The following is a 65,025-nucleotide window of genomic DNA, read 5'->3' on the forward strand; positions in this document are numbered from 1 at the left end:
GAGTCTGAGCCAAGTCCAGGCATTTAATTTCTTGGCAGAAGTGCCCAATTTGGCCTGATCCAGCAGGTTCTTATGCCCAGGTCAGCCAAAGAGTTGTTGCAAAATTGCTTTGCTGCAGAAAATCCAGCTCGTGCAAAACTTCCCTTAAAACGGCCAGGGGATCAGCTTCCAATGTGGGGGTGGGGAGAGGTTTTACTCTGCTGCCTGAGCTGCTGTTATAGAAAGCCGGCATTGCCTGAACCCCAAGGGACCCCCACCCTGAAACGTGAGAGCCCACTGTTGCCCAAATTCCATCCTGCCTTGGGCTGAGTTGGGGGGAGTGCTGCATAGCTGCGCAGTATCATCAGCAGTTGGGGTTTTGCAAAAGGTTCCTCTCCAAGGACTTCAGGGTGTGGGGGCTCCTCTGGGAATGGCCCTTGGAGGGGGTGGCAGAGGTGGCTGCTTTGGGAGTTGCTTCTGCAAAGCCATCCTGGCAGCGGGCGAGGGAGAGAGGGAGTATAGGTGCAAGAAAAGTCTCGCAAACTGCCTGTGGCAGCTTGTGAATGGCCACCCCACTCCAGCAGCAACAGGAGGGAGGGGCAGGGTGACATGCCAGGAAGAGGAGGAAGGCAGGGCAGAAGAAAGTCAAGCAAAACTTTCTCTACAAGCAGGATTGAGCTGCCCCCTGCAATCTGTTGACCCACCCACCACCATACCTCACTTATCTTTAGGATTAGGAACCCACCTTTTCTAAAATAAAATATTCCAGGGGCCATCCCTGCTACACACACACATCGCACCCTGAAGCCCAAGGGCTGACCAAAGTTACATGGAAATAAAAGCACTCTGTACATGCTCAGCAGAGACACCATCTTGAGTATTACTCCAGCAATTGCATGAGTGCCCAATGTTTTTATAGAGGAGAGTTTTGGACACAGCCTGTGTCATCTGAGATTTCCCTTACAGCAATCCTTTTGAGAAGGCAGAAGGGGGTGGATGCTGGGGTCAGAATTTGAACCTCCTGCTCACCTGCACACAATGCAAATGCTGCCCTAGTGAAAGGGGCTCTGCCACTCCACCCCCCTTGGGTTGGTAGAGGGCAGCTGCTTGAACTGGAAAATTATGCAAGCTAACACAAGGCCTAGCACAAGCACGAGCTTTTGGTTTATAAAAAGAAAATGAAAGTAGGCAACATGTTACAGTCTTCTCTTGAGTTCCGTTTCCCAACAATTCTGGAAGGTAGGTCTCTCATCCCCATTTTACAGATGGGGAGAAATGAGACTTAGGAATTACATTATTTCGAGGCAGTCTACCTCTGAATAGCAGCTGCTGGGACATCAGGAAAAGCACTATGTTGAAATAGATCAAGGATGGGAAACTGGTGGCCCTCCAGATGTTGTTCAGGGTTGTTAAAACAAAGAGAGACTGTGAACAGCTCCAAAAGGACCTCTCCAAACTGAGTGAATGTAAAATGGCAGATGTAATTTAAAAGGGCAAATGCAGTTTAATGTGAACAGGTGTAAAGTGATACATGTTGAGGCAAGAAATCTTAATTTCACATACTGTATATGCTCATGGGGTCTGAACTGGCAGTGACTGACCAGAAATGAGACCTTGGAGTTGTAGTGGATAGCTTGATGAAAATGTTGACCCAGTATCTAACAGCTGTGACAAAGGCAAATTCCATGTTAGGGACTGACATTAAAACTGCCAGTATCATAATGCCATTATACAAATCTATGGTGTAACCACACTTGGGATACTGTGTACAGTTCTGGTCACCTCAAAAAAGATTTTGTAGAGTTGGAAAAAGATTCAAAAAGGGCCACCAAAATGATCAGGGGGATGGAGCGAGTCCCCTATGAGGAAAGGTTGTAGCATTTGAGTCTTTTTCGTTTGGAGAAAAGGCAACTAAGAGGTGACATGATAGAAGTGTATACAATTATGCATGGCACAGAGAAAATGGATAGAGAGAAGTTTTTCTCCCTTTCTCATAACACTAGAACTTGTGGACATCCAATGCAGTTGAATGTTGGAAGAGTCAGGACAGGCAAAAGAAAGTACATCTTCACATTGCACATGATTAAGCTATGGAACTCGCTCCCAGAGGAGTCAGCGATGGCCACCAACTTGGAGGGCTTTAAAAGAGGATTAGACAAATTCACGGAAAAAAAGGTTATCCAACGCTACTAGCCGCGATGACTATGCTCTGCCTCCACAGTTGGGCTCGATATGGTTCTGAATACCAGTTGCTGGAAACTGCAAGAGAGGAGGGTGCTCTAGTGCTCAAGTCCTGCCTTGTGGGTTTTCCCTCAGGGTCTGGTTGGCCACTGTGAGAACAGGATGCTGGACTAGATGGGCCATTGACCTAATCCAGCAGGGCTCATCTTATGTTTCTATGTTCATAGAGCTTGGCAAAAACCATTTCTTTGGGACTGTGATCATATTTAGATATTTGTTTTAGAGAACAAAACAAGAACATTTCTAAGACATTTGGCTTAGAAAAGAAAATGACTTCCATGTTGGGGCCACCCGCATAATTCCTCCAAATCAAGTCCTGTTAAACTCTCAATATAACCACTAAAGCATAGTATTCTCTGTGTTCTACAGCTGTTCGGTCACTCCAAAAACTCCCACAGATAAATCTTTAGGTTGTGTAAGTGCTACAGTCAAACTACTACACCACACTGCCTTTTCACTTTGGATAGATGTGCTCTGGTAATATAGTGCAAGCTGACAGGGAGTGTGGTCTAGGAGTTTGACTGTTGGACTGGTGAAATACATGGCATGCATCTGGCTGGGATACACTGCCACAGTTGTAGAGAGTCGTGAGCATGCCCAGAGTTGCTGGCCAGCCATATTCTAACTACAATCCCACAGTGCTCTCTGCTTTCTAAAGTTCCCCAGCAGCACCAGCAACCCAAAAAAGAATTAAACCATGCCTTTCACCCTTGCTAGGGTCCCATCCAGATGCCCGCAAAGACACACATGCAATTTGCATTACAAAAACAACTGAGTGTGATGCAAATGGCAGGTGTGTGGCTTTTGTCTGGTGTGTGTGAGAGAGAGGGAGATGAAGAGTGCCATTGCTTTGCCTGGAAGGGGTTTAAGAATGGGCAGTGTGGAGCAATGGATGTTTGGGTGTGTGTGCATGGTTGTGTACTTTTGTGTGCAATGATGGACTTGTGGATGGTGTGTGTGGCTGTGTGCTTGCTTTTTTAAAAAAATTCAAAAATTCTTTTATTTCATTATTTCAACATTACCATTCATTAAGATCTAACTAGAACAAATTACATTTTTAAAAAGGAAAAGAAATTTAAAAAGAAAAAGAAAAAACCGAATAGAACTAAGCTATAAATTAATTTGCAAACTATATGTTACAATCAGGAACAGGTAAAAACGTAATTCCATGTACATAATCAAAAGATTTTTTTTTTGCCTTATTCATTTGGAACATTACAGGTGTGCTAAATTACCTTACCAATTTGTTCCATGTATTCAGGGAATTGAACTTTACAATTTATTAGCTGACCTAATTTCTTTTTTAAAAATTTTCTCTTTACCCAGTTACCACAAAGTTCTATTCATCTTCATGATATTTCTGCATAGACCAAGGGTATTTTATGTATCATCATTTGTACAAGAAATAAAGTCCTGCCATATTGCTAAAGAATCAATCTTGTGTAGTTTGTCCCCTAGATGTCCGCAGCTTGTGAGATATTTTCTCTAGCAGGGCTGCTTGCCAGATTGTCTTATACCAGCTGTCTAAGCTCTGCAAGCTGAATACCTTCCAATGCTTCACTATCAGTGCCCTTGCAGCTGTCAATAAATGTGTGACCAGCTCTTTATTTTTTATCTATCAGCACTGATGAACAGATTCAAAAGAGCCAAAAAAGGAGAGGGAGAAATATTTTATTTAATTGTTAATAACATTTCTGAAAAGACCTTCTCCCAAAAAGGCTTTTACTTTTATACATTCCACCACAATATGGTTCTGGGTACCAATCCTTTGGCATCCTTGCCAGCACATGGGGGTGATCCTGGATGTATAAATGAGAGCTGTCGGGGAGTTAAGTGCATTAGTGAGAGTTCCCTTGTTTGTGGTTTCATCCAGAGTTCAATCCAATCTTCACCTTCTATTTCCATTTCCCAGTTAGATTCCCACCATTCTTTCTGGCAATCATTTTGACCCCAGTCCAGATACAGTAAGTGTTTATAAAATCTAGAAATAAATCCTGATTCCAGTATTAGAATCCCTATTATAATTTTCTCAAATATAGTTAACTGTCTATTAGCTTCCCTTTCAGTTTCCAAATTGAGAAGGAATGATCAAAGTTGGCATTCTAATAACCTTGGCAATGGAAAATTTCCTAGTTCATTTTTCAACATTTCTAATGATATTGGTGTCCTATCAGTACTGAAAGAAGTCTATCAAGCGGTATACATCTCAGGCTTTCCATGATTGTAGATTATACACCCTCCCTATTTCTGAACCCTGGGTGATATTCGAGTGTGGTTGTAGTATGTGTGTGGTTGCATGGGGTTGTATGTGCGTGGTTGCACTGTGAGTGGGTGTGCAGTTATCTAGTTATGTGGTGGTACTGGTGAATGTGCTTCAGAATGTGGCTGTATGGTTTATTGTTTCATACTTTATTTATAAAAGTATTTCTATACTGCCATTTCATAAAATATCAGGGTGGCATGCTCAGATAAAACCATTAACAACAATGCAGATAATCACAACAGAGACTGGATAATCAAAACTAACAGTACTGAACAAATGCAGAGGCCCAGGTTGAATGTATGAGAGACAGGGTAGACTCAATTAGCTCCCTTGTGAATTAATAATTTTTAAAAAGTTCATTCTTGGGGGACTGTGAAGTGTTAATTTCTCTTTCTACTGAATTTCCAACCCTCCCCCCCAACTTATTTGATCAAGTGCAGGTCAGAGGTGTGACTTCCATTCAGATAGGAGCCATGATGATAAATAACATTTCTAGAAAAAGATTTATAAAAAATATTTGTATACCGCTATTTTGCTAAAAATATCAAAGCGGTTTACAAATTCAGTTAACACCCTGGTTCTTTTCTGCTCCTATATTACATTTGTTTGGCCCCTTGCCTTACAACGTTCCTTCTGGCTGAACAATCCTACGGCTACTTGTATTGGCACAGACTATGTCGCCTACCAGATATTGCTGCACTACAGCTCCCATTATCCTTCACCATTGGCTATGATGGCTTGGACTGATGCAAACTGGAGTCCAACAACAGCTGGAGGGGCACAGGCTTCCCATCCCTGGCATAGACTCAACCTTTCATCTACATAGTTTTAGGGGATTGTTGGTAAAACACTGGGAATTTTCGTTGGATTTAGCTGTTCATCAGGGAAACTGTAATGCTGCTCCACGAGCTAGAGGGAGCCCCAGCTGACGAAGCGTCAAGGCGAGTTAAGCAGCAGAGCGAGTTCGGCAGCAGGGCGAGGAGGCCAGGGCCCCCCACTCTGCCCATCTGTTCCCTGACCTCAACTAAACCTCAGTCTCCAACCCATTGATGTAATAAACCTTAAACAAAACTATGCAGGTAAGAAGCCAGCAGGGGTGTGGGGGCTTTCCAGTGTTTTGCACCGCCTGCAGCATGTACGACTATCTGCCTGTTGGACAGAAGTCATGGGTATGCTCTCGGTGCAATGAGCTCCTGGATCTCCGGGAACGACTTCAATTCCTTGAGGCCAAGGTGGCGGACCTGGAAAAGCTGAGAGAGGCAGAGAGGTGTGTGGAGGAGGCCTTCAGGGACGTTATAGCTGTGTCCCACTCCAACAATGATAGCTCTCCTGCTATCATGGACAACGATGGTCTCGGGGAAGGAGAGCATCCAGCTGAGGAAGAGGGAAACGATCCCTTAGAAGGGACCCATTCCTTGGGGGATGAGCAGCTATCCTCTCGTGCCGAGGATATATCTCCAGGGGGTGGAGGGATCCTTGTAGTGGGTGATTCGATCATTAGGAACATAGACAGTGGGGTGTGTGATGGGCGTGTAGACCGCAAGGTGTTTTGCCTGCCTGGTGCGAAGGTTGCAGATATCGCCCGTCGTTTAGATAGTTTGGTAGACAGTGCTGGGAAGGAGTCAGTGGTCGTGGTGCACGTTGGCACCAACGACATGGGGAAATGCAGCCGTGAGGTCCTGGAAGCAAAATTTAGGTTGCTAGGTAGGATGCTGAAAGCCAGGACCTCCAAGGTGGCTTTCTCTGAAATGCTACCAGTTCCACGCACAGGACCAGCCAGACAGGCCCAGCTTTGCAGTCTCAATGCATGGATGAGACGATGGTGTCGGGTGGAAGGGTTTGGATTTGTTAGGCACTGGGGAACATTTTGGGACAAGCCGGGCCTGTACAAAAGGGACGGGCTCCACTTGAACCAGAATGGAACCAGACTGCTGGAACTTAAAATTAAAAAGGTGGCAGAGCAGCTTTTAAACTGACTGAGGGGGGAAACCCGACAGGAGCTGAGAAAGGTCGGGTTCGGAATAAACCTCCCCCCTGGGATAAAAACCAAAGAAATGATGAAATTTTAAAAGGGGTAGGTCTAGAAGTAGGCATTGTGAGAGCAGGGGCACAGGATATAAATTCAGAAGAGCAAAATTACCACAGGCCTAACCACAAGTGCCAAAGACACTTGAAGAGAGACACTGCTTACAAGTGCCTGTACGCTAATGCTAGGAGCCTGCGAACCAAGATGGGAGAACTGGAGTGCTTGGTCTTAGAGGAGAGCATTGATATAGTGAACATAACGGAGACCTGGTGGAATGGAGAAAACCAGTGGGATACGGTTATCCCTGGATATAAACTATATCGGAAGGACAGGGAAGGATGTATTGGTGGCGGAGTCGCTCTATACGTGAAAGAAGGCATTGAATCCAGCAAGCTGGAAACCCCAAACGAGGCAGACTCCTCCACAGAATCATTGTGGGTGGTGATACCATGCCCCAGGAGGGACTTAATACTGGGAACGATCTATCGTCCCCCAGATCAAAATGCTCAGGGAGACCTAGAGATGAGATATGAAATTGAGGAAGCATCCAAACTAGGAAATGTGGTAGTAATGGGTGACTTCAACTACCCGGACATAGACTGGCTGCATATGTGTTCCAGTCATGACAAAGAAGCAAAGTTTCTAGATATTCTAAATGACTATTCCCTAGACCAGTTGGTCATGGAACCGACCAGAGGGACAGCAACCCTGGACTTAATCCTCAGTGGGGACCGGGACCTGGTGCAAGATGTAAGTGTTGTTGAAGCGATTGGGAGCAGTGACCACAATGCTATTAAATTAAACATACATGTAACTGGCCAATTGCCAAGAAAATCCAACACGGTCACATTTGACTTCAAAAGAGGAAACTTCACAAAAATGAGGGGATTGGTAAAAAGAAAGCTGAAAAACAAAGTCCAGAGGGTCACATCACTCAAAAATGCTTGGAAGTTGTTTAAAAACACTATATTAGAAGCTCAACTGGCGTGCATACCACAGATCAGAAAAGGTACCGCCAAGTCCAAGAAGATGCCAGCATGGTTAACGAGCAAAGTCAAGGAAGCTCTGAGAGGCAAAAAGTCTTCCTTCAAAAAATGGAAGTCTTGTCCAAATGAAGAAAATAAAAAAGAACACAAACTCTGGCAAAAGAAATGCAAGAAGACAATAAGGGATGCTAAAAAAGAATTTGAGGAGCACATTGCTAAGAACATAAAAACCAACAACAAAAAATTCTATAAATACATTCAAAGCAGAAGACCATCTAGGGAGACAATTGGACCCTTGGATGATAAGGGAGTCAAAGGGGTACTAAAGAACGATAAGGAGATTGCAGAGAAGCTAAATGAATTCTTTGCATCTGTCTTCACAGTGGAAGATATAGGGCAGATCCCTGAACCTGAACTAACATTTGCAGGAAGGGATTCTGAGGAACTGAGACAAATAGTGGTAACGAAAGAGGAAGTTCTAAGCTTAATGGACAATATAAAAACTGACAAATCACTGGGCCCGGATGGCATCCACCCGAGAGTTCTCAAAGAACTCAAATGTGAAATTGCTGATCTGCTAACTAAAATATGTAACTTGTCCCTTGGGTCCTCCTCCGTGCCTGAGGACTGGAAAGTGGCAAATGTAACGCCAATCTTCAAAAAGGGATCCAGAGGGGATCCCGGAAATTACAGGCCAGTTAGCTTAACTTCTGTCCCTGGAAAACTGGTAGAAAGTATTATTAAAGCTAGATTAACTAGGCACATAGAAGAACAAGCCTTGCTGAAGCAGAGCCAGCATGGCTTCTGCAAGGGAAAGTCCTGTCTCAGTAACCTATTAGAATTCTTTGAGAGTGTCAACAAGCATATAGATAGAGGTGATCCAGTGGACATAGTGTACTTAGACTTTCAAAAAGCGTTTGACAAGGTACCTCACCAAAGGCTTCTGAGGAAGCTTAGCAGTCATGGAATAAGAGGAGAGGTCCTCTTGTGGATAAGAAATTGGTTAAGAAGCAGAAAGCAGAGAGTAGGAATAAACGGACAGTTCTCCCAATGGAGGGCTGTAGAAAGTGGAGTCCCTCAAGGATCGGTATTGGGACCTGTACTTTTCAACTTGTTCATTAATGACCTAGAATTAGGAGTGAGCAGTGAAGTGGCCAAGTTTGCTGACGACACTAAATTGTTCAGGGTTGTTAAAACAAAAAGGGATTGCGAAGAGCTCCAAAAAGACCTCTCCAAACTGAGTGAATGGGCGGAAAAATGGCAAATGCAATTCAATATAAACAAGTGTAAAATTATGCATATTGGAGCAAAAAATCTGAATTTCACATATACGCTCATGGGGTCTGAACTGGCGGTGACCGACCAGGAGAGAGACCTCGGGGTTGTAGTGGACAGCACGATGAAAATGTCGACCCAGTGTGCAGCAGCTGTGAAAAAGGCAAATTCCATGCTAGCGATAATTAGGAAAGGTATTGAAAATAAAACAGCCGATATCATAATGCCGTTGTATAAATCTATGGTGCGGCCGCATTTGGAATACTGTGTACAGTTCTGGTCGCCTCATCTCAAAAAGGATATTATAGAGTTGGAAAAGGTTCAGAAGAGGGCAACCAGAATGATCAAGGGGATGGAGCGACTCCCTTACGAGGAAAGGTTGCAGCATTTGGGGCTTTCCAGTTTAGAAAAAAGGCGGGTCAGAGGAGACATGATAGAAGTGTATAAAATTATGCATGGCATTGAGAAAGTGGATAGAGAAAAGTTCTTCTCCCTCTCTCATAATACTAGAACTCGTGGACATTCAAAGAAGCTGAATGTTGGAAGATTCAGGACAGACAAAAGGAAGAACTTAATTGTTTTTAAAATGAAAGCTGTGAGTCTGGAGATTAAGGTGACTCACCTGGAGACCCAGAGAGGACCCCAAAAATCCAGAGTCTCTGGGTGAGAACCAGAGACCTGGCAACCCAGATTATATTGTAGCACCACTGAGCTGTTCTACAGAGCAGAACAAAGATGGGCAATGGGTTGCTGACTGAAGCTCTATCACCACTTGAAGCAGTGGCAAGACTTTTGTGTGTGTGTGTGTGTGTGTGTGTGTGTGTGTGTGTGTGTGTGTTTGTGTAAAAGGAGGAGGAACAGAAGAGACCCTTGCCAAATTGAGTAGATTTTACCATCTCCCTGAAAATAATGCCATTGCCTTTTTGCCTCATCTGCACTCACCCCAAAATCACTGAAAAGCCCAGCATGGGTATTTCACCTAACTGATAAAGAAGATATTAGAGAAAATTATATGACAGCCCAGACATCTTTTAAATACAAATGAATAAATTATATTTACAGAATATCCACAAGATTCTTATGATATTATGCTAGTCTTCATTTTGTTATTTAAATAGGAGAGTTTTATCATGCTCATTATTCATTATTAATCATTAAGCAGAGCAAACATGGTTTATCAAAAGTGAACAGAGAGCAGAAGGTGATGCAATGGATATGCACATGGTATCAGCAAGAATGTACTTGCCCCTTTGTGCAAGGGGTCAACACATCTTTGCTCCCTGTCCTTCAACTGATAGCAAGGACACCCTTCTCTCTCTTTCTCTCTCTGTCTCACATGCACGCACGCACACACGCACGCACACACACATACACACACGCACACACACAGAGCACATATGCAAATACATCCAACACAGAGATCTTTTGTGTGTGGTGTGGTGTTGTATGCAAAGGAGGAGGATGGGGAGAAAATCAGAACAACTTGGCCATGCCGTTGTGACCTCCTAGAAGCCCCACCAAGCCGCGCCAACTAGTACTGACTGGACTTTCCCATTCTCCTCCTTGCAGAGATGCTATGGATGTTTAAGCACTGAAGTTGTACAATTACTTAGCACCTAACTAAACCAAAAAGTGTCTTAATTTTAATTCAGAAGTAGCCTCTGCTGTCACAGTTGTTTCTCTGCTGGAAGAAAAGTTGTGTGGCCTCCACCTGTTCTGCTTCTCTCCCTACCTCCTCCTTTGGTGTTTTCTAAATATGTAGCACCTAACTGTCTTATCTTGGTTCAAAAGGGGTCCCTGCTGTCACTCATTCCTAGTGTGGGTTCATGTCACAATAACGATATCTTTCAAGCCTCACTACATTCCATGGGGATTGCTCCCTGATAAGTAGGTACATGATTGTAGCTTGAATTGGTTAAGGTTGTTATTCAACTAAGGCTGCAACCCAATACACATTTACCTAGAAGTAAGTCCCATTGAACCCAATGAACTTACTTCTGAGTAAACATGTATTGGACTCAGGGTAGACTCACTGAAAGTAATCAACCTAAGTAAGCCATGTCTATTAACTTCAATAGGTCTACTGTGAGTAGAACTAGCATTCAATACCACCCTTAGTTTTAAAGGTGCCAAGCAGGATTGCTAAACTGTTAACAACACATACACCCCTTTATGCACAACTTGAAAGGAAAACATGGAAAAGAAATAGAAAAGGGACCAGTGGTACAGACCACTGTTGAAAAAGCAATAAAGAAATGCTGCATATTTTTCAAATTGGGCCTGATCAGACGCTGGTATAATCTGGATATGATGCTTTTTGCAGATCCTTTTAATTTGGACCATTTGCATGAAGTTTTTGCAAATGCGATTACATTCAGCTGCTTTTGCCTTTAACTCCAGATTAAATGGATGTGACAAAACCCCAAAATTGCTTTTAAAATCTGCACCTGCTTCGGTGCACTTCTACCGTGTATTACCTTTTAAGCACCTTTTTTTGGCTGCACAGTTTCTTCTCCATTAGATCCTCCCTTTTCTCCACCCCTTTAACTGTTTCTGCGTGTCATTTTGTTTCCTGCTGTTGACGAAGCAACTTCCAGTTGCTCTGGCCTTCCTTTCTCCCACTTTCTCCCGCTTCCCCTCCAATACATTTCCTTCCCCGCTCCTTTAAACAAAATCACATTCATCCAAATTATTTACCCTAGAATATCTAATTCTGTGAAAGCTCTCTGCATGTGATGTGAGCAGGTTTTTCCCCCACCCCTTCATTCTCTCTCTTCTGCAGCGACACCAACAACTCCCTGAGAGTAGCAGGGAAGAGCTGGCGCTTGGGAAATTCCTTCCTTGCCACTAGAGAGGGAGACTCCCCTTCAGCCTTGGCCGGCTGTCTCACTTGAGCTGCGGGAGGGGGGGGAGTCTGCAAGCTGCTACGCACCGCTCACTGAAGCTACACCCAGGCTTGGAGCGCTCACAGCCACGGCGAGAGGATGCTGGCGAAGGCACCGCTGGGGTAATTTATAAGCACCCAAAAGTGGAGGGGAAAGGGGAGCTGCCTTGGCGTCTCATCCCAGCATCTGCTCCACTCACGGAGAGCAATAATATTAAACGGTCAATGCTTCCTTTTGTAGCTGCTTTTAATGTCTCTCTAAAGATAATTGTTTGGGGTTTTTTTTATGTTTCCCAGAATGCATGCTGAGGCTCGTCCCGGGATGCCAAAGGCACACCAATCTCACGCAGGGACAGCATAACAGCCATGGGTGGGAGCAGGGGGGAAACGGGAAAAAGCCTGCACCGCAGGGAAGGGGGCAGCTGTAGATTCCCTTTCTTTTAAGCACCTATTCTTCCCTTCATTTAGGGAAACACCGCCCCTTCCCCGCCTCCGCAGTTAACATTCTAATGTGTGGGTGTGGCAACAAGGAAACCCTGATAGCAATAAATGCACATGCATGTGAATGCTAAAAAGAAAAGCAGCCAATTTATTCGTAGCGAGGGCGGAAGTATGTGAACTGTCAAATCAATTGTGATGGGAAAAGCAGCATTTTTAATGTGGATCTTGGCTCATATGTGAACCAGCCGATTGTTTGGATAATTAGAAAAGGCTAGAGCAGTAGCAATAGTAGCTCTCTCTTAGAACTCCTTGGATTGCTTTAATTTTAATTCCTTTTAACTTATTTTATTGTACATCCCTGGAACACTAGAGCTTTGATGCATCTGGAGCATGGGAAAGCTTGTCTTAGCGCTGAGTTGGCTGTTATCTCTTCTAGTCTGAAGATTTAGCTTTGTGCCATATCCACACTATGAGAACATTTTAGTGGCTCACCGTTTTACACTCTCTTTGAGGCCGGGTGGACAGTGAGAGGTTTTATTAGCAACCCTATAAGAAGACAATCAGAATTCTTGGACAAAGAATGTTCTCTTCTTACCCAGAGCTTGGAAAAGTTACTTTTTTGAACTACAACTCCCATCAGCCCCACCAGCATGCCCACTGGATTGGGCTGATGGGAGTTGTAGTTCAAAAAAGTAACTTTTCCAAGCTCTGTTCTTACCTTAGAGGTGGCTCAATGTATTCACTCTCTTCCATAGCCTGAAGGATTGGACTACAATTTATCTTGGCTGTATGAGGAGAGATTGCTGAAGATTGGTGTCATCACTCTCTTGGGCATCTTTGCTTCTAACTTCATGTTTTAGTGGTATTTTTGGAGATACTTTTGGGGATATTTGCTGGTGAAGAAGGGATTTTAATATGAAGTTATTGCTTGAAGTAATTCAAGAGAAGTAGCTCTTGGACTTCTTGCAGATATAACATGAAGGAGAGATTATGGAGTGAAGTGGAGAAGGGAGTGTCACTGGTATCTGAGAATTTGTTGGGCTAATTTGGCATGGCATTTTTTAGCTCTGAAAGTCCTTGCATCTTTGAACTATGAACTTTCAACTCTTCTCAGGATTGTGTTGAAGGTCTGGCCAATCTGGGTGTGAGGAGCAAAATTTTAACATTAACGGCTAAGGAGATTGATTTCTAAACCATCTGAAGATAGATCAATATTTTCCATCGCTGAAATTATCTTCATATAGGAGTATTTTGTTTAAACTGAAGAACTGAGGCTCTTATTACACTAGAAATAAATCTGGTGTTTGTGATAAACAACCATAGGATTTTAATGCTTTAGTGTCATCATTTTCACTAATTTAATTGTATTTATTTTATATTGTAGTTTGTGGATTTTCTTTCAGTGTTTTATTGTTTTATGATTTTTTGATTTATTATTTAATTCATTTTAGTTTGTGTGGGTTTTTTAAAAAAAATCTTATCCAATTATGGCTAAGAGTAAACATGTCGTGTCCAGGTTGGAACTCAGGAACCAGACCAGTTGATGAAAGCAATTCAGTTTGTATTAAAGTAATATCCAGACAAAGACTACGCCTTCTCATGAAGTTCACTACAAAACATAACCTGCGACTTGAAGGAGAGTTGACAGAACAAGGAATCCCTATCCCCCCCTTCTCTTAAGACGGGTGCAATCTGGCGTGAATTCTCTCACTCCGCCTCAAATTGCCCTCATCCACACCCCTCCTCTCTTTCCCCCTTGCCCTTTTTTGCTGTCTCCTTGTACGTGGCGAAGCGGGAAGCACTGCCCCCTCCCCTTCTGAGGATTCTGACTCAGGTATGGGGGAAAGCGGGGGGGCTATGCTCAAACCGTCAGGCTGGCTTTTCCCTGGATCAGGAGGGGTTTGAATTCTCCCTTGTCCTCCCTCCTTTCCCAACTGCTCTAGGCTTGAAAGGGGAGGAGGCGCGGGAAGCTCACGGGAAGAAGCTGTGTCTGTGAGAGTTTCAAGGTCTTTGCTGCTAGACAGTTCTATCTCTGGGATTCCCCCCCCTTCTTCTGATTCTTCTTCACACGACTCTGGCCAAATGATCTCCTCCCCCTCCTCATCCTTTGAAACAGCAGGGCCCCAATCCTGCATCCTGACACCATCCCCTCCCTCATGCTGTGCTCCCCCCCAACTTGTCGGCTTGGGACAATGAGGGAACCGTTGATGGAATTCTTTTACTAAGTCTGGAGCATGAACATCTTTCTCATTTTCCCATGATCTGTCAGCTGGCCCATAACCCTTCTAGTGAATTAAATACTGTAATTTATTACGCTTTCTCCTGGAATCAAGAATCTCTGCCACTTCGAACTCAGTTTGTTCATTCACTAGTATTGGTGCCCCTGGAGGTTCCACCGGCCATAACTCACTGGGAGGGGCTGCTTTCGTTAACAAGGAGTGATGAAACACAGGATGTATTTTGAAAGTAGCTGGCAACTTCAGACGATAAGCCACTGGATTGATTTGTGCCTCTACTTCAAAGGGCCCCACTTTCTTATCCTGCAACTTTCTACATTTACCCAGCATCTGGAGGAAGCGGGTAGACAACCATACCTTGTCTCCTATTTGCAGGGGGGGTCCCTCTCTACGATGCTGGTCAGCAACTCGTTTGTACTCCATTTTGGCCTTGTTTAACTGTTGTTTCAGTACATGCTGCACGGCCTGAAGTTCCTGCAGAAATTCCTCTGCAGCCGGCACAGGAACGCTCCCTGTACTTCTGGGGAAGGCCTTGGGGTGGAATCCATAGTTAGCAAAGAAAGGTGTTTGTCCAGTACTGGTATGCACGGAGTTATTATAAGCAAATTCTGCAAAATGCAAATACGAAACCCAGTCAGTCTGTCGGTAAGACACATAACAGCGTAAATACCTTTCCAAAACCGCATTCAGTCTCTCAGTCTGCCCGTCTGTCTGGGGGTGATGTGCCGAAGAAAGTTTTAACTCCATCTGCAGCTGTTTCCAAACAGCCTTCCAGAATTTAGCTGTGAACTGAGTTCCCCGATCCGAGACTAAGCTATTGGGCAAGCCATGCAATTGGTAGATTTCCTTTATGAACAGCTTGGCTGTTTCTCTAGCTTCTAAGGCCCCTGAGCAAGGGAGGAAATGTGCCATCTTGGTTAACGAATCCACGATGACCAGTATAGCCATCATCCCTTGTGACTTCGGTAAATCAGTTATAAAATCCATGGAAAGGTACTTCCAGGGTTCGCTCGGGGTGGGTAGAGGCTCCAGCAACCATGCCGGTTTTCCTGTGTCTGTTTTTGCCCACATGCAGACAGAACAGGATTTTACATAGTTTTCAATGTCTTGGCACATTTGGGGCCACCAAAAGTCCTTGGCTACATTCTGAATGGTCTTAAAGATGCCAAAGTGTCCAGCTGTGATAGAGTCATGACATTGATGCAAAATTCTGAGTCTTAGGTCCCCCTTTGGCACATATCTGGCAGCTTTAAACCACAACAGTCCATCCCTCCAATGGAAACTTACTTCTGAATCCTGGTGCTGCTCCATTTCCTGGATATATTGTTGCATGCATGGATCCCCCTGCTGTGCCTTTCTGAGCTCCTCTTCCCATGAAGGCTGGCATAATCCCAACATCAGCTTCTCCGGCGGGACAATGTACTGGGGAGGGTTGCCACCTTCATCTTCTTTGTATTGCGTTTGTCTGGATAGAGCATCTGCTCTCTGATTTTTTTCATGGGCATGATAAGTAATCCTGAAGTTAAACCTGGCAAAAAACTGCGACCAGCATATCTGTCTCTGGTTCAGCTTCCGAGCCGTTTGCAAACTTTCCAAGTTCTTATGATCACAGCGCACCTCTATCTGATGTTGGGTTCCTTCCAAATACTGCCTCCAGTTCTCAAAGGAGTCTTTGATGGCTAACAGCTCTTTTTCCCATACTGTATAATTTTTCTCAGCATCCTTTAATTTTCTGGAGAAATACGCACAGGGATGTAATTTCTTCCCGTCCATGCTTAGCTATAAGAGGACCCCTCCTACGGCCAGGTCTGAAGCATCCGCTTCCACGATGAAAGGGCGGGTAGGGTCAGCAAAACACAAAATAGGCTCGGATGTGAATTTCCTTTTCAGTTCCTTGAAAGCTCTTGTTGCGTCCTCTGTCCATTGAAACTTTCTTTTTCCCCTTAGACAGTCAGTAAGGGGGGCTGTTAGCTTGGAAAAGCCTGGGATGAATTTTCTGTAGTAATTGGCAAACCCCCAAAAATGCTGTACATCCTTCTTGGTGGTCAGCTGGCCCCAATCCAATACACAACTCACTTTTCCTGGATCCATTTCTACTCCTCCTGCCGAGATTCGATATCCAAGGAAGTCCAAAGATGACAGGTCAAATCCACATTTCTCTAACTTGGCATACAAATGATTCTCTCTCAGTCTCTTCAACACAGTTTTTACGTGTTGATCATGTTCTTCTTGGTTCTTTGAAAACACCAGAATATCATCCAGATAACAAATCACGTACTGATCCAAGAGGTCTCTAAACACTTCGTTCATAAACTTCTGAAACACTCCTGGGCTTCCACATAGTCCGAGAGGCATCACCAGGTATTCAAATTGACCATAAGAGGTGTTGAGCCCTGTCTTCCATTCATCCCCCTCCTTCATCCGAATCAGATCATACGCCCCCCTTAAGTCCAATTTAGTGAAGATTGTGGCCGAACGCAGTCGGTCTAACAGCTCTGGAATCAAGAACAAGGGATAGCTGTTAGGTATGGTGATTTGATTTAAGGCGCGGTAGTCATTACAGGGCCTGAGTTCACCTCCTTTCTTCTTCATGAATAGCAAGGGGGCCCCTGCGGGGGATTGCGAAGGACGGATAAATCCTCGCTTCAGGTTTTTGTCCAAAAACTCTCTCAGAGCTGCTCTCTCTGGTCCTGTAAGGGAGTAAATTTTCCCAGCTGGAATGCTTGCACCTGGCACTAAATCAATAGCACAGTCATAAGGGCGATGGGGGGGAACGCCTCTGCTTCTTTTTCATTAAACTCATCTTCAAAGTCCACATATTTCAAGGGAAGCACCACTTCCTTGGTCTCTTGCACAGCTCCTGCCAGGGCTTTTGCGGTTGTCTCTGGCTGGCAGTTCTCTTGACAGTACTGAGAAGGGAACCATACAACCGTGTCCTTCCAGGCTATTTTTGGGTCATGCTTGGCTAACCAGGGCATTCCCAGAATCACCTCAAAGTTCAAGACGTCTGAAACATACAAAGAAATGTGCTCTTCGTGCCCAGGGATTTGTAGCTTCAATTCTTCTGTGTCTCGAGTCACTCCACCCAACTTTAATGGTCGGCCATCTATTGTTTCCACGGATAAGGGGGTTTCTAATTTCCACTGTGAGATTCGGTGACGTTTTGCCAACTTTGCATCGATGAAATTGGTGGAGGCTCCACTGTCAATCAGGGCTGTAGAGTTGAACGTTTCTCCTGTGGAAGTTGTAATCTGAATCGGTAGTACCAGTACCCCTTTGGAAGGGGGTTGGACTACCGGAGGCCCTTTGTACACTGCGGCACCCAGCCCTCTGGCCTTCATGAGAGCTGGGTATTTTAGTTTCCCGATGGCCCTGTTTTCTCTGCTTTTAGTCCGCATTCCCTAGCAACATGCCCCAGCTTGGAACAATAAAAGCAGAGACGTTCCCGATGATGTCTTTTTTTCCTCCTCTGAGATCTTCGAACAAGCCCCTCCCGACCCTTCTCCTGTGTTCCCTGTCATCCCGGGAGTCGGAGGGATTTTACTGCGAGAGGCTGAAGTGGAGTACCTCTGTAGATCCTGTTTCCTCTCTAGGCGCCTTCCTTCCAACCGGTTGTCGATTTGCAGGCACAGCCGAATCAGCCCAGGTAGATTCGTGGGGGGGGGGTTTCTGGCCAGATCATCCAAGATCTCAGCATTCAGTCCACTTCGGTACATAAACATCAGGGCTAAGTCATTATAACCAGTTTCCTGAGCCAGAATTTTAAAGGCATTGGTATACTCTGAAACGGTTCCTTTCCCTTGCTTCAGAGCGCCCAATTGCCTCGCCACCGTCTCTGCTCTCTGAGGGTCCTGAAACATCTCGGTCATGGCCTGCATAAATCCTCAATATCTTCCTAGAATGGTATCCTTTCTTACCAGATAGGGAGTGACCCACTTGACTGCTTCCCCTTCCAATAGACTGATCACGAAGGCCACTTTGGCCGCATCACTAGGAAATTCTGCATTCCTAATGTCCAGATACATTTCACATTGAGCCACAAAGGTGGAGAGTTGGTCACTCTGTCCCGCACATTTAGGTGGTAGTCCAATCAGGATCTTAACCACAGCGGCTGAAGGGGCTGTCCGCATTTGGTCTATTGTGGCTTTCAAGGTCTGGTTGTCAGTTTTCAACGCTCTAACTGACACCAACAAGGTTTGGACATCTGCCTGTAAATCTGCAACGGTAGTCCTCAGTTGTCGCACTTCCTCCGCCTCAGAAGTGGGATTTGTCCCCCCTGTTGCTCCCTTTTCCATCTTGTCACGTTCAAGTGGTGGAAGCGTTGAGGGTTGGGTGGGTGGTTTTGTCAAGCTGTCGTGTCCAGGTTGGAAATCAGGAACCAGACCAGTTGATGAAAGCAATTCAGTTTTTATTAAAGTAATATCCAGACAAAGACTACGCCTTCTCATGAAGTTCACTACAAAACATAACCTGCGACTTGAAGGAGAGTTGACAGAACAAGGAATCCCTATCCCCCCTTCTCTTAAGACAGGTGCAATCTGGCGCAAATTCTCTCACTCCGTCTCAAATTGCCCTCATCCACACCCCTCCTCTCTCTCCCCCTTGCCCTCTTTTGCTGTCTCCTTGTACGTGGCGAAGGGGGAAGCACTGCCCCCTCCCCTTCTGAGGATTCTGACTCAGGTATGGGGGAAAGCGGGAGGGCTATGCTCAAACCGTCAGGCTGGCTTTTCCCTGGATCAGGAGGGGTTTGAATTCTCCCTTGTCCTCCCTCCTTTCCCAACTGCTCTAGGCTTGAAAGGGGAGGAGGCATGGGAAGCTCACGGGAAGAAGCTGTGTCTGTGAGAGTTTCAAGGTCTTTGCTGCTAGACAGTTCTATCTCTGGGATTCCCCCCCTTCTTCTGATTCTTCTTCACATGACTCTGGCCAAATGATCTCCTCCCCCTCCTCATCCTCTGAAACAGCAGGGCCCCAATCCTGCATCCTGACAAAACATTAATGTAGTCCTAGTTCCAGCTCCTGCATGCCCAAGCCAAAATGAAGAATTGATTCATTTCTGGTTTCTCCTGCATCTCTTAATAAGTTTAATATCCCCATTGGCAACTGATATGCTGTACTCGAGCATTCCATGCAGCCAGTAGTAGCCTCAGATTTTTTACTGATAGACCCAGTTAAGACTTTTGAAGTTGTATCTGGTTTAGCAACATCCAGCCATGAGGATGGAAGACTTTTGGCTGACCAGTGTTCTTTAGTGGCTAGTACAGTATCTTCAATTTACGTTCTTTTAAAAGAACTAAAGAAAGATTTAATTAAATTTAATTTATCTTAATTGTTTGGAATCCTGATATGATAAATCAGACCATGCATTTGAAATACAGAATAGTGTTAGTACCTTCACCTCACAGTATAGAAATATTGGAATTGCCCCTCAGATAAAGGACCTGATGTTACATCTTCACAGGATAGCTCTTGTAGTTGCACCATACTATGGTAAATTCACTAATAGGCAAAAACCTTGCTACACAGGAAATGGATTGGACTGTGAAAGATCAACCCAAATTGTGTTCGCATTTTGACAAATTTGTAGGGCAGAGAGGAGGTCAGGTCTCCTGTTCCCCTGGTGCATTCACTATAGCTGCCCAATTTCACTGCTTTTTAAAATTTGATAGAAATATCTGGTTGGCTATAGGTACATTCTTAAACTGCAAAGTTTTTTGCCTATTGAATGTCTCTACATTTTTAATTTGGGAGGTAAGAAATGGGATCCTGTGCAAGTTTGCTGAAAATGGATTGATCATTTGCATGCTTATTGAGTTCAGTGGGATTTATCTATCAATGACTACTGGTTATGATAGCTATGTTCTCCTCCACTATATGAGGCCACATGCCTCTGAACACTACCTGCTGAGGAACACAAATGGGGAAAGTGTTGTTGCACTCATATCCTGCTTGTTGGCTTTCCATAGGTATCTGGCTGGCCACTGTGAGAACAGGATGCTGGACTAGATGCCCTTTGCTCTTATCTAGCAGGATTCTTCTAATGGTAGCTTATGTAGGTTGGGTTGTATTCAATGTAATGTTAAATCAGGGTCCCATTAGCTCAAGGATTAATGCTAGCCCAGCATGACTTTCCCCCTCTCATCCCCTCTCATCCCCTATCTGACACAATCTGACACAATTCACTGCAGTTACATTTATTAAGGATTTGAAGAACTCTCGGAACAATAGGCCTGCTCCATTTGTGAAGCCTTGCCTTAGACTGAGGGGGAAAAAACCCTAAGACTTGCTTTCACCTGAAGACTGAACAGCCAGCCATTTCCCTTTGTGTCCACCACCATCACCATGTATGGCACTTGGAGCCAAAGTTAACCGTATAGTATAGTCAGGGCCGGAGGATAAATGAGCTTTGAAAAGAGCAGTGAACTCAGCAGAGTCATTCCCTTTTCCTGGTCCTCTACTGGGTCATTGCCTGTATCATAGGGTTGCCATATTCCAGTTACACAAATCCGGGCAGGTTAATTTGCATATTATGTAAAGTATTTGCATATTATGCAAATTATTTGCATATTATTTGCATATTGTGCAAATATTTTCATATTAATATTTGGATTGTCCAGTTGTTTTGTTTGTGTGCCTGGGAATTACCACCAAAAGCTGGGGAAAGATGTGAGAAATCTTTTTTTTAAAACCAACATTCTCAGCCTTAAATGCCTAGACTCTAGTTTCCAACACTATGGAGTATTTATTGATTGATTAAGAGAATTTATATCCTCCCCTTTTAAGAACATAAGAACATAAGAAGAGCCTGCTGGATCAGGCCAGTGGCCCATCTAGTCCAGCATCCTGTTCTCACAGTGGCCAACCAGGTGCCTGGGAGAAGCCCGCAAGCAAGACCCGAGTGCAAGAACACTCTCCTCTCCTGAGGCTTCCGGCAACTGGTTTTCAGAAGCATGCTGCCTCTGACTAGGGTGGCACAGCACAGCCATCATGACTAGTAGCCATTGATAGCCCTGTCCTCCATGAATTTGTCTAATCTTCTTTTAAAGCCGTCCAAGCTGGTGGCCATTACTGCATCTTGTGGGAGCAAATTCCATAGTTTAACTATGCGCTGACTAAAGAAGTACTTCCTTTTGTCTGTCCTGAATCTTCCAACATTCAGCTTCTTTGAATGTCCACGAGTTCTAGTATTATGAGAGAGGGAGAAGAACTTTTCTCTATCCACTTTCTCAATGCCATGCATAATTTTATACACTTCTATCATGTCTCCTCTGACCCGCCTTTTCTCTAAACTAAAAAGCCCCAAATGCTGCAACCTTTCCTCGTAAGGGAGTCGCTCCATCCCCTTGATCATTCTGGTTGCCCTCTTCTGAACCTTTTCCAACTCTATAATATCCTTTTTGAGATGAGGCGACCAGAACTGTACACAGTATTCCAAATGCGGCCGCACCATAGATTTATACAACGGCATTATGATATCGGCTGTTTTATTTTCAATACCTTTCCTAATTATCACTAGCATGGAATTTGCCTTTTTCACAGCTGCCGCACACTGGGTCGACATTTTCATTGTGCTGTCCACTACAACCCCGAGGTCTCTCTCCTGGTCGGTCACCGCCAGTTCAGACCCCATGAGCGTATATGTGAAATTAAGATTTTTTGCTCCAATATGCATAATTTTACACTTGTTTATATTGAATTGCATTTGCCATTTTTCCGCCCATTCACTCAGTTTGGAGAGATCTTGTTGGAGCTCTTCACAATCCTTTTTTGTTTTAACAACCCTGAACAATTTAGTGTCGTCAGCAAACTTGGCCACTTCACTGCTCACTCCTAATTCTAGGTCATTAATGAACAAGTTGAAAAGTACAGGTCCCAATACCGATCCTTGAGGGACTCCACTTTCTACAGCCCTCCATTGGGAGAACTGTCCGTTTATTCCTACTCTCTGCTTTCTGCTTCTTAACCAATTCCTTATCCACAAGAGGACCTCTCCTCTTATTCCATGACTGCTTAGCTTCCTCAGAAGCCTTTGGTGAGGTACCTTGTCAAACGCTTTTTGAAAGTCTAAGTACACTATGTCCACTGGATCACCTCTATCTATATGCTTGTTGACACTCTCAAAGAATTCTAATAGGTTACTGAGTCAGGACTTTCCCTTGCAGAAGCCATGCTGGCTCTGCTTCAGCAAGGCTTGTTCTTCTATGTGCTTAGTTAATCTAGCTTTAATAATACTTTCTACCAGTTTTCCAGGGACAGAAGTTAAGCTAACTGGCCTGTAATTTCCGGGATCCCCTCTGGATCCCTTTTTGAAGATTGGCGTTACATTTGCCACTTTCCAGTCCTCAGGCACGGAGGAGGACCCAAGGGACAAGTTACATATTTTAGTTAGCAGATCAGCAATTTCACATCTGAGTTCTTTGAGAACTCTCGGGTGGATGCCATCCGGGCCCGGTGATTTGTCAGTTTTTATATTGTCCATTAAGCCTAGAACTTCCTCTCTCGTTACCACTATTTGTCTCAGTTCCTCAGAATCCCTTCCTGCAAATGTTAGTTCAGGTTCAGGGATCTGCCCTATATCTTCCACTGTGAAGACAGATGCAAAGAATTCATTTAGCTTCTCTGCAATCTCCTTATCGTTCTTTAGTACCCCTTTGACTCCCTTATCATCCAAGGGTCCAATTGTCTCCCTAGATGGTCTCCTGCTTTGAATGTATTTATAGAATTTTTTGTTGTTGGTTTTTATGTTCTTAGCAATGTGCTCCTCAAATTCTTTTTTAGCATCCCTTATTGTCTTCTTGCATTTCTTTTGCCAGAGTTTGTGTTCTTTTTTATTTTCTTCATTCGGACAAGACTTCCATTTTCTGAAGGAAGACTTTTTGCCTCTCAGAGCTTCCTTGACTTTGCTCGTTAACCATGCTGGCATCTTCTTGGCCCTGGCGGTACCTTTTCTGATCTGCGGTATGCACTCCAGTTGAGCTTCTAATATAGTGTTTTTAAACAACTTCCAAGCATTTTTGAGTGATGTGACCCTCTGGACTTTGTTTTTCAGCTTTCTTTTTACCAATCCCCTCATTTTTGTGAAGTTTCCTCTTTTGAAGTCAAATGTGACCGTGTTGGATTTTCTTGGCAATTGGCCAGTTACATGTATGTTTAATTTAATAGCACTGTGGTCACTGCTCCCAATCGGTTCAACAACACTTACATCTCGCACCAGGTCCCGGTCCCCACTGAGGATTAAGTCCAGGGTTGCCGTCTCTCTGGTCGGTTCCATGACCAACTGGTCTAGGGAATAGTCATTTAGAATATCTAGAAACTTTGCTTCTTTGTCATGACTGGAACACATATGCAGCCAGTCTATGTCCGGGTAGTTGAAGTCACCCATTACTACCACATTTCCTAGTTTGGATGCTTCCTCAATTTCATATCTCATCTCAAGGTCTCCCTGAGCATTTTGATCAGGGGGACGATAGATCGTTCCCAGTATTAAGTCCCTCCTGGGGCATGGTATCACCACCCACAACGATTCTGTGGAGGAGTCCGCCTCTTTTGGGGTTTCGAGCTTGCTGGATTCAATGCCTTCTTTCACGTATAGAGCAACTCCGCCACCAATACGTCCTTCCCTGTCCTTCCGATATAGTTTATATCCAGGGATAACCGTATCCCACTGGTTTTCTCCATTCCACCAGGTCTCTGTTATGCTCACTATATCAATGCTCTCCTCTAAGACCAAGCACTCCAGTTCTCCCATCTTGGTTCGGAGGCTCCTAGCATTAGCGTACAGGCACTTGTAAGCAGTGTCTTTCTTCAAGTGTCTTTGGCACTTGTGGTTTGGCCTGTGGTAATTTTGCTCTTCTGAATTTATATCCTGTTAAAAACAGAGCTCAGCACAGCTTACAAATATAATAAAAACAATAAAAATACACAATCAATATAAAAACATAATAAAAATACAAAATAGCAACAAACATAAAGTAAGTCAGGGCAGCAGTACGGTTAACCATATACATATACGGTATATTTCAAAGATGTGGTGGGTGGAGAAAAACAAGAAGCCAAAATGTTAGGAAAAGGAGTCTTTCACACCACATGCTCAGTTCTAAATACTGTTGCAGCATGTTTTACAAGTTCCTCCAGTATTCCACTGGTGCAGGCACTCAGACATTCAAAGCATCTGTATGTTTCTTAGGTTTTATAAAAGCAGAGCTTTGCTTAACTCAAAATTTCTTCTCCCTTTGATCAACCACATCTACACAGGTTCCACCTCCATACTCAAACTGAAACTGGGCCTGGAAGTGTGCAACAACCCCACACATACCTTGCTAATTAGATTATCAATGCCAGGATGTCTGTCTTATCGACTACTCTCCTGCTCCCCCCCCCCGGGCATCATGAAAGACCCAGTCCTGGGCTCAGAAACAAAATAAATATCTGGTCCTCTTCAAAGTATTGATAAGCCTCTTGTTTTAATTGAAATAATAATTATAAAATCTTGTTCTTATCACTAATGGCAGTTAATTATCTTGCATATGCTGCTGTTGCTTCTATGGCTGTAACGGAGTGAGGTTAAAGATAAGTGAAATGCAAATAGGAAAAAAAAACACAGAAGGCAGTAACGCTTTCCTAAATGTAATACCATACCAACCACAAGAAGATTCCTATGAGTAAGGCAAAAAACTTAGCATCTCACAACCAGTCAGGATTCCTAACCAAAAACCAAAAGTATGATAAATGAAGAAATATTTATATAAGCATGACTATCAAATATATTTATTATTTACACAAACTGTAAAGATATTTATAGTGCAATCCTAGGTTTATTTATTCAGAAGCAAGTCCCAGTGTATTCATAAGAACATAAGAACATAAGAAGAGCCTGCTGGATCAGGCCAGTGGCCCATCTAGTCCAGCATCCTGTTCTCACAGTGGCCAACCAGGTGCCTGGGGGAAGCCCGCAAGCAGGACCCGAGTGCAAGAACACTCTCCCCTCCTGAGGCTTCCGGCAACTGGTTTTCAGAAGCATGCTGCCTCTGACTAGGGTGGCAGAGCACAGCCATCATGGCTAGTAGCCATTGATAGCCCTGTCCTCCATGAATTTGTCTAATCTTCTTTTAAAGCCGTCCAAGCTGGTGGCCATTACTGCATCTTGTGGGAGCAAATTCCATAGTTTAACTATGCGCTGACTAAAGAAGTACTTCCTTTTGTCTGTCCTGAATCTTCCAACATTCAGCTTCTTTGAATGTCCACGAGTTCTAGTATTATGAGAGAGGGAGAAGAACTTTTCTCTATCCACTTTCTCAATGCCATGCATAATTTTATACACTTCTATCATGTCTCCTCTGACCCGCCTTTTCTCTAAACTAAAAAAGCCCCAAATGCTGCAACCTTTCCTCGTAAGGGAAGTGGGGCTTACTCAAACAGGGACAGAAATGCAACCTCAAGTGATAAGCAACTTCATTCACACAACCCAAAATTCCGAATCATGCCACTTTACGCTGTTTTGCAACTGTTTATACTTGTTTTTATGGTTATTGGATTTTAAATGGCTTTATTTCTTGTTGTGAGATGCCTTGGTTTCCAACCCTACCTCACAGGGGTGTTGGAAAGACTCCATACACACACACGCACACACTGCAGATGTATACATAGAGCCCATATAATAGTTTATTGTCAAACCAGTTGGTCATTGCAGAAAAATCAGTATTAGTTTTTTTAAAAATTCCTACAGAATAAAAACTGTAATACCTAAGTAAGCCCTACCTATTTGCTTTAAAATAGGACTGGAGGGGGGAGGAACAGAAAGAGAACACAAACACAATTCTTTTTTACATTCACTCCACAGTCCCATTGATTTTCAGCACATTCATAACCATGTCTACTCAAAAGTAAGTCCTATTGAATTCAATGGGATTTACTCTGGGCATATGGGATTAGCATTGCTTTTTTACAAAAAGCAAGCATTGGGAAGGTTTTCAAAACACTGCCCAAGATCTGACTCCTGCACACAAGAGGAAAAAAAACTGAAATGCATATACTTACCCAATTTATGATGTTTTCAGAGAAACAGGGGGTGAAACCACCATTTTGTTTTCTAGACACTGCCTCAGGTCAATGAAACTGAAACACAATCCCTGATTGGCTGCAATCCTGAACGGGCGGGGTTAAAGCTAGGAAGTGCTGTAGTACTCTGTTTAAAGAAAGATTTAACAGTCGGGGGGCTGACGTTTTTATGCATATCTCGAGAACCGGACCACCTAGAAACTTAATTTTTTAAAAAAATTAAAGCTGAGAATCCGGTCCACGTAAGGGGCTAGCCGGGCGCTGGGTGGCATGCATAGAATCCAGGTAAAACCCGGCTAACCGGGCAATATGGCAACCCTACTGTATCATGAGGGACTGTGGCGGAGTGATCAGGAGATGGAGGAGGACTGGGATCCTGGAGAGGGGCATAGTGGGCTATAGCTAGAGGGGGCTGAAACAGGATAAGGCTCCAGTAGCATAGTAACAGCTCCACCCCCATGGTTCCAGTTACAACTGAAGAAGGCCTCTGAAATATTTTACCTGGTGCTCCTCTATGGAGTAATATGCCATTGTTTTTTTTTAATGAGGGTGGTATCAATAGTACTGGGTCCCCTGAGCCCTATGGCCCTCAGCACTGGCCCCATCAAGCCGAGTGCTGATGCTGGGCTGATGTAGATTGTATATCAGGCACCTGATATACAGGATATATAGAGTAGGATGGTGGCGCTCCTGTTCTGCGATCTGTGGCAGCATCAAGTTCTGCAACCCAAAGCTGCCACAGATTGTGGAGCAGGAGCTCCCAGCCCCCCCCATACAGGCAGTCTGGGCTTCAATAAGTCCACCTGCATGCACCACCTACCTCTCCCATCAATGTGCACACACCGTGCATGCTGTGTGTGCATGCTTGCCATCACCCAAGATGACAGCAGAGGCTTCCCAAAGGGGTTGATGCCCCTACCACCATCTTGGTTGATGGCAGGCATGCTTGTTACATGCGCACATCATGCACACTGATGCGAGAGGTAGGTGGGGTGCATGGGTGGGCTTATTAGCCCCATGCTGCCTATATTGGTAGGGAGTGTTGGGCTATGGAGCTGTGGGCCAGGGGTTGGCTGCTGCCCAAGGGCCCAGTCATTCCTTGCACCAGCTCTGTTGTATATGCTGCTTGATATATGGCTATTATTTTCTGTTAAGCTGGTAATGGCCCAAATGACTAGTTTTTTGTTTTTCTTTTGTGCTTTTCCAACCTGTAGAGGAAGAGGATTGGGGATAAAAGGAAGTTATATTTCAAGGAGACATGGGGAAAGGATTTTGCAGAAAATCGTTTTAATATTATCGAGCTCTGATCTTGGAGAGCAGGAGGAGGAAGGCTGAAGCGTGCCCAGGACTCAGGACAAAGAAAGAGAACGAGACCTCGCTTCCTGTAAGGAAGAAGGAGAAAGTCTGTTTATCCAGGTCCCCAAAGAAGAAGAGGAGACCTCAGCAGGCCTCATTTCCTGTTTGGAAGAAGGAGATCTGCCTAACCAGGACTCCAAAGAAGACGGGAAGGACACCTCAGCAGGTGATGTGCAGGATCGTGAGGATTGTATGGGGCCATATCAATGCACAGAGCATAGAAGGTGCTTCAGAGAGAATGCCAAGCTTACTTCACACTACAGAACTCACACAGGGGGGAAGCCATATGAACATACAGATTTTGGAAAGAGCTTCGGCAATAAAGGAAAGCTTTGTAAACGTGAAAGAATCCACACAGGAGAAGCCTTATAAATGTATAGAATGTGGAAAGCTTCAAAACTAAAGGACACCTTTATCAGCATCAAGCAAGCCACACAGGAGAGAAACCATTTAAATGCATGGAGTGTGGAACTAACTTCAGGACTAGAAGAAGCCTTTATAAACATGATGGTTTATATCACAGTGAGAAGAAACCACACCAATCTCCATTCTCCAGTGAAACACCCATGAATTGCACTCTAGTAGAGTAACATGCATGGTTTGCTAAGAGGCACAGCGGCTGCCAGGGGAGAGGATCTTCGCCATGTCTACGGCTATGAACTTCGGGACTAAAAGCTTCAAGCCGAGGCCACCAGACAAAGGCTCTTTCCCTTTGGATCATTTCGGTGAATGTACAGCATTCAAAGAAAAATTCATGAAGTGTCTGAAGGAAAATAGGTTTGAGAATGCTTTGTGCAGACAGGAATCAAAAGAATATTTAGAATGCAGAATGGAGAGGCAACTTATGTCCAAAGAACCGCTGGAAAAGTTGGGATTTAAAGACCTAACAGAAGAGAAATCAGAAACCCAACCTAAGACATTGTAATGAAGAGAAAGGAAAAGGGAGAAAATCCTGACCATCTCTTATGGAAAGCAGCAAATCTTCAGTAGTACATATTGTGCATTGTATATTTCAAATGTGATTGCAACATGAAGTGCGCCTTCAAAGAAAATGCTGTAACTGTTGGCCAAATAGAAGAGTTACAGTGCAAACCTATATGCTGTCTACTCAACAATAAGTCTCACTGTGTTTAATGGGGCTTAGTCTCAAATAAGGGGATAGGATTACTGCAATCCTATCACCAATTTATTGGGAGTAAGCCCCAGTGAACTCAGTGAGAAGTACTTCTGAGTAGACATGTGCTGATACAAAACAAGCCTCCCCTCTGAATAATGAAGTTTTGTAGGAGATACAGTAAATGGTTTTCTTTAGGGGTTTGGGGTGTTAATGGTTACTTTTTTGTTTTTAAATAATTGTTTTATTATGTTCATAATGTTGAAAAGTTGTTTTTGGTTATTATATTTGTTATGTCACTGTCTTATTATTTTTTGTTATTAGGAAATTGTTTTTGCAATTGTTTTTGACATGTATTTTTGTTCACCTTGTTGTAAGCCGCCTTGAGCACAATTTTATGTGGAAAGGCGGCATACAAATAAAATGATGATGATGATGAATATTTAATGGATATGTTCAGGGCCGGCACCAGGCGTGACTGAGCCCTTGGGCACTAGCCTAGCCCAGGCCTGTGATGCCATAGCCCAGCAACCCCACATACAGGTGGTATGTGACTAATAAACCCACCCTGACACCCACCTATGTCGTGTGTCATGGGAATGATGTGTGCACATAGTGCACATGCCTGCTGTCAACCAAGACGGCAGTGGGGGTGGCAGCCCCTTGGGCAGTGGGGGTGGCAGCCCCTTGGGCAGTGGGGGTGGCAGCCCCTTGGGCAGTGGGTGATGGCAGGCATGTGTGCACGGTGTGCACAGCATTCACACTGACAGGAGAGGTAGGTAGGGTGTGGGGGGGCTTATTGAAGCTTGCACTGTCTCTATTGGGTTGTGTGTGCCTGGGAGCTCCCTCTCTGTGATCTGTAGCAGGGTCAGATTGCAGGACCTGATGCTGCCATGGATCACAGAATGTGAGCACCACCCTCCCACCCTAAGGAGGGGCCCTTCAGGGGCCCCTCTGGGCCACAGAGGCCTTCAGCCAGGGCCCAACTTGGTCGCCCTCTGGTGCTGACCCTGCATCTATTGCACTGATGATTCCTGCTCTCAGAAGCCCAGACAAAAGCCCCCTTTTTATTATGCCCTTGGGGACCTGGCACATTCTCTGCTGCCTCACATTCTGAAGAATGTCCATAACTGCAAGTAATTCTGCCATCTCTCATGTGGGCCTAGTACATACGGAGCTTTTACTACTCAGTCTCTGGGTTTTCAAGTTACTTTTCTTGCTTATAAAGTATTGCTTTACAGGTGGGCCCCGCTTATACGGCAGGTTCCATTCCGGACCCCCGCCGTAAAGCAGAAATCGCTGTAAAGCAGAACCCCATTGAGGATAATGGGGCACGTCGCACGAAAATGATGTGAAAATGCCACAAAATGCAGCAAAAGCGCAAAATTACTTTTAAAACGGGGAATGAAAGCCACCGCATTAGCGGAACTCCGGGAAGCGAAGCACCAGGAAGCGGAGCCCTACTGTATAAAGATAAATATATATCTCAAAAAGAAAAGTGGGGGGAAAGTTTGGTTATAAAACATAACTGAAAGAAATAAATTAGAATGGCCTACAGTGCAGTGACCTCTCAAGAAGAAAAAAGAGATTGGAATCAGCAAAATATATTAGCTTTTGCTGATATAACAAAAATTGGGTAACAAAGGGGTAATGTTACCACACAGGCATCTGTAACCTTCATTTGGCAGCCACCTCTAGAAAGGACATTTTGGAGCAGCGAACGTCAGATTGTGCATAGGAATGCTTAGCTCTGCCTGCTTTCCCCAGAAATTTCACCCATCTGGTTATACAAGCAGACCCCTGCCAAGGTCCCAGGGTCCATGTATAACTCACAAACATAGGCCTGGAACCCCACAGAAGGGGGGAAAGTAGCCTTAGGAACTGATGACTGAGGAGGAAAAAGGCCTGTTACAGTGTAGAAATTAAACACTGGACACGCAGCTTCACTGCTACAAATCATCTTTTTTGAGGGTGGTTTGCAAAGGAGACTGGGAAATGAATGTGGCATGCAGCTGCATGTTAATGTGTACATACTCATTAATCAAAATGGAGACAATAGTCAAGAAATCAGAAGAAGGCTAGAACCAGGCATGGCAGCTATGAGAGAACTAGAAAAGGTCTTCAAATGCAAAGATGTATCACTGAACACTAAAGTCAGGATCATTCAGACCATGTCCCGATGTGAAAGTTGGACAGTGAAAAAAGTGGATAAGAGAAAAATCAACTCATTTGAAATGTGGTGTTGGAGGAGAGCTTTGTACATACCATGGACTACGAAAAAGAGAAATAATTGGGTGTTAGAACAAATTAAACCAGAACTCTCACTAGAAGCTAAAATGATGAAACTGAGGTTATCATACTTTGGACACATAATGAGAAGACACGATTCACTAGAAAAGACAATAATGCTGGGGAAAACAGAAGGGCGTAGAAAAAGCCCAACAAGAGATGGATTGATTCCATAAAGGAAGCCACAGACCTGAACTTACAAGATCTGAACAGAGTGGTTCATGACAGGTGATATTGGAGGTCACTGATTCATAGGGTTGCCAAAAGTTGTAATCGACTTGAAGGCATATAACAACAAAAACAAGTTTAGCCAAAGCCAGTAGAAAGGGTGCAAATTAGATTGCTAAATGAAGGTGATAACAGGTGTCACAGATTAAGATGAATAGATGACATAAGTCCCCTTTTCTTTATTAGCAACTACTTGTGGTGGTGGGAGCTTTGGAGCCTGAGCATTTCTCTGAGTTTCGTGATGCAGTTTGCCAACAAAGAGTTGTTTACAGAAATATGTATATTTGAGGAAAATGTACATAAAATGCATGTACTAGTAATAACACAAAAATGCATTATATTAGGGGAAATTGCTTGCCAAAATGTGTCCATGAGGGAAAATTGCTTTTCAAAATATGTATATTAGGAAAATGCACATGAAATGCTGACAAAGTTTTGAGGACCAAACCTTATTCAGTGGGGAAGCAAGGAGAAATTTTTCTTGTGGGCATTATAGTTTGTGTAGGAATTGTCTCAGTGGCAAATATTTTGCAAACCCAGTGAAAAATGAAAAGTATCTCTATCAAAGTTTCCCCCCCCCAATTGCAATACAAAAATATTTGTATATGCTATTACATACCTATGTAACAAAGTATCAATCAATCAATCAATCAATCAATCAATCAATCAATCAGTTTTATTACAGTCATAGACCCATATACAGAAGAGGAATAATTCATATATTAGAACAGAAGTACAGGGAGAATCAGGAAGATAAAACATAGGACTATTTTAGTATGTATTACAATAAAAACAAAACATAAAATACTTCTAGGTATCCGAAACATCAGGGGGGAAACAGCCCCTACGTATTTGTTGAGCAATATAAAAGAATTTAGCTACAGGCAACGTAATATCTCTACTAAAACCAGATAGTAGAAGAGTAAGTAAACACTTATCTGATTTATGGGGAAATTTATTTATTATTGGGGTAATGAATTTTGTACGTTCTTCACTATATAAAACGCAGTCAAAAATAACATGGAAGAGAGTTTCAATCGCATCAGCTTTACAGGGGCAAATCGTGTTAGCAAAAGGGGTACCCAGAAATCTTCCATCCAATAGGGCCGAGGCTAAACAGTTAAATCTGGCCTTAGTATAAACTGTACGATGTTTAGGAATGGTAAGAAAATCCAAATAGGGGGAGCAACTCAGCTGGTCATAATTTAGGCCAAAATAAATCGGGGAGCAAGTGGAAGAGGCTGCAGAAATTGCAAGTTGGTAATCTATGTCTCTAAGACGGGTTCGGATAAAATGTTTTATTAAATTTGGCTCTTGAGATGTTAAATATTCAGGGGATAAACCTATTCTTGTAAGGTGGGAGCTAAAAATATTTGCCCAGTGTGAATTATATGTATCTTCCCATAAAAGCGAGTAACTAGTGGCTTTTTCGTATGATATTTTACACCAATAGTTAAAGGCAATGGACCATGCATGTGTTTGTAGCGAGGTTAAACCAGATTCCAATCTAAGAGCCGCTGATGGGGCACATTTGGGTAGACCATAAATTTGTCTGAGGAAGGATGACAAAACTACCTCTACAGATGAATTGTATGCACCGATCCAAAGCGGGACCCCGTATAACAATTGGGGGATTATTTTTGAACTGAAAACCTTCAGAGCTGCTGGGATGAATTGGCCCCCTTTAGTGTAAAAAAATCTTAAGATGCCTCTAACAGAGTTTTTTGCTGTTACAATGGCCGCTTGGATATGAGATGTCCACGATAGTGATGCGTGAAATAGGATACCAAGATATTTAAATTTATTTACCTGTGCAATTTTCTGACCATTTATAGTCCACATTGAGGGTCGAAAGTGGTTGGCAAATACTAATATTTTAGTTTTGGTGAAATTTATAGCCAATTTATTTTCCTAGCAATAATGCATGAAAGCTCTAAATAGCCGTTTTAGACCTACTTTGGATAGAGATAGTGGTACGGCATCATCTGCATATAAAAGCAGCGGGCAGCGTTTATCTGCTAATTTAGGGGAATGGAAGGACAGTGACTGACATTTAGATGACAAATCATTTAGGAAAAGATTAAATAGGAGAGGGGATAATATACAACCTTGCCTAACTCCAGTATTTGTTTTAATTGAATTTGTAAGGCCCCCCTCACGGCCACATTTAACTCGAAAGGAAGTCTGTTGGTACAGCTGAGTTATTAAGAAAAGGAGTCTTTTATCAATCGTAGAGTTTTCAAGTTTTGCCCAAAGTAATTCCCTAGGTACAGAATCAAATGCTGATCTTAGGTCAACAAAAGCGGCAAAAAGGCCGTTCCCACAGCGTTTTTTGTATTTTTCTGCCAGGTGGTTTAGGATAACGCAATGGTGAAGCACAGACCTATCCTTTCTAAAGCCAGCCTGTTCCCATCCAAGAATATTTTCTTCCTCTATCCACTCTGAGAGTCTCCGATTCAGATAGCTGGCATATAATTTGCCAATAATAGGAAGGAGACTTATAGGTCTGTAATTAGCTGGCTCCTCTCTGTTCCCTTTCTTAAAGATAGGGACAACTATGGCTTCACGCCAAGATTCAGGTATACATCCGGAAGTATTTATTAGTGTAAAAAGGTTTGCTAACATTGGTGACCACCAAGCTGGGTGTTCTTTCAGCATTTTGGGCGTGATATTATCAAATCCAGGGGCTTTCCCTATTTTCAGCTTAGCGATCAAGTCAATTATTTCTGATTGAGAAACTGGCGTCCAGTCCTGAATATTCATAATACATTTGGAGAAGGGGCGCGGGTTTGTATTAATCTGATTGTCAGTGAAATATTGTTCCCATATATGAGCATGAATACAACATGGTATAACATTTAAGGGGCCAATAGATCCGGTAACAATCTCCCAGAATTTTTTAGAATTCTTAGATCTTGAAGCATGTATCAGCGAATCCCAACTCTTATGTATTGCACGTCTTTTTTTGTTAGCTATCAATTGTTTATAGTTCTTTTTGGCGTTGTAATATTCAGGTGGAAGTATATTTGTGTTCGATTGGCGATATTGGAGATATATTAGCCTAAGTTGTTTCTTGGCATCTAGACAATCTTTATCAAACCATCTTGGGCAACTCACATAGGTGGTTGTCTTACAGGTGGTATGAGGGGTAACTAATATTTTTAGGTTTGAAATCAAAGAAGCATAGGTATTTAGAGCCAGAGAGGGGTTTGTAGCGTTCATAATTTTTCCCCTTATTGCCAGAGCCAGCTCAGAAGAGAGGAATGTGGTCACATTTAGAGCTATTTGTGGAGACCAAATGATTCGTTTATGTGTAAGATGTAGTGGATATAACATTTGGGTATGCGCATGTAGCAAACGTCCCTTCTCTGGTAGACAGATTGAGAAGGTTAATGGTAGGTGGGCACTATCCTGTCTATCACCGATGTTAAAGTTTAAAATATATCTCAATAGATATTGGTGAATTAGGGCATAATCGATAACACTACTTCCCAATCCTGAGATATGCGTATATTCCGCACATCTATCAAGCCCGCTTAAACCATTTAACATAGTGAGATTTCGACTACCAATAAATCTTGTTAAACATATGCCACCATAATTAATCTTGGTATCCTTAGAAGACCTGTCTGAAATAAAGTTCTTATAGTCAATAGATTCTCCTCCCCATAGTTTTGAAGCAAACAGTTTATCATTATCTGAGCCAATCCTGGCGTTGGCATCACCCATAATAATAGGGAAAGCTTTAGGGAATAATGCCTCCTGTGTAGTAATATATCTATCTAAATCATCCCAAAATTGATCTGTTTGAGCTCTTGTAAGATTAGGGGGGATATATACATTTATCAGGAGGAAGGCACATTTATTATAATTCAGAAGGACTCCCATGGCCATATTTTTACAAGGTTCCAGGTTCGTGATACATGCTGATGTTGACGTAGATATAAGTATTGCCAAACCTCCCTTCGGGTGACCTTTCATTTTTGGTAAGGGTGGAGTCGCAGGTAGACATGTGATTGAAAATCCATCTGCTATTAAGTTTTGTACAGCCCAAGTCTCCTGGAGGAAGATTACATCGAATTCACTCAAATATGTGATAAAGTCCGGAGAAGATTGTTTTGCAGACCAACCGGCAATATTCCAGGAGAGGAAGTGTATTGCATAATTTGAAGTAAGGTGTTCTTCATCAGTTGTTTCTGGATAAAATTTCTGAAAGGTTGGCGGAGATTCAGGACAAGAAGAATTTGGTTGTTGAGAGTATCAATTTATTTCTGTGATCTGATCTAGGACTCCCATGGAGTCTATAAAAACGGCACCTGATTTAGCTATACGTTTCGGGGGGGTTGGAGTATGAGTATCTGTTAGATAACATGTTAAAGAATTCTTTTCTCCATGGTCTAGAGGGCTTACATTTGAGCTCGTTACTCCACCCAGTGACGGAACATTAGCCCAGTTTCGATTAGACATAGAAGGTGCCATATGAGCCATATAAGGATCTGGCAAGCTTGAGAACTCAGAGTCAGTTCCATTGAGGACATTGTTTGAGAAGGGTTCCTGCTGAATCATATTTGGTACTACAGTTTCCAGTCGATGGATGAGATGGTATAATTTGTCAACAATTAATAGTCTTTCTGGTCCAGATAGTTGAGAATAGATCTCAGTGAGTTGTAGTTCCTCCGGTTCTAATTCCTTTCTTAAAGTCGTAAACATAGGGCTTTCCGCAAGAAGTGGATAGGTTGATTTCGTTGGATATATCGGAGCTGAGATCTGTTGTTTTGCAGCCAGAGTAAGTGTCCTGCTACATCTCCCTGTCGTTTGTAGACTTTTTGGATATTGCTTAATCAAAGAGGGCGGAGATGAGGTATTGACATAATATCATTGTATTGACAAGCCTCGATTCCTTAGTCTCTCCCTGGCATGAAAAATCCTGTTTGCAATAGTCGGGGAGTGAAAGGTGACAATCAATTTCCATGTCTCTGGTTTGGAAGATAAATTTGTCATATGTTTTATATAGTTAGAACGGCGAGCTTGGTGAAACAGTGATCCAAAACAGATATCTAAGAATGGAATATTCGGAAAGGGAGCCTGGTGAGCTGTAATTCTGTTGTGATAAATAACAGCTAGCTTATTCGGCTGTAGTACCAGATTCCATTTGTCCGGGTTAAGTAGAGTTTTGGTAGAGGGGGATAGCAATTCGTCTCTTCTACGAGGTTGCTGAGAGGAAGTTTCATTTGTTAGCTCATCAGATAGGCTAGTAGAGTAGGACAAGTTTTTAGGTCTGTGATTTGTAATTGAATTAGATGTAGAACCACCTTCAGATCCTACAGAGCGTTGAGCTTCTTTATTGGGGATCTCAAGTAGTTTAAACAGCGGTTCATAATTCATTTTCTTTGCCGGCTTTTGTTTTGTATTCTTAATATTCTTTGTTTTTTTTTAATTTTGAGAATGTCTGAGTTGTTTCTTTTTAGACTTATTTTTACGTCTATTCGCAGCCACTGGGGGTAGTTTAGTTTGCTCATTTTCAGCTGGTAGGTCTTCCGCTGTCTGTTGGTCTTTGTTATGGCGGTGAAGTATTACCAAAGTATTAAGTAGCTGGTTAGTTTCAGTTAAATAATTTTTAACTGAATTCAATTTTTTAAATAGCAGTTCCTTCCAATTCAAACATTGAGTTTCTGAAGTAATTGGGCCATTCTTATGATTTTCATCTTCTATATGGTTTATTGGATAGGAAGGGCGGCCCTGAGTATTTTGGTACGAATCAACTGTAATTAGTTCCATGGAGCAGTCTTTTTCTGTTAAAAAAGTAAGAATATCCTGATTCAATGAACAGTTAAAACCTGCATCTTCTAGTTCCTCGGCCAAGTTTCTGCCACAAGGGGGCACAGTAAGAGAATGTAATTGCGAAGGTCTGTCTAGCGACCAGTCGTGTGGAATTTCTGAGAGAGTATTAGAACAGGAAATGGATAATGGCTGCGGCATACATTTTGCAGAGTCATTAAGAGGTAAAAAAAGTATGTAACAAAGTATATGTGGGGATGACAACTAGAGGTATAAATATAAGATCCAGTGAATGTAAGAGTTGTATAAGAAATCAAAGGCTGCAAGCCCTACTGCTCAGCACTTTTCAGAATTTGGATGTAACACGCATGATATGAAATTCTGTTGTCTGGACAAGATCAAGGCTCAAGGAGGTCTCATTCTCAGATGTATCACAAACTGTTACAGAAGGAATTTTTTGGGATCCATGCCTTAAATATGAAGGCTCCAGTGGATCTCAATGAAGAAATTATCTGGATGGTTATGTGTTAAAGTCTATTGGTGTAAACTGTGCAAATTATCATGATTTTTTAATTGTTGAATAGCACTAGCTGTTTGGCCATTATGAGTAATGTCACTGTATAAGATTTATTTATTTAATTAATTACATTTATATACTGCCCCATAGCCAAAGCTCTCTGGGCGGTTTACAACAATTAAAAACATTGAACATTTAATTATTTATTTATTTAAAATATTTCTATTCCACCCTTCTACCCTATAATAGGGCACTCAGGGCAGCTTACAATAAAATCGAGCACGTACATAATAAACATACATAACATTAAAAACAAATATACAATGTTAAAACCATACAAATTTTAAAACCCTGAAGCACAAATAAACAAGTTAAAAGACCTGGGGTCACGCAGCATATGCTGTTAGAATGCCTGGAAAAAAAGGAAAGTCTTGATAAGGCGCTGAAAAGATAACAATGTTGGCAGGGCCGGTTCCAAGGAGCGCCCAGGTGGGGCACTGGCCCGAGGGCCCCTGAGGGTACAGGAGCCCCTAGGGGACCCCTCTGCTTCCCTTCTGCAATTCGCTCTGTGAGGTGAACAGAACATCTCCTAGCAACTCTCAGCACCCTTCACTAACTACACTTCCCAGGATTCTTTGGGAGAAGACATGACTAACTAAAGGGAAATAAAGGTCTGATGTGGATGTGGCCAGGGACAAATTTGATTTAAATTTGGGTGGGAGAATATATGTGCCTGCTGTAGAATAAAAAGGTGGGGGAAACACTGAAAAGCAATGATACTGTTCACAATGCTTTCCTTTTGGAAAGGAAAGGGGCTTTCCCTCTGCCCAGTGCCCACCCATCCAATCTCCTCCTACCTCCTCTTGTTCCCACCTCCTCCCCTTTCTGCCGCTCCCCCAGGTCAGCTTCACCTATCCTAAGCATGATTACACAGGAGTAAATCCCATTGAACTCAAAAAGCATGCAAATGATCGAACCTGCCCTCCCCTCCTCCTCCCTCCCATTACCTCCCTTTTCCCCCTTTCCCTCTTCCTTCACCCCTCCCGCTCCCCTTCCAATCCCCCTTTTTCCCCTCCCCTCCCCCTCCTTCTGCTTCCCTCTCCCCCTTTCCTCCTTCTCTCTACTGTCCCCTCCCCCTTCTCCTCCCGCAACGCCAGTTTTACCTATCCTAGCTATGATTGCACAGGAGTAAACCCTACTGAACTCAGTAAGCAAGCAAATATCAGACCTGCCTCTCTTCCTGCTCCCTTCTTCCTTTCCTCTCCTCTTCCTTCTGCCTCCTCCCCTGCCCACTCCAGGCCTCCCTCCCCATGGTCAGTTTTATGTATCCTAAGCATGATTGCAGGGGAGTAAATCCAGATCTTGAAAAAGTTACTTTTTTGAACTACAACTCCCATGAGCCCAATCCAGTGGCCATGCTGACTGGGGCTGATGGGAGTTGTAGTTCAAAAAAGTAACTTTTCCAAGCTCTGCTGCATGCACACATCTGCCATCACCCAAGATGGTGGAGGGGGTGTCTCTAAGGGATTGATGCCTCTGCCGTCATCTTTGGTGATGGCAGGCTTGCACACTTAGTGTGCTGATGTGGTGACATAGGAGGTAGGGCAGGCATGCCTATTTAAGCCAGCGCCACCTGAATTGGGAGGGAGTGTTGGGGAGCATGAACACCTGGGCCCAGAGCATTCTGGCACCCAAGGGCCAGCCATGCCTGGTGGTGGCCCTGCAGACTGATCTGTAGTAACATGCACTGAAGACTACAGGAGCCTGTTTCCTGGAATTTCACCATATATTGTTAGTGATGTTCTTCTCTTAAATTAAAATGTATTTAGGACAGCCGGGATGAGGTAGTAAGCTTTAACTTGACGGCTGGTGGAGTTTAGGTGGGTCAATACAATGATTAAGTTGTAGTTAATGTTAATCTTGCATATTGCTCAACTAAGTTTAAAAGTGTAATTGTTAAGTTGCATATTTGTATTATACAGCCACGAGGGTGGCTGTATACTATAGTCAGCATGGATTTTTTGCATTCTGCAATGTTAAATCAAAAATGCCCCCTATGCCATTCTGATCCTTTCCATAAGCTCATTTCAAAACAAGACCTTACATAACGTATAGTCCTGAACTCAGAAACACTTGCTTAACAACCCTCTAAATTTTCATGGTTGTTGAATATGATTAAATTTTGTTGTTTTCAATGGGGAGAAGGACATCAACAAAAGGGATGTGCAGATTGTCATTTGTACCATTAAATGTAAACTTAAGAGATGGATGGAATTGATGTAATTTTTAAATTGTTCTAAACTCTCTTTACCATTTGTCCAGACCATAAAGATGTCATCAATGTATCGCCACCATATAAGTGGTTTGTTGATGGCCTTTTTGAGGATCTCCTGTTCCAGTTTACCCATAAAGAGATTTGCATATGATGGAGCCATGCATGTCCCCATAGATGTGCCTTGTAGTTGCAGGGCAGGTAGTGTTCTCCATTGAACGTAAAGTTGTTGCAAGTTAGGACTAGTGTTGCTAAAGTTGTGAGAAGCTCTGTTGGAGGATTGTTCATATCTCTGGTGTTAAGGAACTCATTTAAAGCCTGAATTCCATCATGATGTGGTATATTGGTGTAAAGAGATGTGACATCTAAAGTATCTAGTATAGTATTATTGTGGAATTGATACTGCTTGGATAAAGACTCAATTTTAAGCAATAAGTCCTTGGTGTCTTTGATATATGCTGGGAGGTTTTGCACTATGTTTTGTAAATTTAAGTCAATGTACAGAGAAATCTTTTCGGTAGCTGTGTTGTTACCCGAGACAATTGGGCGACCAGGATTGTTGGCTTTGTGGATTTTAGGCAGCATGTAAAACCTTCCAGGGGTGGGATTTGGATTAACAAGACCAGCAGTCTTAAACTTCTTAAAGAGGTTTCCTACTTGTAAGGTTTTGTATAGATGAAATGATACAAGTATTGAGATCTGTGGTGATGTCTTTGTCAAGAAGTCTATATGTTGTTTCATCCTTTAGTTGTCTTTGACCTTCTGCTATATAGTATGTAGTGTTAAGTACCACAACAGCACCACCCTTATCCGCAGGCTTGATGACAACATCCCTTCTCATCTGAAGGTTCCTTAGGGCTATTCTTTCTTCTTTTGAAAGGTTGTCATGAGTAGGAGTTGGTGTGTGGTTGTTAATGACTCTGTTTATTGATAAGAGAAAGATTTCTAGGACTGGATTCCTGTTAATGTTTGGTGTGCAAGTTTTAGGTGGCAGAAACTGTAGCAGAGGATCTCTGTTGTAGAGGTCTATGTTGTTCTTAGAGTCATCATAAAAAAAATTCAGCCAATCTGCATCTCCTTTCAAATGCTTTGATGTCACATTTCATCTGTACTATATTGTGTTCTCTAGGTGCTGGGCAGAAGTTGAGGCCTTTGGATAGAAGCCTAATTTCATTAGGTGACATTTTGCCTGCAGTGAGATCTATTATTGTTGTGGAGTCATTTCCATAAGTTATGTCAGGTGATCTTGTTATACATGTGGAGGTTTTTAGAGTAACTATTTTGAGAGTTTTATATATGTATGTTGAGAGTTTTGCATTCTTTGGATTAGGTATCTTGAACTGCATAAAGAAAAACAATATGCATCCACAGATTTCCATTTATCACATTAGTGTTTAATTTGTTTTGCAATGTGTGACAGTGACAGCCCTGGTAAAGTAACTGACACCTAAGCATATTTTCATACATGCTATATATTTAAGCAGCACTCAGTTGTCTGTGCAACAAGATGAGCACAAGTTGTATGATTACTTCTGAACAGGATTGATAACTTTGCCTAAGAATAAAATGGAGCTGGTAGACTCTTCAGCAATCGCCAATAGGAAAGGTCTGTTCATTTTAACCACATCAGGGAGGGACATGGGGACAATTTCAATGACAGTGGTAGCCGCTGCTTCAGTGCCATTCTCATGGATGTTTAAATAAGCTTTGTGAATAGCCTGTAGAGAAAATAAGCAAGAATTAGTACAGGACAGTGACCCAGATTTCAATATATGAAACAGTTCTGTTCTTCACAGCAGAGGAATCTGTTGAATGCTTTCAGGGACTTTGTCATGTTGTCATTTTTTACTCCCATGATCTATTGATCTCACTCTTCCAACCAATCCTGGCATATATATGTCTAAATGCTGCAGCAAGTAACTGTAATGAATATACCAGCTGAGAAATTATTTTTGACCCAGAACTGCTTTTCCTGTACTGTACAAACCATGGTAAAATCCTTTAGCCCTGGGTACAACCAATATATGGTTAGACAGTAGGATGATGCCACTCTCAGACCTGATTGTCAGAGCCCCCCACCTCTATGGCTTGGCTTGAAATAATATGCTATATGTTACAGCTATGCACTGGCTCAGGCATGATTATGAATCCCTTACTAAATTGGGTTGACCTAGGACTTGACCAGAGTAGATTGAGGCAGCCTCAGGTAACTCCCGGCTAGATTGGGTCCACCCAGAGCCATCTGGGGCTGTCAAAAGGAGGGCATTTGGACAGCAAAGAGAAGAGGTAGAGAAGGAGATGCATGAAGATAGTCTACATGTGCTCCTTCTCCCCTCTCCTGATCACTTGTTTATTCAGGGTTAAACCTAATTAAAGATGGTCCCCGATTTGGTTCACAGTTGGGTCAAGTTTGCCCCAGATCATCTCTGGTCAGATCAGAGTTGCTCCAAAGCAATGGATTAGGACTCAAATGGATTAGGATTGGTGGGTGTTGCACACAGCCCTGTGTTATGTCTTCCATGATTCTGAATATTTGACCAATTACCACTTGTCATTCCCTGTGGGCCATAAAGGAAGGGTGGGGGATCATTTTCACCCATGGGCTGCAGTCCCTGCAGGGCAACCTTCTGGGAGCCAGGAAGCAGAAGTGGGTGGAGCAATCAATGCAGATTTTGCCTTTGTCCAGTAGGCTACTTTCTACACATACTTTCACATGTTCCTCTTTATCTTCCATCCAAGGAAGAAAGAGGCATTATAAGATACAAAAGGAGACATGCCAGCCAAGCAAAAAGACTAGGTGCAAAGGGTGTGTGTGGCTGGGAAGAGGGTGTGACCAGGGGAGAGTTCTGATGGCCAGCAGAGAGGCTTGGAAGGTTGCATTTGGCCTCGAATCCAGAGGTTCACACACATACAAGTAGTAGGTACTTTTTGACCCAGAGCTGTGTTTCCTCTTACCTACAAACCTGTTAAACTAAACCAGAACTATCACTAGAAGTTAAAATGATGAAACTGAGGTTATCATACTTTGGACACATCATGAGAAGACATGATTCACTAGAAAAGATAATGCTGGGAAAAACAGAAGGGAGTAGAAAAAGAGGAAGGACAAACGAGATGGATTGATTCCATCAAGATCTGAGCAGGGTGGTTCATGACAGATGCTGTTGGAGATCGCTGATTCATAGGGTCGCCATAAGTCATGATCGACTTGAAGGCACATAACAACAACAACAAATTGTGTAGTGAAGGGGGTGCTGCTGTAGAGACTATGCTGCCCACAGCATACTTTTCAGAATTATGGTCTAAGGGAAGATGCACACATGCATGCATATACACCACATGTCACTCTGTGACTTACAGACCAACGTATGAAATAGAGGTTTCAATGCAGTCTATTCTATTCAAGATGGTGATGGCTAATTCGAAAGCTATCCCTGTGACATCTGATCTGGGATGGTGGTTTTGGCCATTTCTAAGTCCATCATTGGCCAACCTTGTTTGAACTGCATCAAGAATGTATGGCAAAATGTCTGCCATTTAATGTCTTCCATTAGATGGAAACTTTACAAACAAAAACAATAGCATACTTGGGTGTAGAACGTTATACAAATGTATCAGTTAGAATCCACACATACTTTGATGTTGAGAATTACACATTCTTTGAATTAGGTATTTGTACTGCAAGAAAGAAAAACAAAGTGCTTCCACAGACTTTCATTTATCACATTTAATTTGTTTTGGAATGTGTGACAGTGATGGTCCTGGTAAAGTAACTGACACCTAAGTATCTTTTCACACATGCTATACATTTAAGCGGCACTCAGCTGTCCGTGCAGCAAGAAAAGCCAAGGTTGTGTGATTACGTCTGAATAGGATTGATAACTTTTCCTAGGAATAAGATGGACTGTGTAGGCTCTTCAACAATCGCCAACAGGAAAGGTCTGTTGATTTGAACTACAGGGGGAAGGGACGTGAAAACAATATCAATGACAGTGGTAGCCGCAGCTTCAGTGCCATTCTCATGGATGTTTAAATAAGCTTTGTGAATAGCCTGCAGAGAAAGTAAGCAAGAATTAGTACAGGACAGTGACTCAGATTTTAGTACATGAGATAGTTCTTCTTCACAGCAGAGACATCCATTGAATGCCTTCAGGGACTACATCTTGTCATTTCTTAGTCCCATGTCTCACTCTCACAACCAAGCTGTGATGGGGGGGGGGACAGCCAGATGTGTGAGGAAAAAACACACACATCAATAATGTTGCAATTACATCCATTTGGAAGATGTTGTGCATATGGATTTTTCTTACATGGAGACAATCTTAATGTGTGAAGCATTGTTCAGAGACAGATCCAAGCACTCTAGCCCCCAAATCACATTTTTTTAAACCTTCAGATAGGATTGAACCTCTGGCCAAAAAACAGTAACATGAGTAGCAATCCAGAGTCTTTGGTTATGTTATTATAGCATGATGAATTTTGAGAAGCCCACCTTGGAAACCTTCAGCTCAGGCTTCCCAGTAATTCCAGAGAGGTCTGCTTGGTCTGTGAATACCTCAGTAACCCCCAATCTTCTTAGTATCTCTTCAAGATCATAGCTACTAGACAGCGAAAACCTTGGAAGGTGGAGTTCTATTCTCCTGTTGAAAGAAGAACCAGAGGCTGGTAAGATTTCACACTCAGAAAGTATTTAGAAGACAGAATGCACAGTCAGTTACAGTTTGGCTAGATAAAAAAGGGACTAAAATGGCAAAAGCATGACAGTTTAAAAACGGTATCTAATAGTCACACAGATTTACATTAAAAATGCTTATTTCCTTTTAAGGTCATTCAGATTAAACATTTTCAGCGACTTTACATTTGCATTAAGATTGCACTCACAGGAATGGAGTCAAAGTGGTGGCTTTAAATATACATAAGACTCTGTGGAATATAACATTTTGTATGTGAATACTGTTCCTTCTCTCAGACTCTGAATAAGTGGGATGGGAGACCCATTTTCCCAGTGTGGTGTCCATGCCCTCAAGATACAGCTGCTGTTTTGCCTGCAGGATTAGCCAATCACAAAGAGGCTGAATAGAAATGAATACCCCCCCACAGATTCATTTCAGAATAGTTTTTCTTTTTGTTAAATCGTCACCGCCTATCCAGTTTATTAACTGTGAGGTGGTGCATGAGGGACAATATAGAAAAAAGATCACAGGAAGCTGCCTTATACTTAGACCATTTGTCCATCTACCTCACTATTGTTAACTATGACTGGCAGCAACTTTCCAAGGTTTCAGGCAATGGTTTCTCGAGATGGTGGAGATTGAACCTGTGACCTTCTGCATGCAAGCCATCTGCTCTATGACTCAGCTATGGCCTTTCCCCAGATCACAGCTGATAGAACAGTCTGGAAGAGATGCCAAGAAGGTGAAGGGGGATATCACAGACAATTCAGGGGAGATGAGCTGAGGCCTGTGAAACAGGGAACTTTAAGAATGCCTGGGAAGAATTGGAATTTGCCAAGGAGCTACTTGTCAATCTCTGAACTGAGGTTGTTCACTCATGACATAAGGGAGGCATGAGATCACCAGATGGGCAAGTCTTAGGCCACAGTAGTTAAGTGTTCTCTTCTATTAAATGCAAATAAAGTTGTGGCCCTAGTTTATCCTAATAATGTGAGCCTTCTCATATACTAGTAACCCCTGAGCACAGCAGCTTTCCATTTGCTGTCATAGGAAAAGTGTTGTTAGTTGTGCAATTTCTGTGCATGCTCCATTATGCACAGAACACTCCATTATGAAGAGGACAGGAAACCCTAGCTTGCACATTTTGATTAAGGACTCAAATCAGTATTGTTTGCATTTCACTGGGGAATCAGGAAAAAAAAGTTATGGAAGGGATGTGGACTTATTAGTATTGATGAATTCTGCTGTTCTACCATGGAGACAAAAACTGAACAAGGGGTTTCCCTACCTGCTATTCAACTTTACAAGATAATAACAGCTCTGACGCTGAAAGACGTTGCCTAGTTCAAGGTCACCCAGTGAGCAGGGATGGTAATCAAACTTTCCCAAATCCAGGTGTAATACTTTGTCTTCTAGAGCACACTGACTTACCCTTTTTCCAACCATTTCCCCCATTTTAACAAAAGGTCTTTCCCGAGAGCATCTTCCACCTGCTTCAGTTTCCCGTGATCGGGCAGAATGAACAATGCTGAAGCATTGCCTTTGTAAAGGAGCTGCACCACTGTACAGGACAGACCCTCATCATAGTAATGGTTAAAAGCACTATCTTTGATCATCATAGGAACTTTCACTATTGTCTGCTCATCCACAAAGAAGTCGCCTTCTCGAGTGCTCTCTTTATCAAAAGGATTTTCCCAGTAAGCTAATGTGGAGAAAGATAAGAAGATATAGGTTATTTCGATAAAATGTGGTCATGTGGCATATCATCTGGAAAGCAGGCTCTGGCTGTGCCTCTCATACATTGGCCATGGTAGAACAGGATGTTGGACTAGGTGGGCCACTGGTATGATCCAGCAGGTGCTTCTTGTGTTCTTATGCCTCCAGAGATGCTACATCTGCAGAGTTCCTATTTCTACTAGGGGATTCTGCTTCCCCTCCTCTTCAGGTGTCCTGAAGTCCAGGTACTAGTAAGTCCTGTTGGTTTCTTCTCATTCAGTTAGCTCACAATATGCAATACCCCATCTTGATTCGCTAAACTATATTTCCTTGGGGTGGGCATCAACCATAAAATTCAGTTTGGTCCCTAATTCAGTGCTTCAGAAAAGAGCACACTTCAGTCTCAGGAACTTTGTAGGCTGCCTAATTCAGCTCAGGGTATGCCTGCCTTGTGGTCTCTCCCCCCCCAACTTTATTATATGGAGTTCAAAAATTGCTGTAACTTTAATCATGTTTTGACAGAAGTAGATTAAATTTGCAGGCATAATTGCATAGTGGATAAAGCCTGCCATTTATAACTTTTTGTTTTGTGGCAAAATAGGATGAAATTTTCTGGCAAGGTCACCCTCTCCGAGGTCATGAATCTTGCCAAATTTCAAAAGGATAGTTGCAGTGCTCTTCCTGAAATGGCAGATGTCACTTATATCTCCTCTTTTGTGGGTAATTGATCTGAACACTGCAAATATGAGCCTGTTGGAGGCTATATGCTTCTGACTACTAATTGCTGTAAGCTGGGAAACCCCCGAGAGAGGCATGAGTGCAATAGCACTCTCCCACTTGCCATTCCTTGTAGCTAGTATTCAGAGGCATGCCACATCTTATACTGGAGGTAATAGGCATCTGGTTGGCTATTGTGAGAAAAGAATGCTGGACTAGATGGGTTGTTTGCTTGATCCAGCATTCTCTTCTCGTGTTCTAATAAGAGAGGAGCCATGAGATAAGGAACCTCTCAAATTGCAGACAACAGGTCCAGGGGCTTTTATGCTAAAGGTAAAGGTAAAAGTAAAGGTAAAGGAGTCCCCGCACTTATAGTTCGAGTCGTTTCCGACTCTTAGGGTGACGACTTGCGACGTTTATTAGGCAGACCGTATATATGGGGTGGGATTGCCAGTTCCTTCCCCGGCCTTTCTTTACCCCCCAGCATATGCCGGGTACCCATTTTACCGACCACGGATGGATGGAAGGCTGAGTGGACCTCGACCCCTTTTACCAGAGATTCAACTTCTTCCTTCCATTGGAATCGAACTCTGGCCATGAGCAGAGCTTCGGCTGCGTTACCGCCGCTTACCACTCTGCGCCACGGAGGGTCATACTTTTAATATTGATCAGGAGGAGAACTAAGAGGGATTCTCTTTCAGGTAAAATTATTTCCTCTGATTACAAGATTGACTTGTCAGTCACAACAGAATTTCCTTCTCCTCACCCTCTGCTCTTCTTTCCTTCATCATCCCACATTATTATAGGGCTTTATTAATTAACTGTAAGCTAAGAGGCATTACTTTTACTTTTAGCAGTTGCTTGTCTGAACCTTTTTTTCATGTTTGAATTGGCAAGGTGCCACAGAGTGCTTCAGTGAACCCTGCTTATATGCATTCGCTTCCACTCTGGCAAGCCCCAAATCCCCCAAGCCTTATACTGTAGCTCAGTACTCATTTGAATCCAATGGAAACCATTACTATTTATTTTACTCTGAGCTAACAGGGAAAGCTCCTAATTTGGGGAAACTTTTTGCTATACTGAACCCTGTTTCTTAGGCCCTGCTTCCCCACTGATCCATTCTCATTACTAGCAAAAGGATATTACCAGAAGAGTAATAATGTCAGAGAAAGTCAAGTAGATTCTATGATTTTAAGGTCATTTTTTTTTCTTCACTCAGGAAACAAATCTGACAGAGAGAACAGTTATCTATAAATATTGCTTCAACTGTGAACATCTAAAGGTAGGTATAACACTGTACATTACTGTTTAAAAAGTCCAGCTGACTTACCTTTCAAGAAAATATAATTTACAAGAACCAATACAACTTCTGGATCAAGACCCTTGACAACATCAACTAATTTCCCATGAGTGTTCTCCTTTATGTAGCTATTGATCTGTTTCTCAGCTTCTGCAGAATTCTTGAAGTTAGTGGGGAAAACATCAGCCTGATAAAAATGTTTGGCATCTCTCAAGAACTTCTTCAGTACATTCAATTTCTCATCTGGGAATAGGGCATTCCCAATGCTCAGCTGGATTTCAGCCTCAGGGCGGTTTAGCACATGGAGAAGATGACGGAAACCTCTATGTATTTCCTGCTCGCTGATCTCAGTCTGGTTAAAACCAAGCTCTGACAAAAGCTGACTCAGTGTTGTAGATTTAGCCCCCAGGGAGAGCAAGGCAAAGGCAGTGGAAATGCTCAGAGGAGAGAAAAAAATGTTCTTATTAGCAACCCCTGGAGTAACCTGGTGGTAGAATTTAAAGGCAAACTCAGAATTGCCTGGGGCTATCTTTTTATAGGGTAAATTGGCATGACAGTTGGCAAAAGCACAAACCCCAGCAAGAAGTAAGCATAGGTAGAAATGAGACATTATGGTCTTCTGAATGTAATCTGTAAAGAAAGAATGACATTTCCATTACTAAACTCAATGATTTAATGAACAATATATTAACGACCTGGTTTGCACATAAAGCCAAGCTGTAGTTTGATTAGCCACAGTGTGGTTTGTTTGAATGTGTGAACCCAGCCCAGATTAACCATGGCTTCTTTTCTTGCACCAAACCATGATGTGAAACCATAGTTTGTTGTTGGCTTACTGACCATGGTTTGTTTTAACTATGATTTGACATTATGTCTGAACACCTGAGCCCTGCTTAACCATGGTTTGTTTGCCCGTACCCCCCACAAGACACTTGCCAATCTACAGAGGCATGAGGGAAAAATATAGAAAAACAAACCAAGTTTTGAAGAAATAAGCCACGGTGTGTTTGTTCATCTGAGAGAGACTTGTGGTTTACTGAATAAACCAATCCTGAAACAAAACTTGACTTAGTGTTAAGTGTGAAGTACTTGAAGAGTGCTATCACATCTCCTCTCAGTCTTCTCTTCTCAAGGTGAAACATGCCCAGTTCTTTCAGTCTCTCCTCCTCTTTGTTGCCCTCCTTTGAACCTGTTCCAGTTTGTCTGCATCCTTCTTAAAGTGTGGTGTCCAGAACTGGACACAGTACTCAAGATAAGGCCTAACAAGCGCTGAATAGAAAGGAACTTCATGTGATTTGGAAATTATACTTTTGTTAATGCAGCCTAAAATATTTTTTTTATTGGGCCCCATCCAAGCTGTTTTCTCGGTTCCTGTTTCTGTGCATAATCCTTCATCAGTCATTACCTCCAAGTTTACAGAGATTTCCATTGCAGAAATAAATTCTCCATACAAACACTGCATCTCACATTTACCGTCTATATCTGATGATTCCCAAACAGGGAGGCGGGTGGGGGGAGGGAGGGAGAGGAGCTTGCATTTATCAATTCTATCACTTTTTCAGACTATAAAAACATGTTTCTTTTAGCTAGTATGAAAGGAATTATGATGAATGGCTTCTTGGATGAATCAGATTGTAATGGGACAAAAAAATAAATCTGTCTCAGTGTTAGAGCTTGATGCCTCTGTGATATGAAAAGTCAACCAATTTTTTCCACTTCTATTTGTATGATTCAAATGTTGTACCTCTGAAAGGCAACCAAAAGCTTGGACTAATTCAAAGTTTATCTTCACCTCGCTCTAAGGCAGTGCTGCGGCTTGGTGAAAGGTTGAATATTGCATAGTTTTCAGGGTTTTACAGATTTAAAAATTGTATTTCAGTGAGAAACGGGAGTTGTATCCCGGCAGTCCAGGGAACACTGATTTAATTAAAAATGGATTGATTTTAAATCCAGGAGAATTTAATCTGCAAGAAATACAAGGACCAAGAAAAGTCTAATTTAAATAATTGATTTGAATCACATTGTACATAGGAATGGGATTATAATTCAAGAAGATGGCCCCGACTGAAATGGACATAGTCCTTTGAGCAAACCCACCTCAGATTGATGCTCACATCCCATATGTACCTTCTCTAACATTCCTCTCTGTAGCATTTAGCTAATTAAAGAATTCACATGTCTTTTTTCAGTTCCACTGATAATGACAGAACCAAAGTTAAGATTTTAGAAATTCAATTAGTTTTTTCATGGATAGCAGCAAAATGTACCAGCAACAAGCAACTCATAGGTAAAAACACAGTTTTAAAACATAGCATTGTACTTTACCTTCCTAGACGATATATTGATCAGGTTCTCTTGGTGGAAGATCCTGCAAAGCACCTAAGGTTGTGCCCAAGGTGTTTGCAGTGATGGAGAACAGAAGATGGATTTGGTCTTTCTCACTCAGACTTTCCACTTCCATATGCTCTGAACATTGGCTACTGGATTCTTATAGGGAAAAGTTATCAATGCAGCCCAATGCAACCCGAATGGTTAACAAACCCTTCCTTCAGTAAATTTCCAAAATAGCCAATCATATTTTGCAACATCATGCTATACTTCTGCAACATTTTCAGTGACCTTTAAAATTAATATGTTTTCCTTGTCTTTACATGGACATGTCCTTGTATGGATATTAAACAGAGGCACCCTATTGCTACATGGTCCCTGAAAACTTTCTTATCTACAGGAAGGACATTCTGCTTCTGAGAAGCTGGAGCTGGTATGACCAACCGGTCTAACTCCATTTTTCCATTTCTCTAGCTTTTATGAGAATGCATCAGTTTACACACTTATCCTTTGGGGAAGGCCCTGGGGCAAAGGCAGAGCATCTGGTTTGCATACAGAAGATCCCTGAAGATCTTCTTATCAATAGGAAGGACATGAGAGACATTCTATTTCTCCATCTGCCTAGCTTTTACATGGTTGTCTCATATTTTGTGGTTTTTCTCTGCAGAAGAGCCATACCTCGGAGGTATAGCACAAAGTGTTATTTTCACTCCCTGGCATCTTCAGGTAGTTCTGTGAAATCCTGGACGACCACTGACAGTCAGTATAAACAACACCAACTAAATGAATCAGACTTCATATATGGTGGTATCCTGTGCTTCCAAGAGTTGGCATCTGGGCTATAACATATAGACTTTCTATATTATGCTGCATTATGTTTCATGGAGAAAATGCTTAGACAGCTGTCTGTCTAAAAAGTCTGCCTGGAAGCTAACTTCTATTTCAGGAAGAACAGAGAATCATTCCTTCCTATCAGAGCTTGGAAGATTACTTTTAAAAAGTAATAAATTACAGTTACAATTACTTGGCCCAAAAAGTAGTAATTACTGTTACAATTACAATTGTTCTGAAAGTAACTGATTACTTTACTTTTTCTCAAAAGTAATCACTACAATTACATTTCAGTTACTTTTTTTAAAAAAACTCCTACAAGGTGCTGGCCTTGGCTGCTGCACATCTAAGTAGCCTAAAACAATATTAAAACTAAACACACACACACAGGGGGTAGTAGAAGGGTTTGAATCCCCACATAGCCATGAAGTTCACTGGGTGACCTTGGGCCAGTCACTGCCTCTCAGCCTCATGAAAACCCTATTCATAGGGTCACCATAAGTTGGAATCAACTTGAAGGCAGTACATTTATTTTTTATTTTGAAGATGATGATTATGATAATAAATATGCAGCATTTCAAATTAATTCTGTATGAGAAGCATTCCATGCCAAGCTTGGAAAACCAAGGAGGAGGTATAAAATATAGACAAAAATACTTTGACAAAATGCTATTTATCCTTTATATCTCTATCTATAATTAGCAATACAGCTGAATGATGTATGTAAAGCATTTTTTCTCTTTTTCTTTTTTATTATTATTTTAGTACTATTGCTAAAGTTCTGATGAAAGAATAAAGCATTCATTAGCCACATTCAAATGATTAGATCACATAAACTCCACTGAAGCTGGAGTTTTTGTCATAGAAAAGACAAAAAACACATACCCTATGATAGCCCCATAGACAATCAGAACTAATATAAAATCCTGTAGTTTGTTAAGGGTGCTGGGAATTGTAGCTCTGTGAGGGGTAAACTACAGTTCCCAAGATTCTTGGAGAAAAGCCATGTGCTTACATGTATGGTGTCTACAGGGAGAGTCTTACGGACTGATCCTATACTCCCAGAAGTAAATCCTACTGACTCCTATGGGAACTACTCCCAAGTAAGTATGCTTGGGATTGCAGCTTTTAGGTCATGCTTAATAGCCACCTTGTATCAAATTGCACAGAATACAGTTTCCAATCTGATTTAAACACTTTAGCCACTTAAACTGGTCAGAGTGTCATTCCCTCTATTTCTGAAGCTAAGGCTAGAAGTGTTGCTTATGTAGCCATGGTATCACCATACCACACATAATGAGTATTAGTGGGCAAGAGGGAACCCCAAGTGTTGCAGAATATAAAAAAAAAGTGAGAGAAAAAACAGAAAGGGGATGACTTCCACAACAGCCCAAATGAGTACTGAGCATGCTGTTATGGAATGCTGAGTGGCTCTGTGTGTGTGTGTGTGTGAGAGAGAGAGAGAGAGAGAGAGAGAGATTTTATTTAAGGCATTCTGAGAGACTGTTTGGCTGAAGAGCAGAATGTTGTTTTTTTAAGTTCTTGAAATTAAAATAAAAGCTTGTGTAGGTTCACCATGGGGGGGGCCTCTCTCTATATCTCACCCTATATGTCTTAGTAACTGGGTAGATGGTGTCTAGGGAAAGGTGAAGCAGGAAAATCAATCTAATACAGATGCCACCATGAAGAGGGATACGTGAAGGTAGAAATTGATGTTAGAGACTTTAAAGACATTTTGAAATCTAATCTGGTCAAATTAAGCAGCCTTTGAGATTTGTCTTCAGATGAGAAGGAACCAAAGAGATCTAATGCAAATGAATGCTTAGGAATTTGGTTTTAAAGGGCCAGCGCAAGAGAAAAAGCACTTAACCACAAGTTGTGTGTGTGACAGAGAGAGAGAGACAGAGACAGACAGACAGACAGAGAGAGAGAGAGAGAGAGGGACTCCAGCAGTACTAGATCAGTCTGTATGAAACATGAGCACAGATACCCTGGAATCTAGGAGAATGGCAGTCCTAGCTGTATATTAAAAGAAGTGTAAGGGTACCAAGTGCCAATAACTGTCAGAAGGCATTTGTTGAAGCAGCTTTGGCAAGACAGACACAACTAATTTAGTAAGGCCTCACTGAGGCATATTAAGCTGTCAGTCTGGATAGTAGTTTAATCATCCACAATAGATCAAAGCTCCACTTGTCCCTTTGGCGGTAGGCCAGACACACACACAAAGTCCAAGGAAGAGATGGTCTTGAAGAAAATATAGAGCAGGAAAACATGGATGAAATGGAGCCAGTCCCAAATAATAAAGGAGATAATACCTTTGTGGGGGATGCAGGGGAGGGGGGGTTGTGTCTCTCATGCTTCTCTATTGAGATATGAGTTGTTGTTCTAATCTTTCCCCCTAATTCCATCAAAAAGGTAGTATTTATTGGTGCAGGCAAGTGCTTTAACAGACCTATCTGAGAATTATGCAATTGTATACAGTCTTTTTTCTCCTGGTGAGATGTGTGAGTGTGTAAGGTCTATTTCTATGAATGTTGTTTTGAAAAAGGAGTGGAAATAGTCGAGGCTCAGGTCTGGCAACAAATACACCAAATGCCATTGGTGAGATGTTGGTCTAACTTAGGCCTATCAGTTCCAACTAACACTTCACTGCACTGGCATAAGCTCCATCAGCCCCCATAACTGGAGCTCAGGGCTTTGCTAAACTAGGAATAAAATTCAGGTTTATGAGTGCCTAATAATAATAATAATAATAAATTTTATTTGTTAGTCGCCTATCTGTCCGAGTTAACGGACACTCTAGGCGACTTACAACAACCAGGATAAAATACAATATACAATCAAAAAAGTACAAAAATAATCTAAACATCAATTAATACATTATAAAAGCTCATCCACCCCGAGGATTCTGTAGGCCTGCCTGAATAGCCAGGTTTTTAAGGCTCGGCGAAAACCCATCAGGGAGGAGGCATGTCGGAGACCAAAAGGGAGAGAGTTCCCAGAGAGTGGGGGCCACAACCGAGAATGCCCTCTCTCTGGTCCGCACCAGCCTAGCTGTTCTGACTGGTGGGACCGAGAGAAGGTCCTGTGTGGCTGATCTTGTTAGGCGGCATAATTGGTGATGCTGGAGGCGTTCCTTCAGATAAACTGGGCCAGAACCGTATAGGGTTTTAAAGGTCAAGACCAACACCTTGAATTGGGCCCGGTAGACAACTGGTAACCAGTGCAGATCTCTTAGCACCGGGGTAATATGCTCCCGGCGGCGACAATGTGTAATCAAACATGCCGCCGCATTCTGTACCAGCTGCAATTTCCGGACCGTTTTCAAGGGTAACCCCACATAGAGCGCATTACAGTAGTCTAAGCGAGAGGAGACCAGGGCATGTATCACTCATGGGAGCTGATGTACAGGAAGGTAGGGTCGCAGCCTCCGTATCAGATGCAGTTGATACCAAGCTGCCCGGCTCACTGCCGAAATCTGAGCCTCCATGGACAGCTGGGAGTCAAGAATGACTCCAAGGCTGCGGACCTGGTCCTTCAGGGGTAATCTTACCCCATTGAGCACCAAGTCGATATCTCCCAGCCTTCTTTTGTCACCCACGAGCAATACCTCGGTCTTGTCAGGGTTCAGTTTCAGTCTGTTCTCACCCATCCATCCACTTACTGACTCCAGGCACTTGGATATAGTATTCACAGCCAACTCTGGTGAAGATTTAAATGAGAGATAGAGCAGAGTGTTATCCGCATACTGGTGACACTGCAGCCCAAAACTCCTGATGATGGCACCCAGTGGCTTCACATAGATGTTAAATAGCATGGGGGAGAGGATAGAACCCTGTGGCACACCACAATTTAGAGGCCAAGGGTCTGAAACCTCATCCCCCAACGCCACCCGTTGGTACCTGCCTGAGAAATAGGAACGGAACCACCGTAAAACAGTGCCCCCTATTCCCAAACTCTTCAGGCAATTTAACAGGATATCGTGGTCAATGGTATCAAAAGCCGCTGAGAGATCCAGGAGGACGAGGAAGGTATGTTCTCCCCCATCTAACACCCTCCTCATATCATCCACCAGAGCGACCAAGGCTGTTTCAGTTCCATGCCCAGTCCTGAAGCCCAATTGGTATGGATCTAAATAATCCGCTTCATCCAAGTGTGTCTGTAACTGTTTAGCCACCACTTGCTCTATCACCTTGCCCAAGAATGGTAAATTAGAGACTGGGCGAAAGTTATTCAACTCTTGGGGATCCAAGGAGGACTTTTTCAAGATGGGCTTTATCACTGCCTCCTTGAGGGCTGATGGCATTGCACCCTCTTCTTTTTTTTTTACAATAATTTTTATTCAAATTTTCATAAAACATACAAAACAAAATCATAAAACATTCAAAGACAAAAAACAAAACAAAACAAAAATGATTAAACAAAAAAATAAAATGTTGACTTCCCATTTGTCGCAGATCAAATCAGTTATAGGTCTACAATATATAACAATCCTGTCTCTTAAATTATATTATAAAATCACTTTCCTCCAGTAGTTATCTTAATTAATCATCAAATCTCATAAACATTACTTTATTCTTTCCACAAAAAGTCAAAGAGAGGTTTCAATTCTTTAAGAAATATATCTATCAATTTTTCTCCTAATAAACATGTCGATTAATCCATCTCGTTAATAATAATAATAATCTTATTGTCATAACCATAGTCCAAATAAACATTTCGATTAATCCATCTCATCAAAATCTGTTAGGTCCAATAATTTCAATAGCCATTATTCCATTATCCATATTAATTCCATCTTCCATCTTCAATAGTCCTGTTAAGTCCAGTAATTTCAGTGTCCAATCTTCCATTATCAGTATTCCATAATAATCTTGCTGTCATAACCATAGTCATATAATAAGAGTCTGATGGGAATTTCCTCTATCCCAAATATTTTCTTGCCATCAATTCTGAATAAGTTGCTGAAATATTGTTGTAAAGTCATATCTCTGTTCTTCTTTTTTACAAAATGCACTGGCTCATCTCTTGAGAGTTTTTCCATTGTCACATGGCTGCAGTTAATTCCATAGATTTTCTCTATATCAAGCTCCATCATGTCATTCCAGTCCAGAAGATTATCCAAGCCATTGATAACTTTATCTCTAATATCTTCATTAATTTCTTCAGAGATAACGTTAAATTCCAAACAGTAGATTTTATTTCTAATATCCATAAACTCCAGATCTTTTTCCAATTCCACATTTGTTCCAATCTCCAGGGCTTGTATCTTCCCTTTATTTTTTCTTTTCTCATCTCTGATCTCATTCTCCTCTCTCACAGGATCCCCTATTTCTTTAAGCTCCTGCGTCATTTTGCTCAGTTCAATTTTCAGCTCCTTACTGCCCTGTCGCAGGGTTTGTTTCGTTATCTCAATCTCATCCATTATTTTCTGAAACATAATTACTTCCAGATTCTCAGCCACTTTCTTGATTGCCATTTTTAAAACCACAAAAACAAAACAAAACAAAAATAAAGAAGAACCACTTCTTATTTCAGCAACAATTGGGTTAATATTCCAGGCTTGATGACATCACAGTATAAACAGAGCAGCCTGCCTTATCTCTCTATGTTCAAGAATACAAAACAAATTTAGTTCCCAGCATCAAAACAGTTAGTGGTGTCGTGAAGAAGCAGATTCGTCAAAATAAAATAGACCAAAAAGAGAATAGTCCCAGACAATATAATGTTCCTCGGAATAGAAATCCCTCTTCTGTTTATATCTTTAGAATGCACTTCCAGGACAGCTTTTTGCAATAGAAACAGAGATAAGCTGTTAATTTCGTGAATAACAGAGAAGAGTTATAGCTCACCCAGAAGTTCTTTAAAGCTGATTCATTTGACAAATCTCTTTTTGCTGCAACAATTTAAACCAAGTAAAAAAAATAATAGAAAGAAGGGTGCTTGCCTGTTAGTCCGTTTTCTCTTTGAAGAAAAGATAAACGTATCGCATTAATCAGATAGAGCTTGTTCTGAAGTCCGTCCGGCATTGCTGGCTGGACCTTTTCTCATAAATTAATGAAATCCAGTCCTCCCAACAAAAACAGGCTTTTGAGGTTGATCTCTATGTTTCTCCCTGCCCGGGAGAAATTTCATCAGTCAAAAAAAAATGTTCTGACTGATTTATATCTGAATAAGCTTCTTTTGAGGCGGGAGCCTGTCTCAAAAGCAGGCACAAGCGAAGTCACCCTTCCCGGAAGTCGCATTGCACCCTCTTCTAAGGAATACAGGAAAGCTGTCCCCTGGAAGGTTGTACATATGATAAATACTAGGAATGACAGGAGTTTATGTGCAGCCAACCAAGGTTAATAAGCAGGGTAATTATGCTCTCAGGGAAGACAACAGAAAGGTAAATCAAGGAAGGAAGATCAAAAGGGCAGCTATAAAGCCGAGCACCAGCCCACTGAGTTTATGACTGCCAGTAGCCAAAAAACTTGGCTGCACTCTGAACCAAACAGCCAATCAGATTGTCCCACAACATGCCTCTAGCGAGATTTCTTCACCCTTATTTACACAGCATTTACATGGTTCCTGCTCTTAAAAATACTAAAAACAAAGTACTGTAATCCATTCCCGGGCTGTCACTACCATTGGGGGATGGGCAGCGGCAGTGATCAGCAATGGGAACCAGCAAGATGTGCAGGGGACAGCAGGACACGCGAGGGGAACAGCAGGAGGTGCGGGAAGCATGACGGGGTGACGAGCAGGGCGTGGCAGGACACGCAGGGGGCGCGCATGCGCACACACACACACACACACAAAAACACCACCATCGCTTACCTCCACAACTCTTCAGAAGCAGACTTCCACTTGTGTGCGTGTGTGAGTGAGAGTGTGTGTGTGTGAGAGAGAGGGGGGGAAGACCGGTGGGGGTCGGGGGCGGCAATCGGCAGTGGGGGCAGGATAGGCGATGGTGGCGACGGCCAGCAGGACACGCAGTGGGGAAAGCAGAACACGCAGGGGGACGGCAGGAGGTGCAGGGAGCATGAGGAAAGTGACGAGTGGGGGGCAGCAGGACATGCAGGGGGCACACACACACATAATCGTTGCTTACCTCCACAGCTCTTCAGGAGCAGAAGACTTCCGCTTGTGCGTGTGTGTGTGTGTGAGAGAGAGAGAGATAACTTTTCAGGTAAAACTCAGAGGGGGAAGACCGGTGGGGGGGCGGTGGAAGCGATCTGCGGTGGGGGGGATAGGCGATGGTGGCGATTGATGGTGGCGATCGGCGGCAGCAGGCAGAACACGCGGTGGGGAAAACAGGACGCACAGGGGGAGGGCAGGAGATGTGTGGGGGTGCACACACGCACACAGCATCGTCACTTCCCTCCACAGCTCTTCACCTGCATTCTGCTGCTGCCTTCTCCTCCACCATCTATTTTTTCTGTCTGGCGCTTCATGGACCCCTGCCTCATGCCTCCTAACACAGAGCACGAGGGAAGATTGAGGCTGTGCAGAAGTGTGTGAGGCACATGTCTTGTGTCCACCAGTCACAGGAGCTGAAGACTTCTGATTGCTCCCACCCCCAAGTAACGTCCACACCTAACGCTAAAACGTTAAAGTAGCAGCTGAAAAGTAGGAAAATTACTAGTCATTCTATTACTTGCAAAAGGTAATGGAATTACCCACTCGTTAGGTAAAAAAGGAACGAATTACAAGTAACTCGTTAGAAATAACTTCCAAGCTCTTCTTCCTATATAATTCAAAGCCCTGCATAGCTCTACATCTGTAATGGTTCTTTGACTCCCCTTTTCTTGCTCTGCGGAGGCACTAGTAAGAAAGGGAGTCCACTATTACCTGAGATACTTCCCAGTGGAGATGCAATATGTGCAAGAAGGCATATGAGCAACCCATGAAGCATGAAAGCCGACTATTAAAGACAAAAATGCCTAGGATTACCACCCTTAGGGTTGGTGCACTACCTCTTCCAGCACCACGATCAATCAGGCTTAAGTGAGGGGAGGAAATCATGCCACACCAGCAAGATACTGTAATGCCATATGGAAGATTGCCAGCATAGGTTAGATGACAAGTGCAAGGTTCCCTATAAGTACACCTGCTTGAATGTGCATTTAGAGGCCTGAAACCATGCCCATTGGCAAGCCTTTGAGGCTTGCCATAGAATTAGTATTGCAAAGATGTCTTTAAGGATTCATGCTTCTTACAGTCCTTTGATGTTCGCTAAGCTGTGAACTTCCATTCACAGTGTGAGAACAACAGGACATAATAACACCAGAGATATGAACAACAGAACAACAGGGACCTGGATAGACTAGAAAATTGGGCTGAGATTAATAAAATGACATTCAATAAAGACAAATGCAGGATTCTGCATTTAGGCCACAAAAACAAAATGCACAGGTACAGGATGGGAAATACCCGGCCTAGCAGTAGTGCGTGTGAGAAGGACCTTGGAATTGTAGTGGATTGCAAGTTGAACATGACCCAGCAGTGTGATGCTGCGGCAAAAAAGGCAAACGTGGTTTTGGGCTGCATAAACAGAGCTATAGTTTCCAGGTTGAGGGAAGTAATAGTCCCACTATATTCTGCTTAGTCAGGCTTCATCTGGAATACTGCGTTCAGTTCTGGGCGCCTCATTTTAAGAAAGATATAGACAAGTTGGAGTGGGTTCAGAAGAGGGCGACGAGGATGATAGCCAGTATGGAGAACAAGTCTTATGAGGAAAGGTTGAAGGAACTTGGCATGTTCAGTCTGGTGAAGAGAAGGCTGAGGGGTGACATGATTGCATTATTTAAGTACCTGAAGGGCTGTCACATAGAGGAGGGTACAGATTTGTTCTCTGCTGCCCCAGAGGGTAGGACTAGGTCTAATGGTTTTAAGTTGCAGGAGCGTAGATTCAGATTGGACATTAAAAGGAACTTCTTGACAGTAAGGGCAGTTCGGCAATGGAACCGACTGCCTAGGGAGGTGGTGGGATCCCCTTCGCTGGATGTCTTCAAGCAGAGGCTGGCCAGCTATCTGTGGGAGATGCTCTAGCTGTGGATTTCCTGCTGTGAGCAGGGGGTTGGACTAGATGGCCTATAAGGCCCCTTCCAACTCTATGATTCTATGATTCTATATATGAACAACAGGTGGTTATGGATTGTTGTGTCTCGCCTAGCAATCGACTCCGTTTCTGCAATTATCAGATTATTATTTCTGATATTCTCTATCTTTGCAGAGATAATTTTGAAGTAGAAACTCTTCGCACCTGGTTTCCGATTCATTCTTCTTCTTTTCTGATTCATTTTTAAAAAATTCGCTTTGAAATCATCAATAGTGAGAATGACATTTTTATTGATCCACTTTCTATGTGAGCTCTTCAAATGTGTATTTCCTTTCACTGATGTCAATGAAGTGCGTGTGTGTGTAGACAGTTTTGAAAGCAACAAACAGAACTTCACTCAAGCTTGATCTGGATCGCTATAAGGATTCTGTTAATCACCTAATATATATATATGAACATAATTGTGATTAACAGAACAGGTTTTTATTGTATTAACAAAACATTTCAGCTTCTGCCTTCATCAGCTGCTAACATACATAAATGCTGTTACCAAGGTGGCATAGAGCTTTGAGGATGGAATGATCAGAGGGGCTTCATTTGCAGAAGCTAAGTACTGGTGGTACTGTCCTCCAGGTTTTACACCAATATACCACATAATGATGGGATTCAGGCTTTAAATGAGTTCCTTAACACCAGAGATATGAACAATCCTCCAACAGAGCTTCTCACAACTTTAGCTACACTAGTTCTGACTTGCAACAACTTTACATTCAATGGAGAACACTACCTGCAACTACAAGGCACAGCTATGGGGACTCACATGGCTCTATCATATGCAAATCTCTTTATGGGTAAACTGGAACAGGAGATCCTCAAAAAGGCCATCAACAAACCACTTATATGGTGGCGATACATTGATGACATCTTTATGGTCTGGACAAATGGTAAAGAGAGTTTAGAACAATTAAAAATTACATCAGCTCTATCCATCCATCTATTAAGTTTACATGTAAGAGTACAAATGACAATCCGCACATCTTTTTTCTTGATGTCTTCACCATTGAAAACAACAAAATAGCCATTGATCTCTACAGCAACCCCCCTGATGCCCACACCTATTTAAACTGGAAACCCTGCCATCCTAAGCATATAAAGAAAAACATTGTGTATAGCTTAGCTCTGAGAATCAAACTTATTTGCAACACTGAAGATAAATACCAGAGAAAGATCAGTGAACTTAAAGAATACCTTCTTCTAAGAGGATATCCTCCAAATATTATCGATTGCAATATCCACCGAGCCTCCATTCTGTCCAGAGAAAACCTCCTCCATCATACTGAGGTGTCAAAGAGCAGAGAGCAACGGATTCCATTTGTGGTAGATTTCCATCCAGTATCTCCTAACTATCACTGAGCAATTAGGGAGAGCTACCCATTGCTGACAAACTCTGAACATCTTGCTAGAGCCATCAGCAGGTGTCCTGTTGTAGCATTTCGCCAGCCTCCTAATTTGTGCAGACTGTTAGTGAGAGCTGTGCTTAAGCCACCTATCACCAATCCTGAGTCTCATCCTTGCCACTGCAAACGCTGTATCACCTGTGTGTACCTCAGGGAGACAGCTACTTTCAAAAGCACTAGGACAGGCAGGACATATTACATCAAACAGAACATCACCTGCAGATCCTGCAATATAATTTATGTCATCAAATGCAAAAGACCAGGATGTCATATCCAGTACGTAGGAAAAACCACAACTTACCTATGCACACGCTTCAGAAACCACAAATCGGCAATCTTAACAAAAAAAGTGGAGCAACCAGGTGCAAAACATTTCAACATTGAGGGTCACAGCCTGTTGGACTTTTCTATAACAGCAATAGAGATGCCAACAGATCCAGCAGCATTGACTAAAAGGGAGAACGTTTGGATATACTCTCTGGACACATTGGCACCACATGGCCTAAAACCACTGTTTAGGTTCTGCAAAACTCAAAATCAATTATTGTAAGATGACATTGGATTTATGTCGGGAAATGTTTGCAAGAAACATAAAAAACTGGAACATGTTGCTTGCATAAGTATTCAACACCCACATATTAATATTTGATAGAGCCACCCTTCACTGCAATAACAGCTTTAAGTCTTTTGGGGTAGGTATGTACCAGCTTTGCACACAATTTTGGAGGGATTTTGGCCCATTCTTCTTGGCAGATTTGCTCCAGGTCATTCAGGTTGGTTGGACATTGCTTGTGGACAGCAATTTTCAAAGAGCACCACAGATTCTCAATGGGATTGAGATCAGGACTTTGACTGGGTGACTGTAGGGCATTCACCTTTTTGTTCTTGAGCCACTCCAGTGTTGCTTTGGCCTTGTGCTTGGGATCATTGTCCTTCAGTTTTTTTAGTGGAATGAAGCAGGTTCTCTTGCAGTATTTCCCATATTTTGCTCCATCCATTCTTCCTTCAGTTTTAACAAGCCTAGTCCCTGCTGATCTGAAGCATCCCCATAGCATGATGCTCCCACCACCATACTTCACTGTAGGGATGGTGTGTCTTGAGGCATGGGCAGTGTTAGCTTTGCGCCACACATAGTGCTTTGAGTTTTGTCCAAAAAGCTCTATCTTGGTCTCATCAGACCACAAAACCTTTTCCCACATTGCAGCTGGGGCACTCTCATGCTTTCTGGCAAACTCCAGACATGTTTTCAGATAGTACTTTTTGAGTAATGGCTTCTTTCTTGCCACCCTCCCATACAGGCCAGTATGCAGAGCTCTTGATACTGTTGACTAGTGCACCATTACTCCACTCCCAGCCACTGAACTCTGTAGCTCCTTTAAAATGACTGTTGGCCTCTCTGTGGCTTCTCTCCCAAGTCGTCTTCTTGTCTGAGCGCTGAATTTTGAGAGATGGCCTTTTCTTAGCAATGCCTGGGTGGTGTGATGCAGCTTCCGCTTCCTGATCATTCATCCAACTATGCTCACTGGGATATTATTTTGTACCCTTTTCATAATCTATGCAATTGTATTACATTAACTCTCACTTTTGTAGAATGCTTTTTGCTCTTCATTTTCCTTTTTAACCACAGCTTGACCAATGATCCTTCAAAAGTGGGGTTTTGTCCTGACAATGTAACAGCAACTTTAATAGTTCACAGGTGGAGGCCAATGGTAAGGTAATTGTGTCCTCAATAGGGCAATTTCTTTCATCTGTGTAAACTGGGAGCTTCCACAGCACAGGGGTTGAATTATGCAAGCAGCATGTCTCAGTTTTTCATGTTTCTTACAAACATTTCCCAATGTCACAATGATCCACGAGCTAGAGGGAGCCCCAGCTGATGAAGCATCAAGGCCCCAGCTGACAAAGTGTCAAGGCGAGTTAAGCAGCAGAGCGAGTTCGGCAGCAGGGCGAGTAGGCCAGGGCCCCCCACTCTGCCCGTCTCTTCCCTGACCTCAACTAAACCGCAGTCTCCAACCCATTGACATAATAAACCTTAAACAAAACTATGCAGGTAAGAAGCCAGCAGGGGTGTGGGGGCTTTCCAGTGTTTTTCACCGCCTGCAGCATGTACGACTATCTGCCTGTTGGACAGAAGTCATGGGTGTGCTCTCGGTGCAATGAGCTCCTGGCTCTCTGGGAACGACTTCATTTCCTTGAGGCCAAGGTGGCGGACCTGGAAAAGCTGAGAGAGGCAGAGAGGTGTGTGGAGGAGGCCTTCAGGAACGTTATAGCTGTGTCCCACTCCAACGATGATAGCTCTCCTGCTATCATGGACAACGATGGTCTCGGGGAAGGAGAGCATCCAGCTGAGGAAGAGGGAAACGATCCCTTAGAAGGGACCCATTCCTTGGGGGATGAGCAGCTATCCTCTCGTGCCGAGGATATATCTCCAGGGGGTGGAGGGATCCTTGTAGTGGGTGATTCGATCATTAGGAACATAGACAGTGGGGTGTGTGATGGGCGTGTAGACCGCAAGGTGTATTGCCTGCCTGGTGCGAAGGTTGCGGATATCGCCCGTTGTTTAGATAGTTTGGTAGACTGTGCTGAGAAGGAGTCAGTGGTCGTGGTGCACGTTGGCACCAACGACATGGGGAAATGCAGCCGTGAGGTCCTGGAAGCAAAATTTAGGTTGCTAGGTAGGATGCTGAAAGCCAGGACCTCCAAGGTGGCTTTCTCTGAAATGCTACCGGTTCCACGCGCAGGACCAGCCAGACAGGCCCAGCTTTGCAGTCTCAATGCGTGGATGAGACGATGGTGTCGGGTGGAAGGGTTTGGATTTGTTAGGCACTGGGGAACATTTTGGGACAAGCCGGGCCTGTACAAAAGGGACGGGCTCCACTTGAACCAGAATGGAACCAGACTGCTGGCACTTAAAATTAAAAAGGTGGCAGAGCAGCTTTTAAACTGACTGAGGGGAGAAACCCGACAGGAGCTGAGAAAGGTCCGGTTCGGAATAAACCTCCCCCCTGGGATAAAAACCA

The 65,025-nt window shown here is 42.8% G+C and overlaps 2 protein-coding genes across 2 annotated transcripts; one reads left to right on the forward strand and one right to left on the reverse strand.

Annotated features, from left to right (window-relative positions):
- The first annotated feature begins 28,191 nt into the window (after window positions 1-28,191).
- LOC133378419 (cytochrome c oxidase assembly protein COX19-like) lies at window positions 28,192-28,845 on the forward strand. The gene has a single exon (XM_061613258.1). The coding sequence runs from the start codon at window positions 28,386-28,388 to the stop codon at window positions 28,665-28,667; it is 282 nt and encodes a 93-aa protein (XP_061469242.1). The 5' UTR covers window positions 28,192-28,385; the 3' UTR covers window positions 28,668-28,845.
- Window positions 28,846-41,466: 12,621 nt separating this feature from the next.
- LOC133377641 (alpha-1-antiproteinase 2-like) lies at window positions 41,467-48,956 on the reverse strand. Its single transcript, XM_061612056.1, has 4 exons — window positions 48,377-48,956; window positions 46,045-46,315; window positions 44,433-44,580; window positions 41,467-41,658 (listed from the first exon to the last, which is right to left on the reverse strand). The coding sequence occupies exons 1-4, from the start codon at window positions 48,954-48,956 to the stop codon at window positions 41,467-41,469; spliced, it is 1,191 nt and encodes a 396-aa protein (XP_061468040.1).
- Between the last annotated feature and the right edge of the window lie 16,069 nt (window positions 48,957-65,025).

The sequence above is a fragment of the Rhineura floridana genome, chromosome 2 (assembly GCF_030035675.1).
Source record: "Rhineura floridana isolate rRhiFlo1 chromosome 2, rRhiFlo1.hap2, whole genome shotgun sequence".
Taxonomy (NCBI): Eukaryota; Metazoa; Chordata; class Lepidosauria; order Squamata; family Rhineuridae; genus Rhineura; species Rhineura floridana.

What these genes read in the sequence shown, in the direction of transcription:
- LOC133378419 (XM_061613258.1), top strand. Translation starts at nt 28,386, where the DNA reads ATGTCTACGGCTATGAACTTCGGGACTAAAAGCTTCAAGCCGAGGCCA.
- LOC133377641 (XM_061612056.1), bottom strand. Translation starts at nt 48,956, where the DNA reads ATGTCTCATTTCTACCTATGCTTACTTCTTGCTGGGGTTTGTGCTTTT. An exon ending in GGGAAATGGTTGGAAAAAGG is followed by an intron (nt 44,581 to 46,044) that starts GTAAGTCAGTGT and finishes TTCTTTCAACAG; the next exon opens with GAGAATAGAACTCCACCTTC. An exon ending in CTGAGCTGAAGGTTTCCAAG is followed by an intron (nt 41,659 to 44,432) that starts GTGGGCTTCTCA and finishes TTTTCTCTACAG; the next exon opens with GCTATTCACAAAGCTTATTT.